Genomic DNA, 71,916 nt, shown 5'->3' with positions numbered 1-71,916 from the left:
AATGTAATTGGACTCATAACTTATAATCTTTATGGGAGTGAATTGGTAAGCTTCTCATTCTCTAACACAAAATACTACTTGCTTGCAAAAAGCATGTTTAAAATTACTTAGAAACAATTATGAATTGGTTAAACAACAATAAAAATTGACTTAAGTTCTGTGGGGGTCTCTAAAAACTTCAAAAAAGTAATTGCGCTGCATGTGTTGTTTTGTTTAGAGTTCCAGAATCGAAGTGAAGCGTGAATATATACCTGAATGAGAACCCTGAAAATCTCATCAAAGAGTACATGGTAAGTTTATTTTTAAAGGGATATTCCACCCCTCAGTAAAATTTTGACTGTCATAATTCCCAGAGTTTTGTAAGTTGAAAAATGTATTTTCTAAACAAGCCCAGGCATTCTCCTGTTCTGGCAGCAATCAGTTTTCTTTAAATTAGCTTACAACAATAAAGTGCATGGGAAATACTAGGATTTTGTTTCCATTCACTTACATTGTTTTATGCGAAACTAAAGAAAATGACCCTGGTCAGCAGAATATTGATAATATTATTAATGCATACTCCTTCTGCCCTCTGTCCATGTTTCATGTATCTTCTTCTTGGTCTTTATTTGGTGATAGTCTTAAATCCACATTTTTCTTTGGTCTGTTCTCCTCAGTCTCATTCAGGGATATGTGTAATTAGGATAGTGTGGACCATTTTAACTAAAATGGAGTGAATAGATAGATGATGCGATGACCAAAATACAACGGATTTAAAATATTTCTGTCCTTTTCAGGATTTCAACGTGATGGAAGCTGAAGAGCTTGAGAGGATGGATTTGGCGTGTTTATAAAATAATCCATGAAGGAGCACAGCCTGATGACTCCCTTGAAGATGTTGGCATCATTATCGAGAGATGCACCGTCTTGCAGGATCTTCACGATGTGGCGAGCGGGTGTGCACTTTTGTTTGGGCTAATTTACTGCCTCAATCTGAGTTACCCAAAGCCACTTCGCTACACATTTGAGTTCTTCCAGAAGGTGCTCATGGGACTGGAAGACAAAAAACTGTCTAACAAAATACAAGTGCTGAAGAACAAACTCTGCCAAAAGGAGACGCAATGACTCTTTTTTTTTTTTTTTTTTTTTGTATTTACACTTCATATTAGTTCTCGTGTACCAGGTTTCCATTGTAGGTCAAGGATCTTGAGTGTTATAAATGTTAAAGTGTATGTACAAACAAATGTGAAAAGGTTCTAAGGTTGTCACCTGTACTCAAGTTAAGTACTGGATTTTTGGTCTTAGCATTTAATTAAGAATATTTTGAGATTTTTGATGCATTTTTTTTATTGTAAAATGTATTATATAATAGAAAACTTATAATTCTGAATCAGATTTTTGTAACTGGGGACTAAATCGTTTTTACCTTTTTGTGTCACTTAAGTATTTTCTGTAATTGCATTATACAGTGATTTTTAAGTAGCTGTGGTAAATCTGCAGATCTGACTATAATCACAAGTTGTATTGAATTTGACATCTTACGGCACACTACAATGTCACTTTGTTGAAACTCGGAAAGTTGTTTCCAATGTTTAAATTTTGGTCATGCACTTTAAGCATTTAATGTTGCCTTATGCAGTGTTGTTCCCTGTTGAAGCTTTGCCTTGTCAAGGCTCACCGTAAATAAAGTTGTTGATGCAGCACCCTTTTTTTGCATTTACACTTTATGTAAGCTTTGGTGTAAGAGTTTTCTATTGAAGTGCAAGGATCTTGAATGTTATAAATGGTAACGTGTGAGCAAGTGTAAAAAGGTTTTTGAGTTGTCACCTGTACTCTGTAGTTAAGTGTTAGACCTTTGCTGAAGACCTCTGAAAGGTCCAAACACCTAATTACAATGTATAGATGACAACTCAGGAACCTTTCTAGACTAGTTTTGTTGATGCCTAAACATTTAGCATATAGATGAAACTATTAATTAAATCATAATTAATCAAATTAATTAGGTCCAAAACGCAATCTAAATGGTTCCATTAAATTCAAATTAATATTGTCAATTGAACCTAAAGCAATACAGTTAATAAAATGAACAAAGTGTTTAAATTCTAATTAATGGTGTTAAATAGTAACAGTGAAAGGAAAGCTGTTGCTTTTATAGAACAATTTCACTTCTGATATACATCACCATTGAAATTGCAGATAACAACCATATTGATTTATGTTTAATTGACCAGGTTTTGTGGAAAAGATTGCCTTAACTTTGTCAATTAAATCCAACGTTTTATTTCTTAGAGTGTTGGTTTAAATGGACTCACTGTATTGGTGCATGGGTGTGGGGCGTGTCTCATGGGTGTGGTATAAGATAAATGTGGTTGCACTCACTTGTTCACAGCACCTGATGTGATGAGCAGAAGCTAGGGTGAGCACGAGGCAAAACTTTCTGTTGACCGCAACATGATCGTAATATTATCGCAATATGAATGCAAATTGAACACAACGTGATTGCAATTGATAGCAGCTTGAATGATTGTGATATATTTGGACTGTAACTTGATGGTATTTGTATATTTGTGCACCAATTGATGCCATAGATCAGTTTGTAATTTTGACATAGTAGCTATTGCAGTTATTCGTAAGTTGCAGTTATTTGTTTGTGCAGTCTGTGCGTTTGTTTGATAGTTAATCCCATATGCTGATTTGTGGTTTGGACAGTGGCATGCGGAAATAAAGAAGCAAATGATACAGAAGTGTATTTTGTGCGTTAATTGTTGCGCGTCATCGGTGTCCTCATGTTTAGCCTGCCGCGGCCATTGGCTGGAAGAGCCGCAACAAATTGTCAACAGAAAGGTTTTAGGTTTTATTGGATTATTTATAAATAGATGAGTTTTATTGATGATAGTTTTGTAGTTTGCTGTTGCCTTTTACAACCCGCTTTTTGATTAAGCCTTTGGCTACACAAAACAGATTTCGTTCAGGAGTCTTATTCCTCTGTTAGGTTTTAGCAGTACAGCTGCATTAGGCGTTGTACTGATTTGCTTTCTAGTTATTGTGCATCAGGCGGCTGAAGCCATTGGCTTGGGAGTACCGCCGCAGTTTGTGTTTAAGACAGTTTATCTTTCTCACAGCTGACGGTATGGAGGTACATAAATACCCACCGCTAGTATGTACGGAAGACTAGGTTAAGTTAGTTAGGTTTAATAGGCAGTTAGTGGGGGATATTGCTCCTGTCAATTGTGTGTGTCCAGGGTTTATGAAGTGAATGTCATCAAGTTGATGCGTTGGAATGAAGCTGTGTGGCATAGGTGCAGTTCAGCGTTTGGATTTTTGTAATATTTTGAAGAAAAATGGAGACACACCAATTAATACAATGTGGTGATGTGGATGGAAAGAAAAGACAGCCGAAACTGACTGCTAAGGCTTTGGAGAATCAGATTGAAAGGCTTCAGACAGAACGTCACACTAAGATTAATAACATTAAAAAGGTCATAAAGATTATTAAAGAGTTAAAGCAATCTGAGGATAATGTTTCAACTGTTCAGGCTCAGTTAGAGAATTTGTCTGTGTTGCTTAATGAGGCGACTCAACTGCAGGAAACCTTGCTTCCTTTGTTTCCTCAAGAAGAGCAAGAAAAACAGACTGCTTGATTTATAAGTGTGCGAGCACATAATACTGAGTTTATGGAAGCGGTAAAGAAATGGCTTCATGTTGCAAAGGGAAACCCTCAGAGCAAAAATCAGGTGTCTGAGCTTGATTTGCCACATTTAAATCCACCTGGTGTTGATTCCTTTGATGTATTACCTGCTGGAAATGGTTCTGCTGTTTCTATGTACACCGGGAATGTTAGTAAAGGTGCTGCGATAGATGATGTTAATCCAAGTGATGGCGTCTCTAATGTTGGAAACAAAAGTTGTAGGAAAAGTAAATCATCACTCAGTGGCTCAATGGTTTCATCTGCCTTGTCAGCACGGATAACGGCAGAGGCTGACATGGCTGCCCTTGTTCGACAGAGGTTGTTGAAAGAAAAGCATGCTCTGGAAGAACAAGAAATGCAGCTTAAGAAAAGAAAGGAGCTGCTTGACTTGGAAACTGAAATAGCAGCCTCAGCAGCAAAGGTGAATGTTTTAAAAACTTCTGAAATGTCCCGAGTCTCAAGTGCTGTTAAGGTTAAATCAGATGGAATGAATTCGTATTTAGAACGAGAGCGGGGGCGTTTAGGTGTTTTAAATCTTAATGCTCCAACGTTCAAACCTGTGTTACCAGAGCAACCATATCAGGGTGTTGATGCAGGTGATCATCAAGCGCAGGTATTGGATGTTAGGCCCAAGGTTAAAAATACTTTTCAGCCTAAGGTCGTTTCATTGGAAAGGTCAGAGACGAAGTTACATCAAGTACTTCCAGGTGCAGTTTCAACTACTCAGATGATGTCGCAGTCTCACACACAATCAAAACCTCTTACACATACAGTGCAAGGTGGTGAGGGTCATGATCATTTAGTCACAGTTTTGAAGAAACAAAATGAAATTACAACTTTATTGGCTGAGCAGCAGTCTGTTTTTGTTACCAAGACATGACATTCAGTTATTTGATGGCGATCCTTTGCAATATCAAACATTTATGAGAGCTTTTGAGCACATGGTGGAGAGTCAAGCTCACAGTGCTAAGGATTGTTTATATTTTCTCGAGCAATACACTAGAGGCCATCCCAGAGAAATGGTCCGAAGCTGTCAGTATATGCCTGTTGAGTATGGATATGTGTCGCGGCCTTTTACTTTCCAAACACCAAAAAAGTCCAAGAAAAGGCCGTGGGTGGCAACGGGAGGTTTGTTTTAGAACGCACTTCTGATTCCATTGTTTAAAAATCATATGCTGTTTATTTCGTGAAAAATTACAAACAGAAATCAGCCAAATAACTTCTTAAAACTTAACTTTCGTTTAATTTTAACTTAATTTGCTTTAACAACTTCAAAAGTGGTCAAAAAATCATTTTCTAACCCTCCCGTCTTCCCATCTGACATTTGGCAAACAAAAAACCTCTCTACCACACCCATCCAGGGTGCTCTTAATCTCTTGATTAATGGGAGGGTCCATAAGCTAATAAACCAATCACTTTCCAAAAGCTTCTCCAATAAAATTAATTACAAATTTACATAACAAAACCAGGTCAGTATATTCTTACACCTTTAAAGAAAAAACAAAAAAGAATACAAATTGCATTTTATAAACATTCAACAAAAATGGCCACAACATTCCGGCCCCTAATTCCTGTGTAACATGAATTATATCTGTCTAAGTGGCCATCACCAAAAGCAATGCCAATAATTTTCTTCAGTAGTCCGTCCGTATAGGTCTTCTTAAAAAACCAAACAAAAGGAAAGGTCAATGTTCTATGATTTCAAGTCTCTGATGTTCATGTGTTTGCTTTGTGTGTATTCAGAAAAGGTGTATGTTGCATAATGGAGTGTAGAGCAAAGTGAGTGTCAGTGTAAATGTAGAGCCAGAGGTTCCAGAACTTGGCTCAGTTGGAGGCCAACATTCATTGTTTCCTCTAGATGACCTCCACCAGGAGACATATTTTGTTGATTGGCCTCTCCAGCTCATTTGTTCGTGTCTTAACTCTAACACGGCGAACTACTCCGTGTGCATCGGCCATGGTTTCAGTGATGCGGCCAATTTCTTGGTGCAGCTCCATCAACAACAAGCACAACATCACCAATGCAAAAGTTCCTACGAATCTTGTTCCATTTCTGTCATTCCTGCAACATAGGAAGGTATTCTTTCACCCACCTTTTCCAGAATAGATCCACAATATACTGGGCTTGTTTCCATCGTCTTCGCAGATACAGATCCTTTTTTTAAATAAACCTGGTGGCAGCACAGGTTTGCCTTTTAACTGTCCATCCATCTTCATCTGCTTTATCCGGGGCTGGGTCGCGGGGGCAGCAGCCTAAGCAAAGAGGCCCAGACCTCCCTCTCCCCAGCCACCTCCTCCAGCTTATCCGGGGGAACACCAAGGCGTTCCCAGGCCAGCCGAGAGATATAATCTCTCCAGCGTGTCCTGGGTCTGCCCCGGGGCCTCCTCCCGGTGGGACACGCCTGGAACACCTCACCCAGGAGGCGCCCAGGGGGCATCCTTGTCAGATGCCCGAACCACCTCAGCTGGCTCCTTTCGATGTGGAGCAGCAGCTGCTCTACTCTGAGCCCCTCCCGGATGGCCGAACTTCTCACCCTATCTCTAAGGGAGAGGCCAGCCACCCTTCGGAGGAAGCTCATTTCTGCCGCTTGTATCCGCGATCTCGTTCTTTCGGTCACTACCCACAGCTCGTGGCCATAGGTGAGGGTAGGGACGTAGATCGACCGGTAAATTGAGAGCTTCGCTTTTACACTCAGCTCCCTCTTCACCACGACGGACCGGTGCAGCGTCCGCATTACTGCAGCTGCAGCCCCAATCCGTCTGTCGATCTCCGGCTCCCTTCTCCCATCACTCGCGAACAAGACCCCGAGATACTTGAACTCCTCCACTTGGGGCAGGAACTCATCCCCGACCCGGAGTGGGCACTCCACCCTTTTCCGGCTGAGAACCATGGCCTCAGATTTGGAGGTGCTGATCCTCATTCCCGCTGCTTCACACTCGGCTGCGAACAGTTCCAGTGCGAGCTGGAGGCCCTCACCCGATGAAGCCAACAGAACCACATCATCCGCAAAAATCAGAGATGAGATTCTGAGGCCACCAAAGCGAAAGCCCTCCGCCACTTGGCTGCGCCTAGAAATCCTGTCCATAAAAATTATGAACAGAACCGGAGACAAAGGGCAGCCCTGGCGGAGCCCATCACCCACCGGGAACAAGTCCGACTTATTGCCGGCAATGCGAACCAAGCTCTTGCAACGGTTGTATAGGGATCGAATGGCCCATAGCAATGGGCCAGACACTCTAAATACATGTACTGAAATACACAAATAAAATTGCCATAACTTGACCTCATGTTGCTTGCTTCTTTTCTTGTGTGTCTGTGGATGTAAAACAGTAACACACTTTCTGCTCTGTGTGTCTTTAACTGTAAATAAATGCAATATGTTTTCATTTTAAAATGCAGTGCAAAAAACTTCTGCTCTAAATCTTTTTTTTAGCAAAAAGCTTCTTTTTTTTGCCTGTTGTGGAAGTTTTCCATTTAAATAAAGCCTGCAGACGAGCGGTGAGCGGTAGCTAACATTCTTTAATCAAAACACACGAAGAACAGACAAGCAAGCTTGATGAAGTCCCTGCATGACCGCGGGACAGACGGTCAGCAGAGTCTCCCTGAGCCTAGCATGGCTCTCAGTTAATACTTGACAAAAGAAATCTGCCACCACAATTGTTAATGTTTACCTAACTGGGCTAAGACAAGTATAGACAATGACAAATAATTGCCATTACTGATCCCTTTATCTCAGGGGTGCTCACACTTTTTCCGCATGTGAGCTACTTATAAAATGACCAAGTCAAAATGATCTACCCACTACAAAAATCCAAAACATATACTTATTTATAAATATATTGAGGATTCTTTATATCTACAATGTATATACATGCATAACCGCAATATCCAATATTTCACAACACAATTAACTATGTAAATTTTTTGTCATTACCTGAGTTTACTCTGATGACTTGCACTGAATTGAATCAGCCAGGGATGCATAGTCCGGACAGTAGCTGCTGACGGCCAGGTTTAAGAGAAAAAACCGAGAGCTAAAAATTGGAGTTAACTCGCTGACTAGCTTGTCAGTTTTACTACACCTCGCGCCGCTGTTTGCGCATGCGCAGCGACCTAAGCGTCAGAAAAAATCTGATGTCATCTGACTGGCTTCCCTGTATCAATCAAGTGACGGGATGGATGATAGGCTGGCATCTATTTTTTTTAATGCCATGCGATCTACCAATACTACCTTTGCGATCGACCTTTATTTCTAACCATGAAGTCCCTTTGAGGTTACAGCCTCCTGGTTAGGTTTAGGCTGTTACTGTGCTTCAGGCTGAAATATGAGGAGTAAGGAGTGGGGCTGGTTAGCCCTCATGACCCTCACCATAACACATACGTCACAGGACACTGTTTACCACAGAAACTCCATGAAATGATCAATGAGAACTTTAGAAACCCGTCAGTGTGATGCTTCCAGTACAACAGCACCTCTGAGTGTGTGTGTTTGCCTCTCAGACTAACTCCACCCTGACATCAAGAAGATGGAGGAAAAGGATGGAGCAGGATCTGCAGCATCCAGCTGTGTGTCTGTGAGGAGTGACTGGTCCAAAGGATTACTTCCAGACTTCAGTAATGAACCTGCAGCAACAATGTAAGAGCTGCTGACTCATTTATTCAGTGTAAATAATGATTTTTGATGCAATGGGAGAAGAAAAATGACAAAAACAGTTTTAAAAATAAGGATTAAAATATTAAAAACTATGTTTTTGAGTTTCCTGATGTAGTACAAAAATATATGAACATAACTGTATATAGGCTCTCAGTTAATACTTGACAAAAGAAATCTGCCACCACAATTGTTAATGTTTACCTAACTGGGCTAAGACAAGTAAGACAATGACAGATAATTGCCATTACTGATCCCTTTATCTGTTTGCTTTAAACACAATTAATTTCTTTTACTGAATAGACATGTATATGACATTCCTTTTGTCAGGTAATCCTATCTTTGTTGTAGATGACTCAGTCTGCATTATTTTAATTAAACAGAAAATTTCAAAGAAAAACTACTAGCAACAGCCAGTAGTGTCCCTCAGCCTCCCAGCAGATGTACCTATGTAATGAATTTCTATATCCTAACTTCTCAAGTTATCAACTTACAAGATTTTCATAAAGATTTGACCTCAAGGTCAAGGTTACTGATTTTAAACAAATTATAGATACACCTGTGGTATCAGTTTGAAACTCCTACGTCCCTTCGTTTTCATGTTATTGCATTCACAACTTGGGTGGACAAGTTGCTGTTTATGTTTAAGGGTTATTGATATAAATTCTGTGTTTCTGTGAGAAATCTGATGTTAAATATTTATATTTCCATTTTTTAAAAGAGTGTATGATAACTAGTTTTTAGTTAACTATCTGTTACTCTCAAATGTAAAGGGTAATTAATCAAATTTAAAAAAAAAAAAAAAAAGTTGTGAATCTACTTCATGTTTCATGCTGCCTCCTGACTTCTTAGTGACAAAAAATACAGAGAAATTCAGGAAAACAAATTAAGGGAAACTACACCTCCTGCTGTCCAAATTTCTTTGTCAGCATCAAATATCTGCCTCCAGAATACAGAGTTTAGGGCAGAGCCACAATATATGAGTATGGTTGGCAGAGTGTGTCCCACAGTTACTCCAGCATGAACTCAGATGTGTTGGACCCATCTTAGCAGTTATTTCTGGTGTTCTGTAGAATCTGGTACATTAATGCCCCCTTTATTTTGGGCAACTTCAGGGTTTTGAGTCTATTTCTAGGCCACTGTTTAGTCTACATGAAGTTAGAAATTCATCAATACAGCAATACAGATGTGTTGGACCCATCTTAGCAGTTATTTCTGGTGTTCTGTAGAATCTGGTGATATTGTTCCATTTAAACTCTCCATGTGTTTGAACTTGTGCTTCAGTACATATCCGATTGTTCAGTCTAACGTCACTAGCTGTGTCTGGGCCTAAACTCCGCTGCAGGTCCATATATCAAACGATCACTATGGCATTACTGAGAGTTGAAAAACTGTCTAAAGTCTTTCATCTTTAATAAAATGATCAGCGTTCTGCTCTACCAGGTGTAACAATTGAGTTTAACATCCAGGCAGAAATGGACGTGTTACTGTAATCCGATTACTTTTTTCGAGTAACGAGTAAAGTAAGGGATTACTATTGCAAAAACGGTAATTAGATTACCGTTACTTTCCCGTAGGAACGCTGCGTTACTAAAACCGTGATTTTTTGCGAGAATGTCTCATGACAGTGAGGTAAGCAAGGGCGACGTTTGTGACAACAGCTGTGTGCAGATCAACAGTGGATCATATATCGAGTACTGGAGAGAGTATGAGCGTGCAGCGTTTAAAGCGTGGAAGTACTGACCTTTGAGTTTGATTCCATAAAAAGTGACAAAAACATTAGTGTCCGTTGTGCGTGGGAGGAAAACTTCTTTTTACAGCGAAAAAAACCCCTAAACTTCCAAGCAAGCACCGAGTGCACAACGATGTAATGGGAAATTCACAGAGCTGCCATATCCTTCCACTGACCGCTGCGGCACACCTGCACCAGGGTAAACCTCCGCCTACCCTGCTCCTGCTTTACAGGTGAAAATAGAGCAAAAGGACCGCTAGTCTTTGACTTTATTTATTTTCTGCTGTGTTTTACTTGCATCTATTTGAAAGACTGAGTGTAAACACACAAAAAAAAAAAATTTATGTGCTGGAAAAATAGGTTTAAATATTAAACAAATTTCTTCCAGTCAGTGAATGTTGCATATAATTAAATTTTTTGCTTGATGCATAAAGTTAAAAGATTAAAACAAGTTTTAAAAAGGGACTTTTCCATTTGATTACATTTTGTATGATGGATTATGCAGAAAAAGTAGAATTGGGCTGAGAGATCTATCGCTTTATCACCTATTCAGGTTGTAAATCGTGTTTTTAAAAAGTAACTAAGTAATTAATTACTTTTGAAAAATAAGTAATCAGTAAAGTAACGGGATTACTTTTTGGGGAAGTAATCAGTAATTAGTTACTGATTACTTTTTTCAAGTAACTTGACCAACACTGAATCCAGGCATCCATGAAAACGGAATTTATGACATTTAACGGAGTTAGAAGTTAGCAGGGAGTTAGCTCGCTAGCTTCTATCTAAATACAATATAGCATGTCCTGACTGCGGGGTTTTGGAAACAAATTAAAACGTACAGCTCTGTTATGACTTCCAACATAAATGAAGACAGAAAACTAAACAGCAGTGACATTTGTAGGGTTACTGAAGTTTGGCTAGCTGGTATATAATGATGTGCTACGTGACCGCTAGCGACACAGCTATGTTAGCATAATATAAACAAGCTAACCTTTTTTCCACTCGATAAAAGTTAACGTGAGTGTTCTCGGTGGTCAGGAACAAATGTAATCGCATGGCAGGATGCTGTAAAAGGACCAAACTTCAGCCAGGAGAACAACTGAGATAATCCATCCACAATACGAGGTTAGTCATTCATATACTGCTGCATGGGCTGGGCTGTAGTTACATCCTAAGGTTTTAAAAACTGAGCTTAAATAAATGATTAGCGGTAATAAAAGCCGAGGGAGGTCAACAGTGATCACTGACTGTTTTAGGAGCTTTTTGAGATCAAATATAAGAAAATACATAACATTAAACATGTTAACAACACAAAAGCCATATTAAACGCAGACTACTTTAGGCCCGGAAGTAGGATTCGTCGCGTCATCACTGAACAACCGGATTTCCCACCAGGTGTCATCAGGTATTTTTTTCATTTATTTCTGCCTCCACCTTTCCCTCATCCTCAGGGAATTATGCTTAATCATTGATGAGACTGCGTTATAGTTTTTACTAATAGTCTTCTTGTCTCTGTTTCTGATTTGTTTACTTTTTAGAAATTCTTTATTTGGTGTGGGTTTGGCAATGTTTCCCCAGCTTTTGAGTACCATCAAGAAGGACCTTAGTTGAAGAGATCTATAAAAATCTGTCCTGAGGAGATCAAATTCATTCTTCAGATGTTTTGTTCAGAGTTTTTAATGTATTTTTGTCCAGGTTGCCATTTCTTTTATGGGTTTTTCTAAGAAAGGTAGTGTTTCCAGTATTTTGGGACATTTACTGTTTTCTATTTCGAGCCTGTATGTATATCATTTTGCAACCATGTCAGCAAAGGTTTTATTTGTGCAACCCAGTAGTAATATTTCAAATTAGGTACATTAATGCCCCCCTTAATTTTGGGCAACTTCAGGGTTTTGAGTCTAATTCTAGGCCGCTGTTTAGTCTACCTGAAGCTCGAAACTCTTTCATTCAGCTTATCAAACATTGTCTTTGGGATTTCAACTGGTATCATCTGAAATAAATAGGGTAGGGTTAGACCGGCATTCATACGGATATATTCAACTCGACCTAACAGACACAGGGGGAGAATAGACCACTGCTCTAAATCACTGCTGATACGCTGAATAATTTTTATTATAATTTTTGCAAAACAAGTGGTCCAAATGTATGGGAATGAAAGTTCCTAAATATTTAATACCCTCCTTAGACCATTTGAATTCACACACTCTTTTTTTTAGGTATGATATTGTAGAATTGGGTTTTGTTATATATAATATTATATCATCAGTGTAGAGGGATATTTTATGTCATTGTTCCTCTGGATAGCAGCATGACTGGCAATTCCTAAAATGGTCTGTCTGGTTTATAGTGAAAAAAATGCATTGAGCATTTCTCAAACAACCAATGAACAGACAGGACAACTGCTCAATTAAATTGAAAAATACATATTATTAGACTAAACAGCTATTTGAGCAACAACAATCACAGACAAATGGTAGGATGTGTGATGTGTGTGAGCCAGTGAAGTAAAATTTGTAGCTGAGCATCAAATATAAAATAATTAGGTCAGTGGCCGAGAATATGAAAGACAGTCACTTCTTTTATAAAAATGAGTGGAGATGTAATGAATTGTGTTTAGACATCAGCACTTATGTGTCACAAAATTTGTTCTTCATGCACTACGTTATTTTGTTTTTTCACAGAATTTCACAAGTTTCAAAATGTTTGTTTGCAAATAAATAAAAGTTTAGTGTTGCAAGTGGTGCCACTGTTAAAACTGTTGACTATAACTGTACTACCTGGCTAACTGGAGGAAATTACTAATAACAACCCCGGTGTATGAAAGTGTTTCTATTTTGCAAAATCAAGCAGGACAATAGGAGTTAAAGCTATCACACTAACCGCAAAAGATTACATTTTTCCCCCAGTATAGTTTTACTGTATGGTTTAGTAGCAAATTCGATAAAAATAAAAAGCATCTCATTTCTTCCTTCTTTCATATTTCTAATGATGATTGGTCTAATGGACTTGCAGTAAATTTCATGTGCTCTGCACAAAGGGAAGTTGTTTTTTTTTTTTTTTTTTTTCAAGTATCAGTGTCCAAAAATGTACAGACCCAGCTGTTCCATAGCGTTGAGTCACCTCCCAAAAGGAGGAGAGCTTGTTTATTTCACAGGTTCAGTGCTTTTTTTTACCTCGAGTGCACTTGTGAGGACACTTCTCCACACTGTGTTCTGATGATGGGAACTTGTGGTAACATTTAATCTTAACTGAAATAACATATTGCATCTATAAATGTGATTAAAATGTTTACCAAAGACTAACGTTTTTCATTCAGAACAAACAGCATATTTCAGGTTAGGGCTGCACAACTAGTTTGTCCAATATTAAAATGACAGTTGTTTGTTACAATTATTCACAGATTGTAGTGGCAAAATGTGTTTTGATTGCACTGTCGTGTCAGAATACTGCTTTCACCTTTACTTTGTGCTACACTCATGTTAATTAATCTTCATAAATTAATGTTTGCAAACACAAAATATGAAGTTTTCCACTCTGTTATTTGTACCTGCACAATAGATGTGAATAAAACTCAAACCTATACGAGCTCCTTCTCTGTTTCCCTGCAACATTTTGTATAGATCTAACTTTTTGCCACATGAATAACCTTCTGATGTGTTTACAGTAAATGTATTTGATGTTAGCTTATTTTGTTACTTTTATTGTGCCTATGACATTCTGTACCCAGTTATTAAAATGTTAAGTGTAAATCATCCCCAGCCAGTGTTGGGAAGGTCACTTTTAAAATGTATTCCATTACAGAATACAGAATACATGCCCCAAAATGTATTCTGTAATGTATTCCGTTACGCTACACAATGACAGTAACGTATTCTGAATACTTTGGATTACTCCCTTTTGCTCATCACTGCTACGTCCATTGCTACGTAGTCATGATCCGTTCCTTCTCTGCTGTCTTCCTTTCCATCACATGGCGATGTTGTTTCTTGTTTTTTGAGGTCGAGTTTGAATTTAGCAGGTTTAACTATACTTGGGGCAGTCATTTTACTACTTTCGAGTGGAAACAATAACGAACACAAAGTAAATTCTGGGACAAGTTCAACGAGCTCCTAATTCGTGCGACTGCTCAACATGCCATCTTGCGCCACCGTCTCACTACTAGATGAACTTGTGACACACATCTGCAGTAGAGGCTGAGTGGCTGCTCTCACACCTGGAGCATCCAAATCGACCCACAAACACGCTGAAAGATGCAATGCCATCAATGTGGATTGTCAAGACTGAGAGACCTCTTCCCTCTGACCCCTCCCCAAACCCTCAAACCCTCCTACCCACCTCGACATACAAACTCTGTGTGGCTTCACGTGTTCTTCTTGATGTTTACATGATCGAAATAACTTGAACACAAACGCAAACAAACAAAGAGGAAGACCGCACCGGAAGTAAAAAACTACAAGTCCCAGCATCCTCTGTGTTTAGGGCGCAGCAGTGAAAGTGAAGATCCTCTGTTCAGAGCAGCAGGAGGAGGAAGGTGGAGCTGAGGCAGGTGAGTGTTAACATGAATATGTTTCTTCTTATGACATAAAATAATTCCACGCTGTTCGTGTCTGTGGGTGAAATGTGAGGCCGGTCGGCTCCTCTGAGCGCTGGTTTCCTGTAAGTAGAGAGGAAGTGAGTTTAGCTGAGCCTCCGTTTAGTGTGAGAGAGCAGGAGGAGAGTGAGAGCTGTGCTGAGGCAGGGTGAGTGTTAACACCGCTCTGACATTACTGTGTCTCTGTGGCGGGAACAACAGGCTCCGTCAGTGGAGGCAAAAATAATCAGACTTTGGTTTTTCAAAGGAAACAACTTTATGTCGGAAGTTCCCGCACGCTCATTGGATAACGATGTGTCAATCTCGAGTTATTAGCCAATGAGCGTGCGGATTCACAGAAAGACCCGCCTTTATCACGGGACTTTAAAAACTACAATGGCGACAGAAACTCCGTGAGTGGAGTTCAGGGTGACGTTATGAAACTGTGACGTTTGAGCCACTTCCTGTTCTCAGTCCCAGCGTCCTGATCACCGAGGTTTCTGTTGCTCTGATATCTGATATTGATTATATTGGTAAACAGGCTGTAGCATAAACATCAGGTCTGTTCTGAAAACTGGCTTTATTTTTTCAAAGTAAGGGAATATCTGTGGTCTGATACCGCGGGCTCATGGGCTAAGGACTTGGATTGACAAGTCAAGCGCAGATGATTGTGTTGTTTCTTATAAAGGCTTGTGTGTGTGTGCCTTCCTGTGTGTGTCCTTGTGTCAGTGGAACTGAATCAGTGTGTTAGAGAAAGTGCTCCTCTGCTGTGCCGTCATCGTGTGGATGCTTCTTTTAAAGTTGGAACTCATGTTTTTATGATCTGCTTCATTTCATTGAACCTTTATTTCTAACCATGAAGTCCCTTTGAGGTTACAGCCTCCTGGTTAGGTTTAGGCTGTTATTGTGCTTCAGGCTGAAATATGAGGAGTAAGGAGTGGGGCTGGTTAGCCCTCATGACCCTCACCATAACACATACGTCACAGGACAGTGTTTACCACAGAAACTCCATGAAATGATCAATGAGAACTTTAGAAACCCGTCAGTGTGATGCTTCCAGTACAACAGCACCTCTGAGTGTGTGTGTTTGCCTCTCAGACTAACTCCACCCTGACATCAAGAAGATGGAGGAAAAGGATGGAGCAGGATCTGCAGCATCCAGCTGTGTGTCTGTGAGGAGTGACCGGTCCAAAGATCAACCTCTACACTTCAGTAATGAACCTGCAGCAACAATGTAAGAGAGCTGCTGACTCATTTATTTAGTGTAAATAATGATTTTTGATGCAATGGGAGAATAAAAATGACAAAAACAGTTTTAAAAATAAGGATTAAAATATTAAAAACTATGTTTTTGAGTTTCCTGATGTAGTACAAAAATATATGAACATAACTGTATATAGGACAGATATTTTACGGTTCTTTTAGGCAGCACCAAAAAACAAAAAGACTATTTTAAGCTGTCTGAGGTAGTGAGTCAACATGTCACACTGGGTCAAAGGTCAGGGAGTAAAAGTGTGTTTTAAAGGAGGTTTAAAAGCAGCGAGTGAAGGAGCCTGTCGAGGTAAATCGTCCCATAACTGATCAAATTCAGTTGGTGGACCTCTGTGTGAAATCAAGCATCTGGTTCACAGAGGATAACCCTCACATGGGCTGTACAACATTATACAGGGAGACAAAAACAGAGATTATCGTAGCCATCGCTCTCTCGCATGGACGTGGCAGTCTTGCTGTCTGCTGCGAATCCTCCCCGTACCTCCGTGACCTCGTCTGGTATCTGCTCCCTCCTCTGTAAGAGACAGTAAAGGAAAACACGTCTCTGCCTAGTCTTGAAAATCTAATCTTATCATCCATTGTTCTTCTAGGGCCTCTTCTTCTTGTGGCCTCAGCTAACTGCTAATATTTAAATGGCTAACATTAACATGTGTGCCAGCCAGGTTAACATTTATGATGAACTATGATTAATTAACTGATGTTGAAACTGGAGCTTTACTGACCTCTGAAATTCCTCCTAAAGTGTTATTCAGTGTTGTGACAGTCAGCTGCTTCTGCTGCTGCTGGGATGGGCTGTGGCAAAGAGAACAGAGAAAATCCAAATCAGAGTTTTTCTCTGAATTAAAAGGAAACAACAATATATTCTACATGGTGAAACTGATGGTTTCTGGTGTTTGGGTCTGTTTTTCTGTATTTATGCAGATAAAGTGTAAACTCAGATGAATTATACCATCAAATGTTAAAGGAAAATATCAGGATGAGTGTCTGTGAGCTGAGAAGGACGTGAAGCGAGCAGTTTATCCCAGAGCTGAAGCTGCTCTGTGTGCAGAGATGAGCTCAGATTCCTGCTGTGATTGATCAACAGTCACAGAAATGTAGACTTGTAGTTATTACTGCAGTATGGTCACAGCAGATACTGATAAACATGTATTATGAGGATGGATGATCAAGTTTCTCACTCTCTCCTTTAAATCTCAGTTTTTTTCTTCTTCACAGTTTATCTGTTCATTTATTAATGAATAACACTGAAAGAGTTTCTGTTATATTTCCCCTTGAACATCAGCTTATTAGGGCGGCATTAGGAAATAGCCCCCCTCCAAAGAATGAATAAATGAATGATGATAATAATAAAACGATTAAAAAGCAGAGCTCAGAGTGGTAGAATGGTCAAACATGGATCCACGGGTGGTTCAACTGCATTTGGTGACGTGACCAAAGCAAATCTTTCAAATAATCCCACCATCAACGGGATGTTGTCTCCTTTACTACGGTTACTTTACTTGGTCACCGTGTGAATTTCTTTGAAATGAACCAAATTCTTTTATTTGTTGGTTGTTGCATATTTAACCTCTACAGTCAGGAAAGGAGGAGATGAGGCCTCAACAATGTTGGGTTGTAGCTGTGCTTCAGGTTAGAGTGAGTGTCCATGGAATAAATGTAAGTCAGTGAACTGGAAACATGACTGTGTTCAAACTTTGTTTTCCTTTTTATAATGAGTCTAATCAAAGGTGGACAGAAGTATCTCCACTGTGACTTTTCTGTGTCACCATCAGAGCTTCTGCACAGTGTGGAGAAAGATCCAGAAGCAGAGCTGGACTGCAGACAGCCAGTCAGAGCAGCTGTGTACAAAGTAAGACTGAACATCTGTCTGCTGATGGACTCATTTCTGAAAACTGGACTTCTTGTGTTGTTCAGACATTGAAGAGTTTTCTTTCTCTTTAGTCTCATTGTTTTTCTTTCTTTCAGCAGATGTTGGTCTGCAGGAGGTTTTAGATGAACATAAGATCAGTCTGAGGAGGAGATGTGAACGTGTGACTGAAGGAAGTGATGAAACAGGAAGTAGAACCCTCCTCAACAGGATCTACACTGAGCTCTACATCACAGAGGGACAGAGTGAAGAGGTTCATACCCAACATGAGGTGAGGCAGCTGGAGACAGCTTCCAAGATGGACGCCCTCCATGACGCTCCAATCAGGTGCCAGGACATCTTTAAAGCCTTACCTGACCAACAGAGACCCATCAGAGTGGTTCTGACCAACGGCGTGGCTGGTGTTGGAAAAACCTTCTCAGTGCAGAAGTTCACTCTGGACTGGGCAGAGGGCTTGGAGAACCAACATGTCAGTGTGGTGGTTCTGCTTTCATTCAGGGAGCTGAACCTGATCAGAGATGAGCAGTACAGTCTTCTGGAGCTGCTCCATGTTTTCCATCCAACATTACAGAAGGTCACAGCAGAGAAGCTGGCTGTCTCTCAGCTTTTGTTCATCTTTGACGGCCTGGATGAAAGCAGACTTTCATTGGATTTCACCAACAGGAAGCTGCTGTCTGATGTCACACAGAAGTCATCAGTCAGCCAGCTGCTGACAAACCTCATCCAGGGGAATCTGCTTCCCTCGGCTCTCGTCTGGATAACTTCCCGACCCGCAGCGGCCAATCAGATCCCTCCTACATGTGTTGACAGGCTAACAGAAGTACGAGGCTTCACTGACGCCCAGAAGGAGGAGTACTTCAGGAGGAGATTCAGTGATGAAGAGCTGTCCAGCAGAATCATCTCCCACATGAAGACATCCAGGAGCCTCCACATCATGTGTAGCATCCCAGTCTTCTGCTGGATCACTGCTACAGTTCTGGAGCACATGTTGACTACAGAGCAGAGAGGAGAGCTGCCCAAGACCCTGACTGACATGTACTCACACTTCCTGCTGGTTCAGACAAAGAGGAAGAAGAACAAGTACCATGAGGGACATGAGACGAGTCCACAGGAGCTGACGGAGGCTGACAGGGAAGTTCTTCTGAAGCTGGGGAGGCTGGCGTTTGAACATCTGGAGAAAGGAAACATCATGTTCTACCAAGAAGACCTGGAGCAGTGTGGTCTGGATGTGACAGAGGCCTCGGTGTACTCAGGAGTTTGTACAGAGATCTTCAAAAGAGAGTGTGTGATCTTCCAGAAACCAGTCTACTGCTTTGTTCATCTGAGCATTCAGGAGTTTCTGGCTGCTGTCTACATGTTCCACTGTCACACCAACAGGAAGACAAAGGTGCTGAAGAACTTCCTTAAACCAAAATCTTTAATCAAGATGATTTCCAGTCTTTTTGATGACGATGATCTCCAATCACTTGATGTATTTCTGAGGAGAGCCATGGAGAAATCCCTCCAGAGTAAAAATGGCCACCTGGACCTGTTTGTTCGCTTCCTTCATGGCCTCTGTCTGGAGTCCAACCAGAGACTCTTAGTAGGTCTGCTGGGTCAGACAGAGATCAGTCCAGGAACCATCCAGAGAGTCATCAACAACCTGAAGAAGATGAACAGTGATGGAATCTCTCCTGACAGAAGCATCAACATCTTCCACTGTCTGATGGAGATGAACCACCTCTCAGTACATCAGGAGATCCAAGAGTTCCTGAAGTCAGAGAACAGATCAAAGAAGAAACTCTCTGAGATCCAGTGCTCAGCTCTGTCCTTCTTGCTGCAGATGTCAGAGGAGGTTCTGGATGAGTTGGACCTGCAGAAGTACAACACATCAGAGCAGGGACGACAGAGACTGATTCCAGCTGTGAGGAACTGCAGAAAGGCTGGGTGAGTCCAGATGTGATCATTAACATCATTGATCAGTGTAGGTTAGTAGTTTAATGTTGAAAATAAAATCAGATTGTAAGCACAAAGTGTTTGTGTCCGTACGCTGCAACCTTCCACACCATTCCTTTATTGTACAGACTCAGCAGCAGCTCCATGGATCCCAAATCCAAGAGTGGAGAACAGATTTGAAGTGTGTCACATCCATGCAGTCACAGCTGTTTCCACCATGTTTCCACTGATATTAATCCTGTTCAATGACACGTTTCATATCAGTGAATATGTTCTTTAGGACGTCCACTGACATGTTTAAGTGTCCTGCTGGAAATCACTCAAATCATCCATGAAATCCATGAAAAATCCTTTTAGTGTTTCTAACTTCAGCCTCTGTCCTCTCTCTCTCTCCATCCTCCTCACTGCTTCTTTCACTGATAATCACACAAACATCGTATTCAGCTACAAAATAACACAATAATATCATCTGATGATCATTATTATAAGAGCAGGATCCATATTTGATATCAGAGTAACACACTGCTTGGTTATGTGCAGTCATCATCAGTGACTGTGGGTCAAACAGAAGCTCTCTGATTGGTTGCTGACCTTGGTCACCTGTCCACTCTCACCTGTTTGTGTTTGCTCTCTCTTTGCTGTCTCCATCCTCTCTCTCCTTTCTCTCCCTCTCTGTCTTTGTACGTCACTCAGGTCCAATGGAAACAGTGACATTTACAAACCAATCAAAGACAAACTGATCCATGTCAGGTTATAACAATATTCAAAGTGAATACAGGCTGCTGCTGGACACAGACAGGTAACATCATTTTGACTTGCTGTCACCTGGATCTGGACTCATAAACACTGAAGCCCTGAACAGGAATACAAATCATTTTCTGCCAACTAGCGACACACCAGCAGATAATGGCTCAGAAAGCTAAAATGAGCCAATCATTTCTGTGTTTAGTTCCCCTGAAATCAGATCTGATATCAGCAGCTCTGAGTTCATTCATCATTATTGTCCAGTGATGAGATTTCTGCTCCGTTTGGTAACAGTCAGCAGGTTTTTCCTGCGTGTGGACGTGAACAGTCGTACCTGACAGCAGGTAGCAAACAGAGATCATCTTTCCAGCTGGAACTCTTCACTGAGCTGAACTCATTCAAAATGTTCTGGAGTCAAAACAGGAAACAGTCCAAATGTGTGTCTTCACTCTGACTCTGGATCAGATCTCAGTGACAGACTGTGGACATTATGGAAGCCTAAATGTGACACCATCTTCCTCCTTCATCTGCAGATTAAAGCCAAACAAAGATTCTCATTAAAAGTCTGCAGGTCTGAGAGAGACTCAATCGTTGTGTCATGTCAAACACAGTAAGAGGAGCTGAAGCACAGATGTGAAGAGCAGATTCATCAGATTATGACCTCACTCTGTTTTGTCTTCATATACATTCAGTCTGTGTTTATAATGCAGATTTTCTGCTTTTATAATAACACATTTTATATTTTCTATCATCACAGACTGACTCTGTGTGGACTCTCAGAGTCTCACTGTGAAGTTGTGGCCTCAGCTCTGAAGTCCAACCCCTCCCATCTGACACAGCTGGACATGAATGAGAACAAGCTGCAGGATTCAGCAGTGAAGCTTCTGTGTGCTGGACTGGAGAGTCCAAACTGTCGACTGGAGACTCTGAGGTGAGTTCACTGACTGCGGCTGTTGTTGTTTTTCTATATTTCAGGTCTTTGATTGATGTTTGAAACTTTCTTTAGTTCCTAAATGTTCAGGATGTGTCTGAAGACAAATGTGAAGAAGTTTGAGTGCTTTCAGAAATGTTGTCTTTCCAAACGACTGAACAACAGTTTTTCCTTTTGGCTCCAAACAGAAGTGACAGACTTGAGCAGGGTTCATTTAAAGGCTGACAGAAGTGGAGTGGTGACGGGGAGATGTTTGACAGGACAGTGTTTCAGCCTCCACAGGTTCATGTTGTGCTCCATCAGTCAGTGAAGATGAAGTCAGTGCTGATGAGGCTGTAGAGTGTGTGAGGGATGTGAATGAGGATGATGAAGATCTGATGATAGCAGATAAAAACAGGCTGCAGAGACTTTGAGCCATACAGGGCACACAGTGTGTGTACAGAACAGCTGAAATCATTATGGAGGCCTCACTGGGATATGGAAGCATCACAGTACAGCTTCAGTGAAGCATTAAAGTCTCTGATATGAGATGAGAAATGAAGCAGCCAGAGCTTTTTCATGAGTGGAAACCCACTGTGACTGTGAGCTGCTGCTACAGCCTCCAGATTAGCCAGCAGCTCATCCTGCTCAACATTTTCTCACCAACTTTAATGGAAGTGTGATGTTTTCAGCTGGAGTGATGGTCAGGGTGGCCTCCCTCTCCTCTTCTTCTCCTCTTCCTCTTTCATTTGTAAAGCCACTTCTGCTGCTTTCATTCATTTGGAAGTCCTGTAGCTGAGTTTGGGAGAGACTAACAGCCTCGGCAGCAGAGGGGAGAAAGGCTGTAACACCACCACTTTACTCTGTTCTACCTGTCACATCATTTTATCAGGAAACAAATATGCTCATGTTTTTACTATGTTTGTCTTGAAGATGTAAGAAGATCACATGGTGCTTTTTATTATTGTGTTGGTTTGTTTGCTGTCTCTTGGATGGAGCCCAGCTGTGCGTGGCCCCTGGGCCTGTGGTCAGAGTGTGTGCTGGATAATCCGGCCCAGGATGAGGCCAAACTGACATGGGATGAAATGTCTGTCACATAATTGAGCTTAGTGTAGTTTCATTTCTGCACAATTTAAAAACAACCAAAACTTTGTTCTGTGTTTTCTATGTTATACTGTAGACTTTCTTTGATACTGTGTCCAAAAGGAGCAGCTTTTACTTTGAAGGGGAGCAGTCTCTGTTTCCTCTTCAGGTTGGATGATGGAAGCAAATGAGTGTGTGATGTTCTTTCAGTGTTGCACTTTGTAGACGCTCCCTGAGCACTGGTCTCACAGCCAGCTGCACATAGAGACCAGTGTTGTTAGTCCAGGTCAGAAGATGACTTGTTGGAATGAAAATGAGCTTGTAGTTTGTCTGCTTTAATAATGTGACTGGAAAAAGGTGTTGGACTTCAAATATGTCCATTTCTTTCACACTTCACCTTTAAAAGTGAAGCCTTGTGGTTCCTGGAAGGAAAAACACGACTTTTTCAAGTCTTTGTCCTGTTTTTATGAGAAATGTACGACTTTAATGTGAAACATTCAGAGTTTTTTGTCTTGTTGTGTTTGTTTGAAGCTGCTTCCTGTTGGCTTCAGCTGTTTGGAGTTTCCATTTTCTAAACTTCTACATTCTGAACCTTCTTCAGCTCTGAACAGATGATGAAACACTGAATGATTTCAAGCTCACACTTTGTCTAATAAACTTACATCTTTCATTCTTCATACAGATTGGAGAGCTGTGGTTTGTCAAAGATCAGCTGTGATTATCTGGCAGCAGCGCTGAAGTCCAACCCCTCCCATCTGAGAGAGCTGGACCTGAGCTCCAACAACAAGCTGCAGGTTTCAGGAGTGAAGCATCTGTGTGGTTTCCTGGAGAGTCCAGGATGTGGACTTGAAACTCTGAGGTCAGTCAGCATGTTTTAGTTGTGCTGAGATGAATATGATGTGAAAGTTGTGCTGACACTAAACTGCAGACATCAGGCTGATATTATACTGATCCACACTGAGGATCTTCATGGTAAAGTCTGTTTTCTTCTTCTCTGGTTTAGTCCATTGACTGCAGCAGAACAATGTTCACATTTCAAACCTTCAAAGAAGAAGAAAAATCCTCCACTGGATAATTCACTGTGAAACTCTCCAACTCTTCATTCCACCTTAAAGTCTGTCTGACACTGAAATCCAAAGCAAAATGTGCGTTTGCTTTACAGACAGCAGTCCAACACAAACATACACACATCATCCAAAACACAGTCCAACATCCAAATCTCCTCCACTGCCAGCATGAATGATGGGAAAGAGAAGGAGGAACACTCTGACATTCAGGGTTAGAATGAGTTTCATGAAGCAGACTGTGAAGATCAAAGCTGCATTAGAAAGCTTACATGAATGAATGAGTGGACAGAAGTGGACAGAGATCATCTGAAGCACTTCAAAGGCTTTAAATCAGCACATTTCTCTTTATTCTTTATCAACTCTGTTAGTTTCTCTCAGTTTTCTGTGGAATGAAGCTAACAGCAGGCTAATAAGATGCTGACCAATAGGTTTCTATTAAAGGTTGTAATTTGTATATGAAAAAGTGCTTTGGCTCAGCAGGGATCAGCTTACAGGTAGAATACAGCTGCTGGATGGGATTAGCATGTCATAGCTATCTACCAAACTGCTAACTGGGGGATTTCAGGCCATCTATGGATCATTTTTGCTAACTGTTTATTCAGCTTAGGCTCACAGGGCTGCAGCCTGTGCCCTAGCTGTCATAGGGCAAGAGGCGTGGTCCACCTGCACAGGTGAGCAGTCCATCACAGGGCCAACAGAGAGAGACAGAGAAGCACTCTCTCACATCCACACCTACAGCCAATTTAGAAGCACCAATGAACCTAAGCAGCATTTCATTGGACTGTGGGAGAACATCCAACCTCCACAGAAAGGCCAACAAGCTTCAACCTACAACCTTCTTGCTTTAAGGCACTAGTGCGAACCACTTTCCCCATTTCAGCCCAAATCCTGCATCTTCCTGTTTCTGACTCCAGGCCAGCTCCACTAACACTTTCTCATCAGACACTGCCACCTAGTGGAGGAAGTCTTAGTTCCATTTGAAGCTTCAGATTACAGTTAGTTCCTTTACAAAGAGGTGGAGGTGGTGGGGCCACAGCACCATCATCACTGAGTGCCATAGGACACTTAACCTTTGTTTCCATATGCTGGGAACTTCCTGTTGTTCCAAGGAGGACTGGAAAATGTGTGAAAATCTCCCAGTCAGTTCCTCACAGCACACTTCAATCATTTCCCTCCCACAGCATCAGGACCAGGGCTTTTTCTCTCTTTGGTCCCACTAAGAGATTTCCACACAAACACCTCATCAGTGGGACTCTCAGAGCTACCAGCCCTTTGCTACAATCACAAAGCTCTTCATTGAAATCAATGATATCAAAGCTGGAATCAAATGAGTCCAAGTCTTCTGCTGATTCAGCATCACATTCATCTTTGCTCCTTGTTCTGCATCCCCACCATGGACTTCATTCCTTTCCAAGCCAGCCTTGAGTGTCCTTTATTCAGCTCATCCTCTGCTTTACTTTTACACCTGATTTTAGCTGCTTTATCTCTCTTTCAACAAGTTTCTGTGCCTCAATCTTTTTCTTCTCTCCCTCATAACAAGACAGCTTCTTCTGCCTGAGAACATGTTGGAGTGATTTACTAATCCAGGGCTGCTTATTGGGGAAAATACTTCCTGTTTCCAAAGTAATCCCCATTTTTCCCAGAAAGAAATGTAAGTAGAAATCGATGATCTAAGTGAGAACATGAGCCTTTAACAATAGCAGCAAAATATCTCTCCAATCTCAATACTCCCTCTCTCGACCTCTGGAACACCAGAGGTCACAATACATTGTGTTGGGTCACTCCTCGGCCCACTCAGCTGCTTCCATGTCCATCCATGGCATCATGGACATCGGGGTCACCACTCCCGCTCTGACCCTCTCTAGCCGTCCTCTGGCTCAGCAAATCAGACAACCTCATGTCATCTAAGTGGTCCAGTAATAAACACCAGCTCCCCCTCGAGAACACTCCATGCATAAGATTAGGTTTTTTCTGCGTCCCTCTCTTGTGGTCCATCATGCCTCGGGCCTCCAGGATCCTCACCCCCCTGTGGTCACCGAGATCTTCTGCAAAGCAAACCAAACACCTTTTCCTGCACCTCCCTAACTTATCATCTTTGGGACTCTTTAATCAAAAGCCTGATCCTAATTATCTTCTTGACTTATTGACTTGTATTTATATATATTCTTCAACGTTACTCATCATTTTAAAACTCTTAAAACGCTGCTTTCACATCCCTGCATGCGTTTCCTGTCGCTTGCCTTATCTAATCATCAACATCCTGTACACAGAAGTCTCGCTGCTGCAAGGCCTCCACTCTGACCTAGAATCTCCTTTCACAAGAAAATCATTATAAGTGCCTATTCTACTAAAAGATCCAAAAAAACAACCACTTTAATCAATTAAGTTTAAACATATAAGCAATTACTCCTGCATACATTTTATCACAGCTAAACGCTGCCTTGAAACAACTCCTGTGTGTTAACACTAACTTCATTTTAAAACTCACATTTCCTATGTTATAACCTGTTTTTGGTACAGCCTTTTTATTTCATCTTGCTCCTTTGATGTAACAATACCTTCTCATTCTAGTTTATCAGACTTAACCAAAATATATGCTTTCCTTCCTTTGGTCCTTCTCTAAAGCAAGAAACTCCTATTCAGTTCCTCTTTTCTGTCACTTGTTACAGGGCCAGCTCAAGTTCAGTTAAACGCTAAATTAATTTGAGGCCTTTTGCCTGGAATCAATACTGTCATGTGTGTTTATGGACTCTGTGTCTGTAAGCGTGTGCAATCCTTCAATAACTCATATCATCCTCACAGTAGATTGGCTAATCATAGCGCTAGCCAAAGGCTCGTGACCCACAAGAGACGAATTGAGCCACAACTCCCTTAAAGGCACAAAATGCAATATGTGTATAAAAAATCATTTCTACGTATAAGCTCTCCCCTTTATCCTAAAAATAAATCTATGTAATATCTGTATGTGTGTCTTCTATTCATTAATGTAATTGTCAGTTATTTTCTCTCTTTATTTTACCTTCTTTTTGTTTACCTCTTTGTTTGTGACGTGGACATCCCTAAACCATCCTGAGTTCCGGCTTCAATTTCAACCCAATTGTACCCTCTATTCTCGCAGTCGAACTCGTCTGGGCTTCACCTTCCCACTGGCCCCTGTGCCCTTCTCTTAGTGTCCTTTGTTTTCTTGTGATCCCCAGCAAACACAGTCTGTTTCTTCTCTGTTTCTTCTCCGTTGCTCTTTTCAGTATTTTCCTTTTAGATTAAATCCCAGCCTGGCAAAATATCCCATTCAGTGTCTTTAAACAGTTATGTCACACTGTTCTTACCAGCCTGCAGTTCACCGTGCATTTTCCATCACGTGCTTTTCTTCCATGCTGCTGCTGGTATCGTCAGTGTAGTTTCAGTTGCACTGTCTTTTGCCTGCTGTTAATTCTTGAAGTCCACGATGTTCTGTCGGTCTTCATCAGGAGATTAACTGTCCTATGAGCTTCTTCTCAGGATCGGGACAAGTGGGAGGTCAAGCTGTAAAATTTTAAGCCAAAATCTGGCCTGTTTTCCTCCCAATTCTGTTAATCAATGGTTTTGTACTCAAGATTCTAGGTTGAAAGAAGTCCACCTGTATTGACACACTAAAGCATACAATTAATATCCTTTTCATTTCTTTTCTTAAAACCTCCATTTGCTTCATCTGCCTGGAGTTTAACTCGTATGTTTCTCTCTCTGTGTGCTCACTTGTCACAGTCAGTTCCTTTTATGGGCATGCAAAGTTCCTGTCACACACACCATTTCCTGTCAACCTTGCAGCTGCTCAGAACCATATTTTCTGTTTCTATCTCTCCTGTTTTGTTTTTTTTACAGGCTAATAAAACTCTTGTTTTACTAAGTCTTGATCTAAAACAATTCACCCTTATTTCACGCACACACTTCTAAATATACTAAATTCTTTGCGTTTGTCAGATCGTCTCACACACACACCGCCTTTTCTCTCACACTTCCACTTCTGCACTCACTCTACTATCAACTTTCATAGTGTTATTATTATTTATTATTTTGTACAAATCACACCCAATCACTCAAAACCTGCTACTCACAGCATTCACACACTTAAACTGTGACAAGAGTTGAGGAATATACTCACAACACGCTTTCCTAAGAGTATTTCAGACATGCCTTTCATAATCAGAAAGAGCAAGTCAAAGAAAACAATTGAAACCTCTATTAATTCTCACAGCACACACATAGAATAGAAAAAATAAAACACACCAGCATTTATTGCTGATGAGAGGTTACTCCTAAAAGTAATATGTTAGTCTTAAATATATACAGTGCACTCACTATATTTATATATCAAAACTCAGTCAATTACTATACATTCACTACGGCAACTCAAAACTTTATTTATAGCCCTCTAATGAACATAAATGGCGTCTTAAACACACACTCAACAATGTTTGCAGCAGTATTTGTAAAACCAACTGTGGTTTAAACAGTTCACTGCTGACTAATTTGCATTTTCACACTCACACACACACAGTCTAAAAATAGCTCCAGCACTGCCTCAGACTCCTTTCACACAGAGATCTCTTATTTTATATTACAAAGACGTCTTATATTTACAACCACTGTCACATCTGTCAGCTTTAGCGCCTAAACAATTTCGACAAATTTAAGTTAACGGTCCAACCGATAAAGTCCAACTTTTTTGTGATCAATTAACCAGTATCTGTCCAACAGTTTCTGGCCTCATCTCTAAAATCCCTAACTCAATTTAAAAGCGTCAACCAACCCAAACTTTGCCTGAAGCTCTATTTTTGGCATTTCACAGCCAAGGCTTACCCCGAAGTTTTAAGTTAAAGTTACACGCCCGAAGTCCAACTTCTGCTGGCCAAAAAAGCGCAGACTACCGTTCCAAACGGTAAGGAGACTCTAACTCCTAGTTATTCTGGAGTGCCCCAAGCTCCACAGTGACCAACTGACTATCCCTCTTCGAGGACAATGCCTAAGCGTCCTTGGCATTGGCAAGCGTTACCTCTGAGCACTGCGCTTCCTATCAGTCCAACTGACGTTCTTGAATAATTTATAATACTTTGGAACAACAGTAAAACAGCCAAAAAAGTGTAAGACTGAAGCAGGTCCAACCTTATAACCAATACGGGCTCCACCCCAAACAATAACCAAATTCCCTAATATACTAAAATCACTCAGCAGTCCAACTGCTTTCCACGGTCCAACCGTATTAAATCCTTTAGCGGTCCAACCGCATTCAATCATTTTTAGCAGTCCAACTGTATTAAATCCTCAGTACTGTCATGAGATTCTCATCAAAATCAAAGCAGACATTCCCCAGTAATTTCAGTGAGTAGACTTTAATTTGTAATGTCCAATTTGGCACACTTTGGAAATAATTCAACAGGTAGTGCCTTACCTTTGGATAAGCGGCTTAGAACAACAATGAGAAAAAGAGAGCTGATTATTAGCTCATCAAAACACAAAACAAAATCACAATGAATTATCGGTTAATTTCATTTAAAATAATTCATTAAGTATTTATGTACAATTCAAATTAGTTAATTACATATTTTGTTGGTTTGTTTTCTATTTTAATTATTTTACTGACACATTTAATGAATTATTTAATGATGTATTTATTTAATTCACGTTGCTACTCCTGGCCCTGCATCGCTGTTCATAAATACATTTTATTTGTCAGCTTCACCCATCAAAGTCAGGGGGCGGGGTTAATGCTGATCAAGTCAACACCATTGCTTTGGTCTGGTGGGCGTTCTTTTAGTGGGCTTTTCTCAATACTAAGTAGGCCTACACACCAGGGTTTGGACATGTGTGGACCCAAACTATACTTTTACCCTTTTTTGTGTGTCACCAAATACACTTTAATATTTTCTAGACAAGAATGTAGTGGCATAATCTTTAACCTCTTTTGGCTCCAAACAGAAGTGACAGACTTGAGCAGGGTTCATTTAAAGGCTGACAGAAGTGGAGTGGTGACGGGGAGATGTTTGACAGGACAGTGTTTCAGCCTCCACAGGTTCATGTTGTGCTCCATCAGTCAGTGAAGATGAAGTCAGTGCTGATGAGGCTGTAGAGTGTGTGAGGGATGTGAATGAGGATGATGAAGATCTGATGATAGCAGATAAAAACAGGCTGCAGAGACTTTGAGCCATACAGGGCACACAGTGTGTGTACAGAACAGCTGAAATCATTATGGAGGCCTCACTGGAATATGGAAGCATCACAGTACAGCTTCAGTGAAGCATTAAAGTCTCTGATATGAGATGAGAAATGAAGCAGCCAGAGCTTTTTCATGAGTGGAAATCCACTGTGACTGTGAGCTGCTGCTACAGCCTCCAGATTAGCCAGCAGCTCATCCTGCTCAACATGGACCTGTGGTCAGAGTGTGTGCTGGATAATCCGGCCCAGGATGAGGCCAAACTGACATGGGATGAAATGTCTGTCACATAATTGAGCTTAGTGTAGTTTCATTTCTGCACAATTTAAAAACAACCAAAACTTTGTTCTGTCTTTTCTATGTTATACTGTAGACTTTCTTTGATACTGTGTCCTCACAACTCATCAGGAAACTGACAGACCTGGGCATCAGTTCCCTCATCTGCAAATGGTTACTGGACTTCCTGACCAACCGCCCCCAACATGTCCGGCTGGATAACCGCTGTTCATCTACCATCACAATGAACACCGGTGTACCACAAGGCTGTGTGATGAGCCCTTTCCTCTACTCCCTCTTCACCCACGACTGCAGACCTGCTGATGGTTCCAACACCATCATTAAGTTTGCAGATGACACCACGGTGATTGGCCTCATCAGTGACAACGATGAGGCCGCCTACAGGGAGGAGGTGGATCGTCTGGCTGAGTGGTGCGACACAAACAACCTGCTGCTTAACACCGAGAAGACCAAGGAGCTCATCGTGGACTACAGAAGGAATGCTGACCCACATCCACCCATCCACATTAAGGGGACGGCTGTGGAGCGTGTGAGCAGCTTCAAGTTCCTGGGAGTCCACATCTCCGAGGATCTCACCTGGACGACCAACTGCTCCAAGCTGGTCAAGAAGGCTCACCAGCGCCTCTTCTTCTTGAGGACTCTGAGGAAGAACCACCTGTCCTCAGACATCCTGGTGAACTTCTATCGTTGCACCATCGAGAGCATCCTGACCAACTGTATAACAGTCTGGTACGGGAACTGCTCTGCCTCGGACCGGAAGGCGTTGCAGAGGGTCGTGAAAACTGCCCAGCGCATCGCCGGAGCACCACTTCCTGCCATAAAAGACATCTACAGGAAGCGGTGTCTGAAAAGGGCTGGGAAAATCATCAAAGACCCCAGTCACCCATCACATGGACTCTTCACCCTCCTGCCCTCTGGGAGGCGCCACAGGAGCCTCCGGACTAAGACCACCAGGTACCGGAACAGCTTCTTCCCCACAGCTGTCAGACTCCTGAACTCTGCCTCCTGACATCTGACCCACGTTAAACTCATGGACTGAACATACACACACCCACAATGGACAACTGTACCCTCAAACACGCAATAATAACATGGACTGAACCACCACTCACAACCACCAGCACTTTATATAGCCTCTGTAGAATTATCCACATATCTCACTTATCTTAACTGCACTACTGTATAGCTCTGTGTAAATAATCATTCTGTACATTCAATAATCTTTAATCCTACAACTGTTTACAACTTGCATAGTTCCCATTTCTGTATAGCTGTATATCTCAAATTTCTGTAAAGTTATTTATTTCATATTCTGTATAGTTTTTCATATTTATATCCTGTTCATAGCTTGTACTCACTACAGCCTGTACATACTTAGTTATAGAATATTCACAACATACTTCATACCGTGTACATTATAACATACCATAATAGACCCATTTCTGTAATATACTTACATATCTATACTATTGCTAATATATATTGTAATATACCTATATCACTAAAGCACTTCTGGATGGATGCAAACTGCATTTCGTTGCCCTGTACCTGTGCATGTGCAATGACAATAAAGTTGAATTCTATTCTATTCTATTCTAAAAGGAGCAGCTTTTACTTTGAAGGGGAGGCGTCTCTGTTTCCTCTTCAGGTTGGATGATGGAAGCAAATTAGTAGCTGTGTCCCAAAACGTCGGCTGCATCCTCCAGAGGCTGCATTTGAAGGCCGATTACATCACAGCCAGGCGATGAAGGCTGTCCGTATTTGTCGACTCCTTCAAATGTGCCCGACAAATGCGTCCTTCATTTCCCCGAATTTGAAGGATTCGTCGGGTGTGTCCTTCGTGGCCCACCATATCCCAGAATTCATATCCCAGCCAAATTTCAGCTGCCAACAATGGCGGCAGCTACTAAGTTTTCAAATTACTCTTATTAATCTTTCTGGGTCACAAAATAAACTTTTAACATATTTTCAGGTGAGAAAGTAGCTGTGTAAACTTCAAATATCTGCTTGGTTTATCAAGACATCACATATTTGCAAAAGTGTGCCGACGTTTTCGGAGACGTCTGTTCCCCACCCGCTCGCTAGCAAGCCGGGGGGTTCAATGGTCACTCCAGCCGGCGAGAGCAGCGGACGCCCGGCTTCATCGTTTTCAGACCCCGCTCTTTCGCTACTCAGGTGAAACACGATATATAAGTCACTCGGATAACTTAAAAATGTAATTGTTTGCCTTTTTTCTGTGTTTTATTTGTTCCGGAGTAAATCGGTTTGGCTGAGATCAAAGTTCCTCCGGGATTTTCACACAGCTGAATAAACGTTAAACAGGAAACTGATTAAACAGAAGTGTGAGACGGTCGAGAATTTACGCCAGTGTCCTGTTATATTTTAGATAGCAAGGAGCAGACGGCCGAGTTTATTAAACTCCACCGACACAGCGGTGACGCAAATCTGAAGGCTAGACCGTCCCATTTCACAGCCTCGCACTTCCAGCCTTTTCGGTCTTTGAAGGACCCGGCCCACGTAGACCGCGAATACCGGGTCCTCCGAAGGATGCAGCCGACGTTTTGGGACAAAGCTAGTGTGTGATGTTCTTTCAGTGTTGCACTTTGTAGACGCTCCCTGAGCACTGGTCTCGCAGCCAGCTGCACATAGAGACCAGTGTTGTTAGTCCAGGTCAGAAGATGACTTGTTGGAATGAAAATGAGCTTGTAGTTTGTCTGCTTTAATAATGTGACTGGAAAAAGGTGTTGGACTTCAAATATGTCCATTTCTTTCACACTTCACCTTTAAAAGTGAAGCCTTGTGGTTCCTGGAAGGAAAAACACGACTTTTTCAAGTCTTTGTCCTGTTTTTATGAGAAATGTACGACTTTAATGTGAAACATTCAGAGTTTTTTCTCTTGTTGTGTTTGTTTGAAGCTGCTTCCTGTTGGCTTCAGCTGTTTGGAGTTTCCATTTTCTAAACTTCTACATTCTGAACCTTCTTCAGCTCTGAACAGATAATGAAACACTGAATGATTTCAAGCTCACACTTTGTCTAATAAACTTACATCTTTCATTCTTTATACAGATTGTGGGGCTGTGGTTTGTCAGAGATCAGCTGTGATTATCTGGCAGCAGCACTGAAGTCCAACCCCTCCCATCTGAGACAGCTGGACCTGAGCATCAACAACAAGCTGCAGGATTCAGGAGTGAAGCATCTGTGTGGTTTCCTGGAGAGTCCAGGATGTGGACTTGAAACTCTGAGGTCAGTCAGCATGTTTTAGTTGTGCTGAGATGAATATGATGTGAAAGTTGTGCTGACACTAAACTGCAGACATCAGGCTGATATTATACTGATCCACACTGAGGATCTTCATGGTAAAGTCTGTTTTCTTCTTCTCTGGTTTAGTCCATTGACTGCAGCAGAACAATGTTCACATTTCAAACAGTGAGACTCAACGTATGGCCCGCGGCCCACACGCGGCCTGCCCACCTTTCCTGATTCAGAGAGAGGGGACCCTGATTAACTGTGTAGTGTTCTTCCTCACAGTTCTAAGTATCAGACACAACAATGAATAATCCACAGCTGACTGTCTTTAGCAGGTCAAAGGTCACGGCACACAGCAGACAGTGGGAAATATTATAACTCTGATCATTTATCAGCACATATCCATATGTATAAAAACAAAGCTGACACTGTGAGACTTGATCAGAGGTGTGATCATCACAGCAGAGGCCTTTGTGTCAAAGTCACTGAGGATCAAACAGAAACACATGAAGCAGATTTTCCTGTTCTGGCTTTTTATAGCAGATAACCTTCAAAATATTCTGCAGTCCATCAAAAACTGAAGCAAACCATGAATCAACATGTGAACATGAGCTGATGCTGCTGAAGTGAAGCAAAGTTACAGAGGTTTGATTACAGACACAGCTGAGAGTTTGTAATCTGTCATCATTTTAAAAGGTTTACATTTCTTCAGTATATCCACATTTGCAGCTGCTACCTCAACCTCCACTTGTCCAACACAACTGCTGTCCACTGCCTCCATGACATTGTGATTTTGCTGTTGGTCTTCTGTCAGATCTTCATCAATCACTTCTGCACGGGGCACACCTTCAGACTCTGCAGCTGCATAACGAAAGCCTGTAAGATAAAATTAGACATAAGGTAAATGTACACCAATATTCCAATGACAGGTGTGTGATTCATCTGGAAGTTATGTGCGGATTAGTGTACAGTGATAGCAATTTAGTATGTTTTTAGAGGGGGGGGGGGGTGTTGTTTACCTCCGATGGGTGCTCTTTTTCGCTTCCGTTGCGTACGCCTTGAGTGCCGGTCCGAGTCTGATACAGGTATGTCGTCATGCCCCATGTGCAGTGTTGGTTCCCAGTCTGGATTTGTTACATCCATTTCATATGCTGGTTTGCCTGCAATAATGCCAAATCATAAGCTACTCAGTCGACATGATGTGGTTCTGCAGCATCACACATTAGCATGTTTTATCTCATTATCTATGACCTCAGCACGTTGAAAATAACACTAAAAGCCTTTCAAGAGTGATATGAATTAATTTAGAACTCACCGGAAAGAAAATGCCATGAGCAAACCAACAAAAAGCTGGGGATTGCAGAGAACTCGATATCCGCTCGTCTCACCGCTGCAATCCAAGCCTGACGTCTTTGTTTAGTAATATCGGATACATGGGATCCCTCACGTTGCCTCCAGGATGGAAAACGATGAAAAGAGAGCCCGTTATCCAGCTTCTTGCCTTCACGATCGTGTGATCTAACGTTGCAACCGACAACACAACACGTACGATCCATAGCTGAAATGGTATCCTTTGGCTGGCCTACTGTCATGGCGGAAGGGGGCATGGCCCATCTCCCGTGACATCACGCTCCAAAGCCCTATAGGTGGGAAAATGTACCATGTCGACCAATCAAAAATGATATGGAAACATGACATTTGGTTGTTTAGCAAAAGGGGGAAGTTTTAGGAGTGACCGGCAAGAGAGAGCGAGTGAGCGAAAGAGAGAGAGAGTTTTGATACGTGAGAGATTTGTGACGTTTACCGTGTTTGGTCTCAAGTTAGTTTGTTGTCTTGTGTATTTAGTGTGTAGCTGTTGTTTTGTTTTGTGTGTCAGTTCTACTAGTGATCGTCACAGTTGCTGCCTTAAAGCCAACAAAGGCAGATTGCAGTGTAAACGCTGAGTGACACACCTGGGCCCTGTTTCAGGAAGCCGGTTTAGTGGAAAAACTGAGTAAGTATACCCTGAGTTAACGAAAACTCTGGGTTTTCGGTTTCACAAAGCGAGTTCAGCTGCAGCCTGAGTGAGTCACTATGACGACACACGCCGTGAAGCTAACCTGCCCCCTAGCAGGTTTACCACAACTAACCCTGACTGTCTCCGCCCCTTTGTCGGAAACCTGACAGTAGGAAGTCTCAGACATGGCGTGCCCCTTCCTTGAAGAGCCGGTAGATATCGAAGCCCAAATTCTCCGCAGAGCTCTCCGCCGGGAGAGAGTGATTCGAGCGCGTCTGGACATTTTATCATTACCTGATGATTTCCTGTGCGAACGTTACCGTTTCTCAGCACAATCTATAATTTATTTGGATAACATCCTCAGGCCATATATTACGCATGTGACACATCGCGGACATGCTCTCAGTTCATTACATATTATTTGTATTGCACTTCGGTTTTTTGCAAACGGGAGCTTTCTGTATAATATTGGTGACGCTGAGCACGTTTCCAAGGCTACCGTCTGTCGGGCAGTCAGGAATGTTACAGTTGCACTGAAACGTCTCCTGTACTCGTTTGTGGTGTTCCCCGGTCACAGACCCACAAGATTCATCAAAGAGGGATGCCACAAAATTGCAGGTATCAGGATGAACAAAACTTAATTTATGATGTGGTGATACTTGAACTACTACTTAAATTTTACATTTATTCTCACGGTTCCCAGGCGTGATTGGCTGTACAGATGGCACTCACATTCCAATTATTGCTCCTTCAGTAAATGAAGGAGACTATGTGAACAGGAAGTCTTTCCACAGCATTAATGTACAGGTACATAGTTCCCTGTAGCATTTCAAACTAACAAATTATTTCATTATAGTAATGGATGCTAATTTGTGTTCTCTGCACTGTGAAGATCATATGTGATGCTGCCAACATTATCACAAATGTGGAAGCCAAGTGGCCAGGCTCTGTTCATGACTCACAAATATTCCGTGAATGTACACTGAGCACAAAATTTGGACATGGTGAGTTGAAAATACTTTAAAATATATAAAGACCAATTGCTTCAGGGACATTTGAACTGAAGTGTATCCTTCTGTCTTAGGAGAGTTCACTGGCTACTTGCTTGGTGATAGGGGGTATCCATGTTTACCCTATTTGCTTACCCCTTACTCTGACCCTGAACCGGGCCCACAGCAGCGATATAATCTGGCTAATTGCAGGACAAGAGCCAGAGTTGAAATGACTATCGGAATGCTTAAGGCCCGGTTCCAGTGCCTGCAAAGACTCAGGGTCACCCCAGAAAGGGCATGTGACATTATTGTGGCATGTGTGATTCTTCACAACATTGCCACAATTAGAGGAGAACACTGTCCTTCTGAACCAAACATCAGCAGTGATCCAAACCATGAACATCCTGACCCTCCCACGGACATACAAGATGGAAGAGCAGTCAGAGACACCATATGTCACAATCATTTCTTTTGACCCATCACCTCAACATGTTGAAAGAAGAATAAACAGATTTTTTGTTCAACTGGCTTTATTGGTCGCCTGTATTTCCTGTACACAAAGTATTAAAAGATGTACACCTCATAAAGTGTCTCTGTTGCTTCCTCCTCTGTAACAGCTGTCAATGTTTCTTCATTATTTTCCTGTAGTAAAGAAATAAACAACATTGCTGTTCTACTGTACACTCATATAATCTGTGGAGTATTACTCACAACTGCATGTTGGTCTGGCTCAACAGGAGGCTGCACCAGATGCAGTACACCATCACCATCAACTGATAGAATATGAGGTTTATACAGGTCACTTATAACTTACAAGGGACCAAATGGCAATTAACAAACATACCAATCACCTTACACTTCATTGTCATTATGCTCTCAAAGACAACCAAGACTGAGGGAAGGCAAAATCAGTAGGAAAATAACTTCACTACAAAATAATCCATTATGGTAAAGAGTTTATCAAATGAATGAGTAGCACTGCGAAGGTGACTGTGAAGAAAGGATGTATGCACATCATGTATTATTTTGAATTTACCCCCTATGTAGGCACTTGTGTCTTGCGGGGTTATTGACTCAGAGGATGTCCCCGCAGAGATGCCTTCGGCCACAGGGCGCCCACTGTTTTGGCTGAGGGCCAACTGCTCAGCCTCTGTGAGTGGTGGTGGAGGAGGACCCCCACCTGTTTTTTGGGCCTCCGCTTTTTTTCTGTTGGCTATAACGGGTCACATTTGAGCATACAGAGTAAGCAAATATGTACTTGTAATGTGCTCAGATAATTTCAATAAGTGCTTACAGACAGAAAATTAATGTAGCCTCTAACTGCAATTGATTTACATGGGACAAACAGACCAAGCACTATGGCTCATAATACAATTACACCTTACCTGTTTGGACTATATTTTTATATTTCATTTTTACTTGCTGCCAGGAACGTTTGGGGCCTGTTGGGTTGCACCTGCGCTCACATCACGTCACAAAATAAAATGTATAAAATAACAAATAAAATAACATATGATAAAATAACGTGTTAAATGGGTGGAAATCCCTCGATCAATGTTTATATTAACACTCACGCATTGACTCTGTCGGCTATGTTTTGCCATGCATGCTCCCTTTCTTTTGCAGCTGTGGCTGTGTTACTTTTTTCCGCGGAATTTGCATGTTATCGGCATATGCTGCCATCAGAATTTCGGCCTCAAGCGCTGTAAAATACATTGACCGCGCCTTCTTTCCCTCCGTCTCCATGGTGACTTGCTTAATCTGTGCTCCGCTTATCAGGGCTTTATGTATCCTCGTCTGCGCGCTTCACTTGGGGTTAAAGCAACTCCGCCTTGATTGAACTAATTGTTATCAGCCTTTCTGGAACGGAATATTCCGAGTTGGACAGTTCGGGGTTACTCAACCGTGAGTGTCGTTTTTCACTCTGAGTTTTCTAAACCGGCTTCCTGAAACAGGGCCCTGCTGTCAGACCTGCAGGTTTATCCCTGTGCTGTTCTCATATGTGTTAGAGTGACACAAACTATTGTTTGACACCTGATTGTTCTGTAAATAGTTTGAAATGATTATATGAAAAACGTCTGAGCCTTGGCTGCATTTTTTGGTAAATAGTACCATATAACTTTGTTGTTTGCAAAACGTGTGCGTATTTTTAAAAGTGTACAATCTCTATTTGCATTTCAAGTTATGAAGATGATTCGTTAAACATGTGTGTGGTTTTTACAGTCAAAATATCACTTTCTACTTGTATTTTAAATTTTGTCTGAATTTAGATAAATTGTGCTGATACAGTTGGTCAAAATGAGAAAATAACAGATTGGCAAGATGAACTGTTTTTAAAGGTAAAATATAGAGGCCACATCAAAAGTAGTCAAGAAGGGTTAAAGGCTAAAAGCAAAGTTGTCACTGTTGGGTCTGTGTTTCCACAAGCCCCGCTAATTCTAGAGACTTATTCATCATGAAAAAAACAAGACAGTCGATCAATTCGACACGCGGGGGGTGGGAAACCCCCCGCGTGTCGAATTGCTTCCTGAGAAGGGGGGGAAACCTCCGGAAGCGCGTCATCTGTTGTTGGGAAAAAAAAAAGTTTTTAGAGGGAGGGGGGAAACCTCCGGAAGCGCGTCATCTGTTGTTGGGAAAAAAAGTTTTTAGAGGGAGGGGGAAACCTCCGGAAGCGCGCCATCTGTTGGAGGGGAATAAAAAAGCAGAGAGGTGGAGTCCGTCACAATTTCTAAGGCACAGACACAAGATGGATTTCCTTCTGCAGCCCAGCAGCGTTCCTGTGGCCGATGAGATCTGCTCTCCCAAAGAAGAAGGCTTTGAATATGACATATTCAAATACAGCATATTTACTATGGAAGGCCTCGATCCGGACCTTATGACCCTACCGGAAATACTCCGGAAGTGTCTAGTCATTTTCAGACCTGATGCATCATGTTCCCTAAGCATGAGGGGAGGGGTATGGTTCCTGAAGCACAGCGGTGATGCAGCAGATGATTCTGTGATGTATAGAGAGACAGAGCGGATGTAATTTTACTTTCTTAAGCTGCACCGGCGTTTGTAATGGAAATAAAGAGTGACTTCCTGTAGAGATTTCAATAGTATTTTATTTTCCTATAATACAGACGCTGTAAAAAACCTTTAAGATACACCATAGCTTGTGATGAAAAGAAGAACTTTCTATCCGCTTGTAACCTACAGGCTGCCTATGTGTAAAAAACGAATAACTATCCCTTAGTGAATACTACTTTTCCTTTTGAGAGACTGAAAAACAAACCATAATTGCAGCGACAGGCGATCTTGTTTCACACACACACACACACACACACCCCGCGGGTCAAGGAGGAGTGAGACGGCGGAAGAGGTTTTTTTTTTTTCTTCTTCATTACTTTTACAATGGGTTTTCTCAATAGACAGAAAATGATGACGCTGAGGAGTCAACATCCGATATTATCATTGCTTGTAACCCGGTAAATAATTTCGTATATCTCCCCATAAAACAAGTCTTAGTGGAAAAAAGCTCATATTCGAATAAGTTTATTCCCCTCTGTGGGAAAGAGTTTTTTTCTCAGAGTCAACCATGAGGTGAGTTTTGTCAACAGCAAGAACAACTGTTGCCCATAAAGTAAAACAAATATCCGCCTCTAAGTCGTATTTTACCGTTGCAGAATGTGGAAAACAGACAGCCCTCACAGGAGGCACCATAGTTAAAATATTTAAATTTCAACTAAATTTGTAGTAATGATCGGATTTCCTCACTTATCTACACCACACTCCTTGTCCTTGATTTCTTATCGTTTCTTATCGTTCCTCTGTCCCTTAATAGAAACCACATATATAGAAACTATCCTCCCTTTCAGTTGTCTTTTGCACTTCCATATCGCAAAGCAGTTACTGTAGGTTATTTTCTGCTTATGCATTAATGTAATTAATTAACTTATTTATCCTTAAGTAAGGTAATGACTTGAGTTCTAATGCTTTTTGTCTCTTGAGTTAGCTGTCAATGTGGGATTTTTTTCCCCTTTTGTCCAGTTAAAGCTGCCTTTCATTCTTCAACACAGCTTAAACTCTAATAGGTAAGCTTTCTTGTAATTTCTTAGTTCTGCAGGCTTCTTGAAAGACATCCGAGACTCTTCTTTGGATGCTGGCTGCCTTTTGTTTTGTTTTCTGTCAAGATGATCCCACACTGCTTCGATTATCTTGAGGTTCGAACCCTGGAGAGATCAATCCATGACTGATGCGTTGTTTCATCCAGGCATACTTTGACTACATTGGCAGTATGTTTGCGATCATTGTCGTACTGAAAAATGAAGTTGAAGCCAATCAGACACTACGTGGTATTACATGGTCGATCAAAATCTGGTGGAACTTTTCTACATTCATAATTTGATTAATTTGGATAAGAGCTCCAACAACACTGGCTGAAATCCAGCCTCAAAGCACGGTAGAGTATCCACGCTGTGTTAAAGACAGCTATAGACATTCACTGTTGTATCTCTCTTCGGACCTCTTCCATGCATATTTCAAATTTGGATTCATTACTCCATAAGCCATATTACAGCTGATTTCTTTTTCCAGTCAATTTCTTGTGTAATTTGGCACACCTCAGCAGAGATGGGCAGTAACGCGTTACTTGTAACGCGTTACTGTAATCTGATTACTTTTTTCAAGTAACGAGTAAAGTAAGGGATTACTATTGCAAAATCGGTAATTAGATTACCGTTACTTTCCCGTAGGAACGCTGCGTTACTGCGTTACTAAAACCGTGATTTTTTTTGCGAGAATGTCTCATGACAGTGACGTAAGCAAGTGCAACGTCTGTGACAACAGCTGTGTGCAGATCAACAATGGATAATATATCGAGTGCGGGAGAGAGTATGAGCGTGCAGCGTTTAAAGTGTGGAAGTACTGACCTTACTTTGAGTTTGATTCCATAAAAAGTGACAAAAACATTAGCGTCCATCGTGCGTGGGAAGAAAACTTCTTTTTACAGCGAAAAAAACCCCTAAACTTCCGAGCAAGCACCGAGTAGCTACGACGTGATGGGAAACTCACAGAGACACTCGCGCAGATTCTTCAACTGACCGCAGCACACCTACACCAGGGTAAACCTCCGCCTACCCTGCTCCTGCTTTACAGGTGAAAATAGAGCAAAAGGACCGCTGAGTCTTTGACTTTATTTATTTTCTGCTGTGTTTTACTTGCATCTGTTTGAAAGAGTGAGTGAAAACACAAAAAATATTTTATTTTATGTGCTGGAATGTGCAGAAAATAGGTTTAAATGTTAAACTAATTTATTCAAGTCAGAGAATGTTGCATATAATTAAATGTTTTGCTTGATGCATAAAGTTAAAAGATTAAAACTGATAAAACAAGTTAAAAAAAGAGACTTTTCCATTTGATTACATTTTGTATGATGGATTATGTAGAAAAAGTAGAATTGGGCTGAAAGATCTATCACTTTATCACCTCTTCAGGTTGTAAATCGTGTTTTTAAAAAGTAACTAAGTAACTAAGTAATTAATTACTTTTGAAAATAAGTAATCAGTAAAGTAACGGGATTACTTTTTGGAGGGAGTAATCAGTAATTAATTACTGATTACTTTTTTCAAGTAACTTGACCAACACTGCACCTCAGCCTTATTTTTCTCTGTTCTCCTTCCTTAAGAATGGCTTATTAACAGCCACCCTTCCAACTCAGATAACTTTTGATGAGGTTTCATGAAATGTTTACAGCACTTGAGTTACTCGCCACAGCCATCCTAAATGCTAAGAACACTAAACTTTAATTCTAAATTACGTAATTAACGTTAACCAGAAAAAACAAGCCAAAGTCGAAATGTTGCTGAGCTGACCTGTGGTATGCTATGTCTTCTAAAGCACGTATAATGTAAACAGAACTGGTCTTTGCACAGAAGCCTGTGGAGCTTCATAATTAACCTCAGTGTGTGAAGAGGACTCTCCATTTAATAATAGCTGTAATAAAATGTTCTGGCCAACGGTGTTAAACGCTGCACTTGGGTCTAGCAGGGAAGATTTCAACTTTTCAATATGAATGAAGGCTGAAAACTGATTAGATTAATGTCTGATGATCTTTTCCGTGCTTCTTCAAGTTTGTAACACCAAACATATTAAAGGATGATGTAAGGCTCACAGGAAGAGTTTAATTAGACACACATTTACTATTTTTCTTTATACTCTTTCTTTCTTGACATGTTTAATATGATTACTATCAGAGGAGAAAATGAACCTTGTGTAGTCTAAAAACTTTTTTATTTAATCAAACTGTAATGTTGTTGAACTCTGACGGACGTGTCTTTTAATCTTGTCAACAAATCCTTAATCATCTAAATCTGCCATTTATCATCTTGTAAAATGTTCCCTCTGCTTCTGTTGCACATCTCCCCCCCCCCCCGACACTCTCTGCTTCACCAGCCCTGTGCAGCTGGTTCAACCCCTGCCTGCCTCCTTAAACTGGTGTGTTTAAATCTCTTTACCTCTGTTGTGAACTTCACACAAAGTTTGTGGTAACAAAATCAAACTGACGAGGATCTCGTTTGAAAAACACACACACTCACGAGACAAAATAAAAACAGACTGCTCAAAGCAAAAGCAGAGCCCTCACAGCTGGTAGTACAAACACAGTGACAACATGCGTATCAGATACCCTCAGTGCCAAAAGCATAAATATGAAAAAATGTGATCACCAAGAATATCCTAAAAATGGCATTGAGGTGCGTGTTACAGTAAAGAAAAAAAAAAAGTAGCCAAATTTTCATCTGAAAATGTTGAATTTTAGTAAAAACAATGCTCTGTAGTTTGATACTGTCGTTACAGACAAAGCAGATGTTTAAAGCCTTTGGACGCACATTTGAAACGCACTCATTCTCCTTATCAGCTGGAAACATTAAAGCCGTAAAATGACTTTTTCAAACGGATAAAAACTATTGAACAGCAGCAATGTTGAGCCTGTTCCAAAATTTGAATGTACATGTGTTGAAGGTGCGGGTCTTGTTGAATTATTAAACATACATTCTTTAATTTTTCGAGCCACAAAAACAACAACTTTTAATTTTCTTCTGCTTGAGTATCGGCCTCGGGTAGTTCTACTTATCATTGCTCAGTCAGTTGTCTGTTTGTGCTACTTTTTTTCAAGGAGCAGTGGATTATTGGTAAGGGTGACTTTATGTGTTTAGTTACTTAAGTGGAAGTACTGTGGATAGTTTTACCTTACATACATAGATCTACCAGTACAGCTTCTGAGGTAACTGTTTACAAAATGTTATAATCTATTCAAAGGTTCTTTGCAGTTTTACATTGATAAACATTATCCTTAACACATTTGGCCCACATAAAGTACTATGGCCATCACACGGTCATTTAGAATTGTTTAAATAACTCGTGTCTTAAGTCCTTCCATCAAACAGAAAATTAAAAAAAAAAAAAAACATGGTTCACTTTTACATCACAAAATGTTAGAAATATAAGCCGTTCATAACAACCTGAAAGGCTGGGAGTTTAAAATGCAAACCGATGGAAGCAGAAGTAGAAGACTATAATGTCTCAGAGCACACGGTGTCTATTAATGTGTAGACATGTATAAATAAGAGTTTAATAAAGATGCTTAATTTCTTAAGAAATAAACAGGTGGAGTGATCTTTATCAAAAGTGGATGTTGCATCTGTGGCTAAACCACTGTACCCAAAAAAACTTTAAAAATCTACTGTGTGTGAGGCTGTGTAAGTAAAGCTTGCCCTTCACACCTGCGTGTAATAAACCATTTGTTGGGGGTTGTGGATTTGGCACCTCAGCATTGTGAAAGTGGGGAAACATGTTTCTGGCTGTGCATAAGATTCCTCCTTACAACTTAGAATCTCAGTTCTAAATGAAATTCAGATGTTTTTTTTAAGTATGGCTAATGTATTATTTGACTTCTAAGGCACACACACACACACACACACACACACAAGAACAACACAGAGAAGAAGAAGAGGGGGTCGTTTTACTACACATCATAAAAACGCAATCATTCATCTTCCAACTGTATCTTTCTGTTCTGGCTTTAGAATCATAGGTTGTTTACTGAGCCGTACTTTGGGAGTCATACTATTGTGATACTGGGGAGAAAAGGGAAAGGTTTGATAGACTAAACCATTACACACACAAAACTTGAATAACCTAAAGAGTGTGCGAGACTGCTAGCTGTGTTGTTCAGCATTAAACTCATCTACAAATGTGTTAGTAAAGAGCGACTTGTACTTCTGTCCCATTAAGCAACGGTTTAACAAATTTCACTGCAAACTATAAAAGGAATCTGGATTTATATAGAACATAGTAGTGATGGATTAAGTGCAGGAAACACTAGTATAAGGTGTCTATTGAACAAATCTCCTTCAGCGTTCAAAATGACCAAAGTGAGGCCTACAGGCGTTTCTCTCGATTGGTTGTGTTCAGGGAAAAAGCAGCTAAATACACTGAGACTGCTCCACATTGTTAGCGAGTTAACTCTGGATATCTGTAGGTTTTGTCAAACTTGGAGTGAACAAAAGCAGAAAAACAGTAAAAGATGCAGACAGTGAAAGTCTGGTTTATTTCATGAACACAATGAAACATTTTACAGTCCACAGAGCAAAGTAGCATACATGATAAATAGATACACATAACATGAGAAGTAAAACTCGTCGTCTTACCACATGTTATATTCTGTAAACTTAAAATAACCACAGAAATTAGAGTTTAGTGTTTTAAGTCATCTATTAAAAAACATGAGTCAACATTACTGAAGTGACACTTTAACGATGCGTCTTATCACCGTGTTTATGATGATAAAACATGTTCTCTCGTTAGTAGATGTCAGCGCTGTCACTTGTCATGAAAATGTCCAGAGCCAGGGTTCCTCTTTAATTACCATTGATCATTAATAGGGTCACAAAAGATTTGTCACATTATCCCCATAAACAAAATTGCTTTTATAGAAATCATTGTGATACAAATATTTAGATTCTTGATTCACAATGTGCACGAACTCAAAATCTTTAGAGGTTCATATTTATAAAGTATCGCAAATAATACATTTATACCATTGTATGAGCTACACTTCTTGTAAAAAACTGATTGAAAAAAGCTCCTGTCGTGACCTTCCTTCTGTGAGGACACACACACACACACACACACACACACACACACACACACACACACACACACACACACACACACACACACACACACACACACAGAGAGAGAGAGAGGGGGAGATCATTAGGATTGGAGGCGTTTTTGGATTTTCACTTATTGTTGGCTTTACAGTCACATAAAATTCATTCCAATTTTTTTGCCTTTGCTTCAATTAAGGTGTTTCTTTAAATCTACAGCAGCTTCCTTTTCAAAAAGTTTACTGACATAGTAAGGAAGTAGCTAGGGAACTCAGTAAGTATGAGCAACAACAGCTTAGGGACTGTTTCTACAATAAAGAGGAATTCATCATCATCTGCAGTTCATCAAAAAAAAAAAAAAAGTGCCATTAAAAACAATTCAGCAGATCCTCAAAGTATGGATACAATCTGTTTTCAGCTGTAGAGGTACGCTTCATGTACTTATCAACATGCAGTTTAGAGGCTTGCATTAGAGTGCTTTGGTACTTGGGCCTCTTTTATTTAGCACGGTTATACCATTGTGTATTTAGCTATATAAATATGCTCAAGAGTCTATTGTATGTTTGTCATGCAATTAAAAATTCAAAAATATAATTTTTAAATCAGTAACTTTGCAAATTTAGAGGAAATGTTTTTGGATAACAAATGTGTCACATTTTCAACATGGTTTGAATAATCAGCGTTAACACAGAGACATTTATGCGCTGGGTATAACAGACATCCTTACCTTGGAGCAGAGAAACACGGTGTATTGTTGCTTTTCTCTATTGTATAAGCAGCGCCCGACTGTCAGAAACGCTCTGTGCGGGTAGCAAAGTCGGATCCAACGCACATCCAGGAATCCGTGTGAAAGAAAGGTCTCGCTGCAGCTAGGCTCTCAGGATAGTCAGGCTTTTATTTATATTTGCATTCTGGTGCGTTAAAGCAGCCTCTGTGTCCCGCTTGGATCCTCATTCCGAAAATTCAGATATTTAAATAAAATGGTGAATTGGCTAGTGATGACGAGCCACTTAGATCCGTAAAATGAGGTTTGATTAAATTAAACTCTTATGAACAGCTATGAACTCTACCTCTCTGCTGATGTGTTCCAAACAAGCAATGTTTTCTACACGTCCAAACTGTGTGCTAACTACCTCACACCGCTGTGTCTGGGATCCGAAAAAATAAAAAGTTAAAACGCTATACCTTGGGGGGAATTGTGAAGTGCTGAGGAAACTACTGTGTGTCTGATGGGGTGTTTTTATATAGGTGGACTTGGTTTCAGTTGGCCTCTGACATGATAAGATAAAATAAAGGAAACTGATTGTAATGGAACTACAGTGCTGGGATGCTCTTGATAAGGGAGCCTCTTTTATTGTTTTATGACTTGTTTTGCTGACTGTTGAGGGCCTAACTGTAACCAACTCTGTCTAACTGTTGCAGAGTTAAGAATCTGTAGTTTTTAGAAGTAACACAAGAAAAGTTTATTTCTAAAGGAATACCTGTTGTTTGTGGTGCTCTATTTAAAACTATTAGTGTCATGAACCGAAGTTCAGCGCACAAGCTGGACCCAGAAGCAGAGCCAACACACACAGGAGTACGAGAAAATAAACTTTATTTTAACTGAAGGTGTCCCGGGAGGGTAGAAGGAAAACACGCGTGAAACTCGAGAAACCAAGGACCGGGAGATGAGTCGCGCAGGAACGCCGAAAACGGGACTGTGGGAGGCTGCAACAGAAAAAGGACAAGAATTATTGGGGCGCGGGGAAATAGCAGCATACGTGGGGGAAGAGTATGAGTCTTACGGTGACAGCGGGGCCGTGGGAGCCGGAGGGAGGGGTGAGGGTCCGCGCTAAATTTGCAAAGTTACTGATTTAAAAATTATATTTTTGAATTTTTAATTGCATGACAAACATACAATAGACTCTTGAGCATATTTATATAGCTAAATACACAATGGTATAACCGTGCTAAATAAAAGAGGCCCAAGTACCAAAGCACTCTAATGCAAGCCTCTAAACTGCATGTTGATAAGTACATGAAGCGTACCTCTACAGCTGAAAACAGATTGTATCCATACTTTGAGGATCTGCTGAATTGTTTTTAATGGCACTTTTTTTTTTTTTTGATGAACTGCAGATGATGATGAATTCCTCTTTATTGTAGAAACAGTCCCTAAGCTGTTGTTGCTCATACTTACTGAGTTCCCTAGCTACTTCCTTACTATGTCAGTAAACTTTTTGAAAAGGAAGCTGCTGTAGATTTAAAGAAACACCTTAATTGAAGCAAAGGCAAAAAAATTGGAATGAATTTTATGTGACTGTAAAGCCAACAATAAGTGAAAATCCAAAAACGCCTCCAATCCTAATGATCTCCCCCTCTCTCTCTCTCTCTCTCTCTGTGTGTGTGTGTGTGTGTGTGTGTGTGTGTGTGTGTGTGTGTGTGTGTGTGTGTGTGTGTGTCCTCACAGAAGGAAGGTCACGACAGGAGCTTTTTTTTCAATCAGTTTTTTACAAGAAGTGTAGCTCATACAATGGTATAAATGTATTATTTGCGATACTTTATAAATATGAACCTCTAAAGATTTTGAGTTCGTGCACATTGTGAATCAAGAATCTAAATATTTGTATCACAATGATTTCTATAAAAGCAATTTTGTTTATGGGGATAATGCGACAAATCTTTTGTGACCCTATTAATGATCAATGGTAATTAAAGAGGAACCCTGGCTCTGGACATTTTCATGACAAGTGACAGCGCTGACATCTACTAACGAGAGAACATGTTTTATCATCATAAACACGGTGATAAGACGCATCGTTAAAGCGTCACTTCAGTAATGTTGACTCATGTTTTTTAATAGATGACTTAAAACACTAAACTCTAATTTCTGTGGTTATTTTAAGTTTACAGAATATAACATGTGGTAAGACGACGAGTTTTACTTCTCATGTTATGTGTATCTATTTATTATGTATGCTACTTTGCTCTGTGGACTGTAAAATGTTTCATTGTGTTCATGAAATAAACCAGACTTTCACTGTCTGCATCTTTTACTGTTTTTCTGCTTTTGTTCACTCCAAGTTTGACAAAACCTACAGATATCCAGAGTTAACTCGCTAACAATGTGGAGCAGTCTCAGTGTATTTAGCTGCTTTTTCCCTGAACACAACCAATCGAGAGAAACGCCTGTAGGCCTCACTTTGGTCATTTTGAACGCTGAAGGAGATTTGTTCAATAGACACCTTATACTAGTGTTTCCTGCACTTAATCCATCACTACTATGTTCTGTATAAATCCAGATTCCTTTTATAGTTTGCAGTGAAATTTGTTAAACCGTTGCTTAATGGGACAGAAGTACAAGTCGCTCTTTACTAACACATTTGTAGATGAGTTTAATGCTGAACAACACAGCTAGCAGTCTCGCACACTCTTTAGGTTATTCAAGTTTTGTGTGTAATGGTTTAAACCTTACCCTTTTCTCCCCAGTATCACAACAGTATGACTCCCAAAGTACGGCTCAGTAAACAACCTATGATTCGAAAGCCAGAACAGAAAGATACAGTTGGAAGATGAATGATTGCGTTTTTATGATGTGTAGTAAAACGACCCCCTCTTCTTCTTCTCTGTGTTGTTCTTGTGTGTGTGTGTGTGTGTGTGTGTGTGTGTGTGTGTGTGTGTGTGAGAAACAAGATCGCCTGTCGCTGCAATTATGGTTTGTTTTTCAGTCTCTCAAAAGGAAAAGTAGTATTCACTAAGGGATATTTATTCATTTTTTACACATAGGCAGCCTGTAGGTTACAAGCGGATAGAAAGTTCTTCTTTTCATCACAAGCTATGGTGTATCTTAAAGGTTTTTTACAGCATCTGTATTATAGGAAAATAAAATACTATTGAAATCTCTACACACTGAAAAAAATATGTTGTTGGATTTACTTAATTCAATGGTGGACATTTGTTGCACACAGATGTTTTGCTTTGGCAGCAACTTAAACAATTGAGTTAAATTAACACAATTTATTCATGTTCAATAAACCTGTGCAATTTGTGTTGATACAATGTGACTTAAACATGTTTTGATGAAGTAATTTGAGCTCTTGAAATATTTTAATCCTTCACAATTTTCTCACTTTATCCCAACACCATTCAATAACTTTTACCCAATACTACTTGGTCACTTAAATACTACATGTTATCTTCAAATTACATTTTGCTATTATATTCTAGTATCAAATACACAATTTTCAAATGGAGGCCTTATAACAGATTATATTGTCCTCTTCCAAGATGGTTGCTGGCATCCACCAGTAACCTTTCAAAACAAAATGTCTAATTTCACTGCATTGACAGTAGGTAAAGAATTAAACTGACATTACTCCTCCACTGAATCTACATAAATCAACAGTTAAATAATGTCAGTTCTTCCGTGTTCTCTGGAATCAATCACAGCAAAGAAATTAGACTCTTTCTTTTGAAAAATGTTGGGAAAGAACAATACAAAACATTCTATTTAAGGCCTCTGACGTCAAGATTCAGTTAAACAACAATTATAACTAAACAATTTGAGGTAATGTTAGTTTCCATTAACATTAAATTAGGTTACTGAATTGGCAAACACCTTCCTATTAACATTACCCATTTTACCCCAATAACTAAAGAAATTAGCACTTGCAGGTCAAAACCTTTATTCAAGAGACGCAAAAATAACATTGATACAGTGACTGTCAAAAATTACAGCACTGATCATACTGTGACATCTTGGTTCAAAACAGCACACTTAGAAATATTCAACGTTCCTTACTTCAACTGAATGAAACTGAAAATACCATTTCACACGGCCCATATGGGATATTTAGACTGCATAACTGTTCATGCTACATCTCTTCACTAGTAAAAGAAAGAAAAAATACAAAGAGAAATTTAAAAATGCTGCCAAACAGAGAACTTGTACAGAGCAAAAGGAAAAACAAACAACAACAACAACAAAAAAACGGCTCGTCCTCATGGCAGTTGCAGTGTATATAAAAATGAACCCTGCGATCTGTTCCTGGAATTGAGCTTCAAAAATGCAGCAGAACAAGTGTGAGATTTAAATGTCTTCTCACCTAGAGCTGGTCACCTCACATGCATAACAGTGAGCTTTCGTTGCAGGAGCAGTTTTGTCTTAGTTGTGAACTTTTCTTGAGAGCTGAGTTGCTTCCAACTCCATTACCACCCTTTGAATCACCTCAAAAGTGTAGCAGAGTTGTGATGGGTAACTCATATTGAAGGAATAAAAAAGGTCCAAACAGCATGGCTACTGCAAAGGTCACGTTATCCAGATCTTGAAGAACTACTATACCCTCGATGATGATGCCAACATCAGAAAAGTCATTGCCTGGTGCATCCTCTGGAGACAGATGTTCATTGTGGTTTTCTCAATCTGTGCAGTGGCCTCAGTCAAGTCCTGGTTAAACACAAAACATTTTTTTAAGATTCCCTTTTAAACTCATCTCTTTTGAATCTACCAGTTCTAATGTTAGAGTAATTTAAACCAATGCAAGCAACATAGTAAATAGCTATAGCCAAAGAGTGGCCTGCCATGCTGCCATTCATGGTCTAACAGAGTTTCTAAGAGAGGGTGAAAAACATAATTTTACATTAGTTTTTGTTAGAAAGACACCGGCCCATCAGAAATCCAGGTTTTGTCACTCAGAAGATGTTAGAATTTAGACTTTCAGCCCCACAATTTGGTTAGCTGTTGGTCTTTTTTTTTTTTTTCAAACAAAAGCTAATGTAAATATTGGTGGGATTTTCCTTTGTTCACTAGAATGACAAATTTAAAGTTTTTTCACACTGATGTGACCCCTAATACAGGGGTGGGGCCTCAAGGGCCGGTGGCCGAGTTCACTACCAGGCCTCATGTGAACTTCAAATTATTAAAGAGGACTACTGGTCCTAACCAGTCCAATGAGGATCAAGTGGATAACTAAATGCATTTTTAAATGTTGCAAAGCCACAATCTACTCATAAAACACTCACCATGAACTCCTGCACCAAGATGTTGCAATTGTCTTTCACACAGATGCGGAGCACTTTGATGAGACTCCCTTCGAGCATTAATGTCATCCTAAAGTATTATAACAAAGAAAACAGAGATTTGTGAACTTTTCAGTAGCACAGAAGAAAATGATCCCAGACAAAAACTTAAACCAGTCAACATGCAACACCAGCATCTACAAAGCAATATCAAAAGTTCCTGTTTGACATCAACTTTATGGATATATAGTTTCCAGAACATTTATTTTTTTAAAAAGATCAATTTTTCTCAGTGGGCCAGTAAATGCATGACGAAAATTATGGCATCCTTTCGGTGGAATCAGTACTCACAGGTAATAGTTGACTGTTTCAATGGATGCAGCATAAAAATCTTTTACTGACCTAATGCAATACATATACACTTTGTAGTTAAAGAATTTTAAAGTTCTTACTGTCATTATGGCAGCTACATCCTTTAGCTTTGTGCCCTGTTCCCCCGATCACTTTGCAAACACTTTCAGCAGACTGTCAGAGAGAAACTCAGCTCCGTCAGAAACCTTGACTGTAAAGGCATGGTTGGGATGCACTGGAATGCTGCATTTCATCTGAAATGACATAAAATTATTTTGAAATAACAGCAGGCACTGTGCTTGGTTAATAATCAGTAATGTTTTGTTGAATAAAAACTGTGTTTCCAGATCTTATGGGATTAAAAAAATCCAAAGATGTTTATTTCTGATTTGCAACCCAAGAACCCACAAGTTACAACCTCATTTTAGTTCAAGTGTGCATTAATGTGAGTCCAGTAATCACCTTTCTGACAATACATACAGGTATAAGTTAAACCTATGGCAGATTTTGGATTTCTCAGTTGTATTAATAGGGTGGTCTATTTGAGTATGCATGCACCTAATAATTATAAAAAACCTATTATAATTAAGTTACAGAAACCTTAAGCGAAAATAGAATATACTTTCTTACCATAACACCTTGAACCCACAATCCATCAGCTGACTCCTGGTGAAATGCAGAATAGATGTGGTCTCTCAATGTGCATCAACAAAAACAAAAACAAAAACAAAAGGACAGCAGGTGAGGGCAGGAGGGGTAGGGATGTAAGCTAGCATAATACCGCTGATGATATTAGCTAAAGCTGTTCAATGTCCAAAATCTCACTAACACCACGGTGCAGTAAATACACAATGTAACTGAAGAGTCAGTTGACAAATCTATTCACACAGAAAACCAAATTATGTTATGAGTGCCTCGCAATTAGGTTTAATGTGATATTACGGCTCTTGTGCCAAAGACAAATTCAAATGAAAAAGCGCCAATTCTTTGACAACAGATAAAACAGCAAATAAGCTAACGGCTCTTTTTTAGCATGTTACATGGCGGCACTTTAGACGTTTAACTACATTTGGCTGAAATATGGTAAACATTAATTCAAAAAATCAAGACATACCAAAAAACGTAGAGTTGGCTGCTTGACTTGACTGAGATGGATGCATTTTTTAAACCACGATCCAAAGCCCGCGAGATGAAATCACGCGTGGTTTCACGAGATTTAACGTTGCTATCTTATTGACTTACTTCACCTGAACATGATATGAACAATTTAATACACCCTTTCTGCATATCATGTAGTTTTTACACTATATAGTTACATTTATCTTTAAAACATGAGGCAATTGTGTTAAATACATGCAAGATGCTTACATAAATCCAAGAGATGGCCAGTCCCTTTTTTTCAATGCAGGAAGTCACTCTTTATTTCCATTACAAACGCCGGTGCAGCTTAAGAAAGTAAAATTACATCCGCTCTGTCTCTCTATACATCACAGAATCATCTGCTGCATCACCGCTGTGCTTCAGGAACCATACCCCTCCCCTCATGCTTAGGGAACATGACGCATCAGGTCTGAAAATGACTAGACACTTCCGGAGTATTTCCGGTAGGGTCATAAGGTCCGGATCGAGGCCTTCCATAGTAAATATGCTGTAATTGAATATGTCATATTCAAAGCCTTCTTCTTTGGGAGAGCAGATCTCATCGGACACAGGAACGCTGCTGGGCTGCAGAAGGAAATCCATCTTGTGTCTGTGCCTTAGAAATTGTGACGGACTCCACCTCTCTGCTTTTTTATTCCCCTCCAACAGATGGCGCGCTTCCGGAGGTTTCCCCCTCCCTCTAAAAACTTTTTTTCCCAACAACAGATGGCGCGCTTCCGGAGGTTTCCCCCTCCCTCTAAAAACTTTTTTTCCCAACAACAGATGACGCGCTTCCGGAGGTTTCCCCCCCCTCCCTTCTCAGGATGCAATTCGACACGCTTAGCAACAGATGGCGCGCTTCCGGGGTTCACCCCCCCTTCTCAGGAAGCAATTCGACACGCGGGGGGTTTCCCACCCCCCTTCTCCGGATGCGATTTGTCACGCTCATTACACGCTTCCGGGGGGGGGAGGGGCGGGAGGTCAAAAGGTCGTGATTAGGGCCATCAATCACTTCGGATCAAATTTTGTCATAAGCTGTATGGGATTAACTCTCTCTCGTCTGTGTCCACCACGAAAATGACCACAGATCTGACCTCCTCCTGCTACCTTTTATTCGGAGACAGTTCACACAAAACACGTCAGAACAAAGCCACGCCCCCTTTGTTCTAAGACAAAGCATTTTATGTATATGTGTGAACTTCTGTAAGTGTGTGTGTGTGTGTGTGTGTGTGTGTGTGTGTGTGTGTCAGTCAGACCTCCTGCTGACCAAAGGGTCGTAAACCCAGGAAGTTTACATCAAAAGAAACAGATCTTCCAGATAGGATGTATCTACAATAAAACCTCCCCCAGCACAGACTGGTTGGAGAGGTGGCCAGGATCAAAGGAATGGCTTTGATCCTACTGCTTGAACTAAGACTGTACAAATTTAAGAAACACAATGGCAACATTCAACAATTAGACTTAACAGTCACCAAGTACAGTTTATATTTGTGTGTATTGCTGCAGCTTTTTTGAGTATTAATTTGGTGCCTTTGTGTGAAATAATGGTATTGTGAGTGATCCATATAGTCACAAAGAATAGCCACTTGTTTCTGTGCTACCAAAGTTCCCCGGCTTTCATTCAAAATGTGTTTATCGTCAGCACCTGCACATTAAACTACTTAAACATTATAAATGTCTTCAAGCTCACACTGAGGCCTGTGGGGTACTATCAGCCACTGAGACAGTACACACATTTATATGTGTTTGTATATGAATATTTCATACTTTAAGACTGCCTGTTTATTTAAGGGAGATGAACAAAATACATTGGAATTGTACAAAATAATATCATGGATGATAAATTAAATAGATTTTAAGTAGATGCTTGTGCATTCTTAAAGTCTTATATGTTGAACTGAACTATGTGATCTGTTCAAAGCCTTAATCTTAATTTGAAGTGAAATGTGCATTTTGAGTTTATACACTATGTATATAAGGCGACCGTTTCCTTTTGCAGTATTTTTGTGTGGTGTACTTTTCTATGTCTTAACAAAAGGGGACAAAGGTGTTTAAGTTCACCTAGGATGATGTGTTTTAATTTTCACATGGTCTTGCTTGAATTTGACCCTGACAAAGGCGTATGAACTCTGTCAGCTGTTTGGAGTTTCCATTTTCTAAACTTCTACATTCTGAACCTTCTTCAGCTCTGAACAGATGATGAAACACTGAATGATTTCAAGCTCACACTTTGTCTAATAAACTTACATCTTTCATTCTTTATACAGATTGAGGGGCTGTGGTTTGTCAGAGATCAGCTGTGATTATCTGGCAGCAGCACTGAAGTCCAACCCCTCCCATCTGAGAGAGCTGGACCTGAGCTACAACTACAAGCTGCAGGATTCAGGAGTGAAGCATCTGTGTGGTTTCCTGGAGAGTCCAGGATGTGGACTTGAAACTCTGAGGTCAGTCAGCATGTTTTAGTTGTGCTGAGATGAATATGATGTGAAAGTTGTGCTGACACTAAACTGCAGACATCAGGCTGATATTATACTGATCCACACTGAGGATCTTCATGGTAAAGTCTGTTTTCTTCTTCTCTGGTTTAGTCCATTGACTGCAGCAGAACAATGTTCACATTTCAAACAGTGAGACTCAACGTATGGCCCGTGGCCCACACACGGCCTGCCCACCTTTCCTGATTCAGAGAGAGGGGACCCTGATTAACTGTGTAGTGTTCTTCCTCACAGTTCTAAGTATCAGACACAACAATGAATAATCCACAGCTGACTGTCTTTAGCAGGTCAAAGGTCACGGCACACAGCAGGCAGTGGGAAATATTATAACTCTGATCATTTATCAGCACATATCCATATGTATAAAAACAAAGCTGACACTGTGAGACTTGATCAGAGGTGTGATCATCACAGCAGAGGCCTTTGTGTCAAAGTCACTGAGGATCAAACAGAAACACATGAAGCAGATTTTCCTGTTCTGGCTTTTTATAGCAGATAACCTTCAAAATATTCTGCAGTCCATCAAAAACTGAAGCAAACCATGAATCAACATGTGAACATGAGCTGATGCTGCTGAAGTGAAGCAAAGTTACAGAGGTTTGATTACAGACACAGCTGAGAGTTTGTAATCTGTCATCATTTTAAAAGGTTTACATTTCTTCAGTATATCCACATTTGCAGCTGCTACCTCAACCTCCACTTGTCCAACACAACTGCTGTCCACTGCCTCCATGACATTGTGATTTTGCTGTTGGTCTTCTGTCAGATCTTCATCAATCACTTCTGCACGGGGCACACCTTCAGACTCTGCAGCTGCATAACGAAAGCCTGTAAGATAAAATTAGACATAAGGTAAATGTACACCAATATTCCAATGACAGGTGTGTGATTCATCTGGAAGTTATGTGCGGATTAGTGTACAGTGATAGCAATTTAGTATGTTTTTAGAGGGGGGGGGGTTGTTTACCTCCGATGGGTGCTCTTTTTCGCTTCCGTTGCGTACGCCTTGAGTGCCGGTCCGAGTCTGATACAGGTATGTCGTCATGCCCCATGTGCAGTGTTGGTTCCCAGTCTGGATTTGTTACATCCATTTCATATGCTGGTTTGCCTGCAATAATGCCAAATCATAAGCTACTCAGTCGACATGATGTGGTTCTGCAGCATCACACATTAGCATGTTTTATCTCATTATCTATGACCTCAGCACGTTGAAAATAACACTAAAAGCCTTTCAAGAGTGATATGAATTAATTTAGAACTCACCGGAAAGAAAATGCCGTGAGCAAACCAACAAAAAGCTGGGGATTGCAGAGAACTCGATATCCGCTCGTCTCACCGCTGCAATCCAAGCCTGACGTCTTTGTTTAGTAATATCGGATACATGGGATCCCTCACGTTGCCTCCAGGACGGAAAACGATGAAAAGAGAGCCCGTTATCCAGCTTCTTGCCTTCACGATCGTGTGATCTAACGTTGCAACCGACAACACAACACGTACGATCCATAGCTGAAATGGTATCCTTTGGCTGGCCTACTGTCATGGCGGAAGGGGGCGTGGCCCATATCCCGTGACATCACGCTCCAAAGCCCTATAGGTGGGAAAATGTACCATGTCGACCAATCAAAAATGATATGGAAACATGACATTTGGTTGTTTAGCAAAAGGGGGAAGTTTTAGGAGTGACCGGCAAGAGAGAGCGAGTGAGCGAAAGAGAGAGAGAGTTTTGATACGTGAGAGATTTGTGACGTTTACCGTGTTTGGTCTCAAGTTAGTTTGTTGTCTTGTGTATTTAGTGTGTAGCTGTTGTTTTGTTTTGTGTGTCAGTTCTACTAGTGATCGTCACAGTTGCTGCCTTAAAGCCAACAAAGGCAGATTGCAGTGTAAACGCTGAGTGACACACCTGCTGTCAGACCTGCAGGTTTATCCCTGTGCTGTTCTCATATGTGTTAGAGTGACACAAACTATTGTTTGACACCTGATTGTTCTGTAAATAGTTTGAAATGATTATATGAAAAACGTCTGAGCCTTGGCTGCATTTTTTGGTAAATAGTACCATATAACTTTGTTGTTTGCAAAACGTGTGCGTATTTTTAAAAGTGTACAATCTCTATTTGCATTTCAAGTTATGAAGATGATTCGTTAAACATGTGTGTGGTTTTTACAGTCAAAATATCACTTTCTACTTGTATTTTAAATTTTGTCTGAATTTAGATAAATTGTGCTGATACAGTTGGTCAAAATGAGAAAATAACAGATTGGCAAGATAAACTGTTTTTAAAGGTAAAATATAGAGGCCACATCAAAAGTAGTCAAGAAGGGTTAAAGGCTAAAAGCAAAGTTGTCACCAAGTACTGTTTATATTTGTGTGTATTGCTGCAGCTTTTTTGAGTATTAATTTGGTGCCTTTGTGTGAAATAATGGTATTGTGAGTGATCCATATAGTCACAAAGAATAGCCACTTGTTTCTGTGCTACCAAAGTTCCCCGGCTTTCATTCAAAATGTGTTTATCGTCAGCACCTGCACATTAAACTACTTAAACATTATAAATGTCTTCAAGCTCACACTGAGGCCTGTGGGGTACTATCAGCCACTGAGACAGTACACACATTTATATGTGTTTGTATATGAATATTTCATACTTTAAGACTGCCTGTTTATTTAAGGGAGATGAACAAAATACATTGGAATTGTACAAAATAATATCATGGATGATAAATTAAATAGATTTTAAGTAGATGCTTGTGCATTCTTAAAGTCTTATATGTTGAACTGAACTATGTGATCTGTTCAAAGCCTTAATCTTAATTTGAAGTGAAATGTGCATTTTGAGTTTATACACTATGTATATAAGGCGACCGTTTCCTTTTGCAGTATTTTTGTGTGGTGTACTTTTCTATGTCTTAACAAAAGGGGAACAAAGGTGTTTAAGTTCACCTAGGATGATGTGTTTTAATTTTCACATGGTCTTGCTTGAATTTGACCCTGACAAAGGCGTATGAACTCTGTCAGCTGTTTGGAGTTTCCATTTTCTAAACTTCTACATTCTGAACCTTCTTCAGCTCTGAACAGATGATGAAACACTGAATGATTTCAAGCTCACACTTTGTCTAATAAACTTACATCTTTCATTCTTTATACAGATTGAGGGACTGTGGTTTGTCAGAGATCAGCTGTGATTATCTGGCAGCAGCACTGAAGTCCAACCCCTCCCATCTGAGACAGCTGGACCTGAGTAATGAGTATTCCTGGTCTTCGACCAAGAACAACCTGCAGGATTCAGGAGTGAAGCATCTGTGTGGTTTCCTGGAGAGTCCAGGATGTGGACTTGAAACTCTGAGGTCAGTCAGCATGTTTTAGTTGTGCTGAGATGAATATGATGTGAAAGTTGTGCTGACACTAAACTGCAGACATCAGGCTGATATTATACTGATCCACACTGAGGATCTTCATGGTAAAGTCTGTTTTCTTCTTCTCTGGTTTAGTCCATTGACTGCAGCAGAACAATGTTCACATTTCAAACCTTCAAAGAAGAAGAAAAATCCTCCACTGGATAATTCACTGTGAAACTCTCCAACTCTTCATTCCACCTTAAAGTCTGTCTGACACTGAAATCCAAAGCAAAATGTGCGTTTGCTTTACAGACAGCAGTCCAACACAAACATACACACATCATCCAAAACACAGTCCAACATCCAAATCTCCTCCACTGCCAGCATGAATGATGGGAAAGAGAAGGAGGAACACTCTGACATTCAGGGTTAGAATGAGTTTCATGAAGCAGACTGTGAAGATCAAAGCTGCATTAGAAAGCTTACATGAATGAATGAGTGGACAGAAGTGGACAGAGATCATCTGAAGCACTTCAAAGGCTTTAAATCAGCACATTTCTCTTTATTCTTTATCAACTCTGTTAGTTTCTCTCAGTTTTCTGTGGAATGAAGCTAACAGCAGGCTAATAAGATGCTGACCAATAGGTTTCTATTAAAGGTTGTAATTTGTATATGAAAAAGTGCTTTGGCTCAGCAGGGATCAGCTTACAGGTAGAATACAGCTGCTGGATGGGATTAGCATGTCATAGCTATCTACCAAACTGCTAACTGGGGGATTTCAGGCCATCTATGGATCATTTTTGCTAACTGTTTATTCAGCTTAGGCTCACAGGGCTGCAACCTGTGCCCTAGCTGTCATAGGGCAAGAGGCGTGGTCCACCTGCACAGGTGAGCAGTCCATCACAGGGCCAACAGAGAGACACAGAGAAGCACTCTCTCACATCCACACCTACAGCCAATTTAGAAGCACCAATGAACCTAAGCAGCATTTCATTGGACTGTGGGAGAACATCCACCCTCCACAGAAAGGCCAACAAGCTTCAACCTACAACCTTCTTGCTTTAAGGCACTAGTGCGAACCACTTTTCCCCATTTCAGCCCAAATCCTGCATCTTCCTGTTTCTGACTCCAGGCCAGCTCCACTAACACTTTCTCATCAGACACTGCCACCTAGTGGAGGAAGTCTTAGTTCCATTTGAAGCTTCAGATGACAGTTAGTTCCTTTACAAAGAGGTGGAGGTGGTGGGGCCACAGCACCATCATCACTGAGTGCCATAGGACACTTAACCTTTGTTTCCATATGCTGGGAACTTCCTGTTGTTCCAAGGAGGACTGGAAAATGTGTGAAAATCTCCCAGTCAGTTCCTCACAGCACACTTCAATCATTTCCCTCCCACAGCATCAGGACCAGGGCTTTTTCTCTCTTTGGTCCCACTAAGAGATTTCCACACAAACACCTCATCAGTGGGACTCTCAGAGCTACCAGCCCTTTGCTACAATCACAAAGCTCTTCATTGAAATCAATGATATCAAAGCTGGAATCAAATGAGTCCAAGTCTTCTGCTGATTCAGCATCACATTCATCTTTGCTCCTTGTTCTGCATCCCCACCATGGACTTCATTCCTTTCCAAGCCAGCCTTGAGTGTCCTTTATTCAGCTCATCCTCTGCTTTACTTTTACACCTGATTTTAGCTGCTTTATCTCTCTTTCAACAAGTTTCTGTGCCTCAATCTTTTTCTTCTCTCCCTCATAACAAGACAGCTTCTTCTGCCTGAGAACATGTTGAAGTGATTTACTAATCCAGGGCTGCTTATTGGGGAAAATACTTCCTGTTTCCAAAGTAATCCCCATTTTTCCCAGAAAGAAATGTAAGTAGAAATCGATGATCTAAGTGAGAACATGAGCCTTTAAAAAGTCCCAGTGGGTGCAGTCAAAGCAGTCCCTCAGTCCCAGTATAGAGTCTTTGGTCCAGACTGGAACAGCTGTGTGCCCAGTTTGAGCTCTCTTCAGTCCTGTGACCTGACAGACCCAGAGGGGCCATCACATCACATTTAGAAGCTCCCCTAATGGAGCCACAACACATGTCCAACACTTAGTCTGTCTTGTTGGACCAACTGGAAGAAATGATTCAAGGACTTAGTCACAGAACAGAGATTCAAATCTCCAAAATCCAACTGGCTGCATCAGGACATATAGTCTGAAACTCTGCACAGTTTCCTGTTTGAAGCTGCTTCCTGTTGGCTTCAGCTGTTTGGAGTTTCCATTTTCTAAACTTCTACATTCTGAACCTTCTTCAGCTCTGAACAGATGATGAAACACTGAATGATTTCAAGCTCACACTTTGTCTAATAAACTTACATCTTTCATTCTTTATACAGATTGTGGGACTGTGGTTTGTCAAAGATCAGCTGTGATTATCTGGCAGCAGCACTGAAGTCCAACCCCTCCCATCTGAGAGAGCTGGAGCTGCAAGGAAACAACCTGAAGCATCCAGATGTGAAGCAGCTGTCTGATCTTCAGCAGAGTCCAGACTACAGACTGGAGACTCTGTGGTCAGTAGAGTGATGGAGTGAGTGGGTGGTGCTGTCAGCAGTATTGTACTAAACACAGTCAGTATGAAACAAAGATCCAGTGTTTCCTGTAAAGCTGCAGCTTCTCAGTGAAGCTGTGAGAGGAGAATGGTGACAGGCTTCAGGATTGGACACAAACACTTCCTGTTTCTGACCTTTATGGTCACCATGGTAACGGCTGACACGCTCTGATCAAACACTGTCAACAGCCAATCAGCTCTCTGAACAAAGCAGCACGCAGACCAATGACTGCATTCATTTCCAAGTTTAAAGCAGTGAAGAACACAGTCTGTAGGTGAGGAAGAATTTAGTGAGAGCAGATGTTTGGATGGAATTCCTCCAGTTAACAGCTGGAACCGTCCATCTGGATTGTTGGGCTTGTTGTTGGGGTTCCTACAGAGCTCAGAGTGGACACACCAAGGTTCTTCTAATGAATGAAAGTCCAAACTCAAACTAGGAGGGAAAAACATTTTCATCAACTTCAATAAAAATCCAAAGATTAGAAAAAGTGAAGCAACAATGAGTCCTAGTACAGTCCCAGCACTGAAGTCCCTGCTGCTCTTTATACTGGATGTGCTGCATCACTGACTGACAGCTGATGAAGAGTCTCTGGAAACACTCGTTTATCTCCTCTGCTCTTCCTTCTTCTCTCTGCAGGAGGAGCTGGTGATGGTAAACAGGACGGTGTGTGTGCTGAGAGAGGAGGAGCTGTGTCCTGATGATCCAGAGAGGTTGAAGCAGCAGCAGCTTGTGTGTAGAGACGCTCTGACTGGGCCATGTTACTGGGAGGTGGAGAGGAGAGCTTCATCCAGCAGTGACTGACAGAGGAATGAGAAGAAGTGCAGATGACTGTCAGTGCTGCAGAGTGAACTGCTCTGAGAACAGCTCCACTGTCAGACACAATGTAGAGTCCAGCATCATCCCTGTGTGTCCCTCTGGATCTGACAGAGGATCATCAGTGTATCTGGACTGCTCTGCTGCTGCTCTGTCCTTCTACAGTCTCTGCACAGTCTCTGTCTGACTCTGGCTTCAGACCCTCCTGGATCAAACTCACCTGGAAAGACTTTCAAACATCACTCAATAGATTTGAATACAGAATATATTTGATATATACTGTAGATGTACTGTAGAGTTGAAGTTTGTCACTTGTAAATACAGTCTGTGAGCAGCTATGAGCTGAAAGATCTTTCTAGAAACACGAAATGTTTTCACTCTTCTGTTGCTTTTTCATATATTTCCACAACATTAATATTGATCCCACCTGTCTCACCTGTTTCATGCTTTTATACATAATAACAGGACACGTGTGATCTGAGCGCTGCTGTGGTTGCTGTGCTGCACGTCTTCATTTAGATAACAGAGACATCTAGTGGTTCAGAGGGAGAACTGCAGGAGGTGGAGCTGTGTTTTAGCATGGAAAACTTTTTATCTTTTAGGCGCAGATACAAATATGACAAGTATCAGTGTGAGATACAAAAGGTCACATCAGTCAGCAGAGGGAACAGTGATCACACAGCAATGTAAGAATAGAAACATAACAGTGAATCTGGACATGTATACAGATGAAAGCAAACAAACAGGATGTAACACTACATTAAAGCCACAAATGGGAAGAAAACAAACACAAAGGAAAATATATTTGATCTCAGGAATCCAAATCAGATGCTTTAGAGCAGGGGTCGGCAACCCTGGGCACGCGTGTCACAGCTGGCAAGCGAAGGGTTAACTGATGGCACGACCATAGCTGGACTGGCCATCGGGCATACCGATGATGATTTTTCGTTTTTCTGGGCCAATGATGTTTTTTTATGATTTTTTTTTTTTTTGTAACGGTATAAACGATGGAAGATGGTGGATTGGCCGGATGCTGGTCGATGTGTAGAAATAACTCCGTTGTTTGGTGGTGGCTATGGCGGAGCTTCCACAGAGGCAGCAGGTGGATGAGGGAAAGGGGAGGCGGGAGGAGCAGAGACCCGAGGCGGCCGCCGGTCCGAGTGTTGGCCCCCTTGAACTTTCCCACATTTTGTCACATTACAGCACAAACATGAATCAGTTTTATTGGAATTCCACGTGAAAGACCAACACAAAGTGGAACGGAAATCATACATGATTCCAAACATTTTTTACAAATAAATAACTGCAAAGTGGGGTGTGCGTAATTATTCTGTCATGGAAAAACACACTGCCATCAACTGTTTTGTTTTTGTCAAAATCACTGTAATATAATCACTGTACCTTTATATACATGTGACTTATATTAATGCTGCTGCCCTCTTGTGGCTAAAGTGTAATTATGTTCTTGTTATTAGGGAAAACATTTGAGAGTAACATGACAAATGAGTCAGCACTTTGGCTTCAGCTTAAGAAATCCTCATTTTTATGTCATCAGTTATAGTTGCATGTATTCATTATCATAAGTTAACCTTTAATATTGATGTCTTAAATTGATTTTACTTAAACTAGCAATAATTTTATGGTTGCATTAAATAAATGCATCACTAATGAATGAACTATTTCAGTAATTAATTTAAAAAATCTACATAATCAATTAAAGATATATATTAATAATGAATTATCCATTAATTTCATTTAAAATTTTTCAATATTTGTTTATATACAATTCAAATTAGTTAATTACATATTTAATCAATTATTGGTTTGTTTTCTATTTTGATTATTTTACTGACACATTTAATGAATTATTTAATGATGTATTTATTTAATTCACGTTGCTACTCCTGGCCCTGCATCGCTGTTCATAAATACATTTTATTTGTCAGCTTCACCCATCAAAGTCAGGGGGCGGGGTTAATGCTGATCAAGTCAAAACCATTGCTTTGCTCTTGTGGGCGTTCTTTTAGTGGGCTTTTCTGTCACGGCCTGCGTGGCAGACTATGATGAGGGGAAGGAGGACCCAAATGCCAACACGTTCTCACTCCTGTATGGAGGAACACAAGAGCCACGCGCATCGAAATAAAGAATTCTGTGCTTAAGTAATGAATTATAGAATAAATTCTGCATTTGTAAATTCATTTTTGAATTCCCATTTAATAAACTGATTTTTGAAATGCTTTTAAAAACTGCATTTCAAAATCCTTTTTCCAATTGCACTTTAATAAACTGCATAAATTGCATGAATGAAGGGATCCTGCAGCGAAACGGAGAGCCCAACCTCTGACTTAGTGCCTGTTTACTCAGTCTGACCACCTGTGAAGTTAACGCGCTAACGTGGCTAACGCTAGCATCACCACACGTAGCCCCGTTATTTTAAGGTCATCTTAGCTCATGAAAGTTTAACGTCGCAGCTGTACGAGCTAGCTACGTGTTTTGTAAGCTGCTGTGCTCTTCACAAATAAAGCTGGAAGCAGCTCAGACTATTAGAACCAGCACTGAGGCCTGTTACATTTATGTTAGAGCAACAGCTGCAGCCTTTAAACTAGCGATTAAAATGCTGACAGTAATCACAATCAAAAACGGTTTTATTGCCAAATGTTGAGCAGGTTTACAACATTAGGAAATTGCTGCGGTGCTTCAGTGCAAACATACTGTCATATAACACTTAAATAAAAATAAAAATAAGGATTAAAAGTGCTAAGTAGATAGATATATACATGAGTGCAGGTGGTGATCAGGGCCAAACATGGAATGATGCAGTGAACACAGCGTAGGGTCACGTGGTAGTGGTGGGAACAGTCATACGGTTATTGTTCATGTGTCCAACAGCAGAGGGGAAGAAACTGTTCTTATGGCGAGAGGTTCTGGTGCGAATGGACCGGAGCCTCCTGCCTGAGGGGAGCAGGTCAAACAGACTGTGTCCAGGGTGAGAAGGGTCAGCTGTGACTGAGCTGCACGCCCCAGTGTCCTGGAGGCGTACAGGTCCTGCAGAGATGGGAGTCTGCAGCCAATCACCTTCTCAGCAGAGCGCACAACATGCTGCAGTCTCTGTTTGTCCCTGATAGTGGCTCCAGCGTACCACACAACATCAGACCGTCTTTGAAAACAGTATCTTTGAAAGATCTGAGTCACCCACCCCAAACTGCTCATCTGCTGCTGGACACTTCAGTTGCACCTCCACATGCCACCAGTGGAGGGAGCTGCCAAGTTTCACAGCACATGACGCAGCAGGTGTAGTTGCTTTTGGAGAAAGAAGAGAATAAGAGGACAGAACGAAGGCCCACGTCTAGAGGCCTCCCTTCCAGAGCGGAAGCAGAGCCAGTGTTCCTGGTCCCTAGGTGGCGCTGTGTCGGGCCTGTCCCTACTATACCCTGGTGGTGGAGTGGGGGTGGGGCAGGGTGTTGTTGTGGCCGGTGGAGGGGAATGTGTTGAAGGCGTGAAGAGGCTGCATGCTGGTGATGGTGCTGGGGATCACGGTGATGGTGTTTGGCTTCATCAGCGGCACGTTGTCGGGGGCGCGGCGCAGCGCCAGGGTGTAGTCGGGAGGGCAGGCGGGCCGCAGGATGTCGTGGGGTCGCAGGGGCTCCATGTCGTGGTGAGCGTCGTGCTCCCAGTCCTTCATCTGCAGGGACATGATCTCCTCCTCCTGGCTGTGAGCCAGGTCGTTGGCGGGGCCGCCCCGCTGAGGGGACAGCCGGTGCCGGCGCATCTCGTGCCGCTTGTCACGCTTGTAGTAAAGGGCGGCGAAGGCCAGGATGTTGAGGAAGAAGAGCGACGCTCCAACTGCAACTGTCACGCTCAGTTCGGTGGAGTAGTCGTGGGTGTCTCCGGGAAAGAGGTCCTGGGGCGGGCGCTCTGAGCCCTCGGGCTCAGGATCTGATGGGAAGGTAGGGTAAGGATGACGAGTGGTTCGAGGAACGTTGTTTCTGGGCCTCATGGTGCCGGGGTCACGGCCTGCGGGGGAGCGCGTAGTGGTGGGAAAGAGCACGTCGTGCAGGCTGTGAAGATGAGGGACTAATTCCAGCCAAAAGGCCACTTTGTTAGCTCTGTAGTTGTCTCTGACACGAGGTTTCAAACCGATGTGAAGGTACTGCTTGTCCTTCCAGTTGAACTTGGTCCAGATGACCTCCTCGAAGCGGTTGGGCTTGGTATGAATGAACTTGGTGTCCTGAGGGACGGGCAGGTTGGGGTCCCTGGTGGAGCATAAAGGTTAAACGTTTCAGTTCAAAGTTATATTCAGTCTCCATTATAAGTAACATGTGGCATCAATACACTGAATACAGACAGGAGGCCCATTCTCTGTGCAACCTTTAAACTATCTAAGACCAACCGGCTGCTCTGGGATCTGGATGCTTTTGGTGAACCAGTATGTTCAATTCTTCAAAGCCACACGGAAATTAAACTAGCAACCTAGATTCAAGTATTCAACATGACTAGAAGGCTGTCAGAGAACATACAGTAACGTGTACAGTTTACACTACTGTGACATGAGGCCTACCCAGTCTTTGCGAAGTTAGTCCAGTAAGTCATGACCACAGCGCTCAGCATCACATCGTTCTTGGAGAAGTTGCACGGGAGCAGGTCCGTGGCACCGATCATCGGTACGCCGAACACGTAAGGTATCTCGTCTCCGTGCGCGGCGTCGGCCCACTCGGGCCGCGTCTCGGTTTGGCAGTGGTGGTAGAACGTGTAAAAGTAAACTGGGGACTGAAACTCAGCATGGAGTTTGGCAGTGGCCACAGCTGGTGCCACCCACTGGTGGTCCGTAAACAGGAAGTGAGTGAGAAATCTAGAGAGGAAAAAAAAGTCTTTCTGATAACAGAAGGAGTGACAGGCAGCAGAGAGGAAGCATGACTGCATTATCCAAACATGTCTGTACTGTGACTGTGGTCCGGCTGTGAGGGGTTCGCAGGCCGATCTGTCAGAAACACCGACACTGAGATTGGGAGCCCACTACCTGGGGGATGATAGCATTACTGCCCACAGAGCCTCAAAGGTTAAGGCGCAGACACGCCGTGATGTGGATGAGTGGCTCTCTTTAGCACGCTTGTCTTGTTTGATGCACTTCACTGGGCTCACATGTTACTGATTCCATTCTTTACTCGCATGTTTTAAACGCTTAAAGCACTTTCACAGCTTTTTATATTCTTTTGAAAATTCATGTGAACTCAAGCTGTCAGAATTGTAATGTAAGCTTTGATAATTGTCCACATTTGTCATTTTGACGATTATCCGTTTATTTTAATGAATACAGCAAACAGAAAAAAAACTAACAGATCAACAAACGCGGCTCCTAATGAGACAAAACCTGATGATGCTGCAAAATGCAGTTAAGTGAGAGGAGGCTGTAAAATGGAATAACTGAAAAAGTGGCAGTGTACAGAGGTGGCGTCCTCACCCTCTGGGTAGCCGTAGAGGTTGTCAACAAAGTTGGAGATGGTGTAGTCGAACGCCGCAGCTGAGATGCCGTCGTTGTCCTCACTGTCGTCCACAAACTTCAGCCCCTCTCCCTGGTTCACTCCTATCAAGATGTCATAGTTTAGGAGCTCCCCCTGGTGGAGCAAATAAGGAAGAACATGCTGAGTGCTGGAACAGAGCCTGTGTGCATCACAAGTCTACAACAGGAAGTGCAGCTGAAGCACAGCTTTGTGAATTGGCAGCATTTCATTTCCCAGTAAACAAAATAAAGATTAGCTGTTGCCATGAAATTCCTACTATAAACTGTAAATACTGCAATATATGCAGGGTTCATACACATTTTTAGGGTCAAATTCAAGCACTTTTTAAGCACATTCAAGGTCAATTTTCAAGCTTTTCCAGCACATTACCAAAAAAGAAGCATGTTTCACTTTGCATCACCTCAGTAAGACCTTGTAAAAATTTAAACAAATCATCTGAGGTCGATTTAAATGTCTTTTGTTCCCCTTTTGTTAAAAGAGCAGCACACAAAAATACACACAAAGGAAACGGTTGCCTTACATGCATATAGTGTACAAACTCAAAAAAACACATTCCTCTTAAAAATGTGCAAATGTGAACAAATCAACTTGTTAGAGATCTTCATCTCCACTGTAAATAAACAACAAGCCAGAGAACAAGAAAACTGCACCAAACACCACAAACACCAACAAATTAATGTCTTCTCATCAGACATTGAAGCTTCTTTCCTGTGTGACATAAAAAATAAGAGACAGATGTTTGTTTGTTTTTTTAACTAGTTAAGCACCCACGCTCAGTCATCCACCCATTCACGCACTGGTGATGTAGCTACAGCCACCCTGGGGCGCCACCAGGCCCTCTGACCACCACCAGTAGGCAACGGGTGAAGTGTCTTGCCGGGTGAAGTGTCTTGCCCAAGGACACAACGACCGAGACTGTCCAAGCCGGGGCTCGATTACAAGGCGAACTCCTAACTCTTGAGCCACGATCGCCCAGTGGGGACATGGGGACATTTCAATTTCCAGCAGGAAGCTCCCCCTTTTTGTTAAACCCTTTAGATCAGGGGTCGGCAACCTGCGGCTCTTTAGTCCTTATAGTGCGGCTCCGCGTGGTTTGTGAAAATAAATTAGCTGAAGTGTATTTTATTTATGTTAGTTCTTTTTTTAACTTGTAGTTCTAAATTGGAAGATTATTGTGATTTTGCAATATACAAATAAAATTATATTTTCTTATTTTTTCATCGCTCAAAATAAGCGTCACACTCGCGGAAGCCGGTGTACCCGGCGAAACGCCGTGCATTTATCGAGCCTTTCAACCCCAGATAGGCCAATTATGGCTCTTTGGCTCTTTGGGTCTTAAAGGTTGCTGACCCCTGCTTTAGATGAACAGAGTTTTTTAATTAAATACATAATCTTTAATAAATGTTCTCTTTTATAAAAAGTAGGATAATTAAAAAAACTTTTATTATACCTCTATTGAGTAGAAAAAAAACTCGTGTTTTCTGTCGTCTGTTATATAATATTAGTGATGTTTGTGACAATTAATTTCTTAATCGGCTGGACTAACCAATAGTCCACAACCAGGAAACACTGAAATTTTAAGTTAAGTTTGAAAACAGTTTAAAAAAAAATACCCCATTCCAAAATGTCTTGTGACAATCTCATTGGCTTAGGGAGTGATGATGTCATAGATCTTAAGAATCTTAAGTCCTTTGATGTTTTTCCTTAAGTAGGGGTGAGAAACAGCAAGTTTTAGTTCGTTTCAGCAGCATCTGTGTTTGCAGCCTACAAAACGTTCACCACAAGCTCTTCAAAGTCATCGTATAGAAACTCCAACATGTTTCCAAGAAAAAAACAACCAATTCAAAAAGATTACGCCGCCTCTCCTTCCTGGCGTGGCCGGCCAATTTCCCCAAATGGCTCCTCATCCTTCCAAAGGGCGTTAGAGGAGAGTAGGAAGGAAAACTACCTTCTCCAGAAAAAAATGCAACAAATTGAAGAAGAGAAACTTCAACTGGAGGACAAATGTAGACGAATGGAAGCCCAAAATAAAGAGCTGGAAGAAAGACAACAGCGCCAGCCGGACATAAAAATTATTAATGAGGGCTGGGGAATCAAGTTTGCTCAGAGCCGAGAGCAGATTGTGCACCTCATTAAAGAAAACAGGCAAAAGAGTGCAGAACTAAAAGAAATGACCAACCAGCTCCAAGACAAGAAAACGATGACTGATAAGATACAACGGGATCTCCAATACATGGACCGAAGGAATCAGCTCCTCCAAAGACAGCTCCATGAAGCTGTGGAAGAAAAGAAAGAATTCCTCCAACAGAAGGAAGAGCAGGACAAAAAGCAACGAGACATGCAGCACGAACTGAAGAGCATGCAGGAAAAATACCGCATGCTGAAAGAAAGCCTGGATGAAACACTGCGCCAAAATAAAGACCTTCTTCAACAGAAAGAGCAACAGCAGGAAAGACTGAAAGAAGGAAAACGTATCGTCCAGGACTTTGAGTCTAAAAATCTAAAACTGCAAGAGTTTTGTAATCAGCTGGAGGACAAAGCAACTAAAGTGGAAGAAGAAAAGGACAAACTGGAGAAACGCTGCTCACAGATGCAGAGAAGGATCGATCAGATAGCGAGAAACAACTCCGAGCTCGTTAAGGGGATTTTGGTGGAATTCAATAACTTGAAGCGTGAAAACACTCAAATGCAGGCGCAAAAACAACAAGAAGACAAAATACATGAAGACCTGCAGCTCACGCTCCAAGAAATCCAGAAAAGAAACGAGCAGTTAGAAGACAAGCACAAAGAGGTCCAACAGAGAAATGCAGACATGCACAAGGACAAGCTGATACAGGAGGCAACATCCAAACAACTCAAAGACAAGCTTGAAGAACAACAAGCAACATTGGAAGAGGTGGAACAAAGATGTGAGAAACTTGAAGAACAAAACGCAGAAACCATCGATGAGCTGAGAAATCTCATCCTGGAGAAAAAAGCGCTCGTGGAAAAGTGCATGAAAAAAAAGAGAAAATGGTTCCACTTGTTCTGGAGGAGAGACGCTACTGCTTCCTCACCTGATGTAGCCTCGTCTTGCTCCACCTCTGTTAACCCCCCCAACCAGTCCCGGCCGTTGACTGTCCCCTCCTGAGCCTGGTTCTGCCGGAGGTTCCTGCCCGTTTAAAGGCAGTTTTTCCTCCCCACTGTCGCCAACTGCTTGCTCAGAGGGGATTGTTGGGCTTTTCTCTCCTCTGCCTTGTTTCTTCATTTACTTGTTTAACTTTTTTCATTATTACTTCATTTTACCTTGTTTCTTCATTTACTTGCTTGTTTAACTTTTTTCAACTTATCTAAATAATAAACCAATTAAATTTATCCTTTGAGTATTTTTCATCTCATCTTTACAGAATCTTTCCAAAACATTTTCAAACATTCAGATCTGTCTTTTATTTTCTTCTTGAAGCCTCATAAATGGTGAACTAAAAACCCGGAACATGGTTTGAAACATAGTTTCAGCTGAAACTGGCATAACATGCTGTGTGTGTGTGTGTGTGTGTGTGTGTGTGTGTGTGTGTGTGTGTCAGGGTATCACTAGTTAGGTCATCATGTTTAGACTCATTCACTCCAAAATTATTTAGGCCAAATCTTTAAAACAGTGTCATTTCATACACATTTTCAATTCACTTCAATCGCACAAATGCAGAAATAATTATTTGCAGTATCTTATTTATTATGAGAATGTCATGCCTGATCATTTGTACCTACACCACCAAAAATGGGGGCAAAAGGGAGGAGATCATGTTTAATCGGTTATAAGAAAAGGTCAGAAATATAAGTGCCGACATGAGCAGTGTCCACAGAAACCTCTGACTCTCAGCTCAAAGCTCATATAAACCATTTCTACAACCAGCAAACAAACAAAGACACCGAACAGTTAAAAGAGCAGTGACGTCACCACGAATCTGTGGTCAGGTAATATCCATGTTTTGATTGATGATTTTCTGGAGTTAAATGTGAACCGAAGCATATTTTGGGTGTTATATGCTATTAAATACTTTTTAATTTATTTAAAAGTATTTAATAGCATATAACACCCAAAACATGCTGGGTGTGGAAAGAAAAAAATCAGAATTTCCTCTGTTTGAGTCACAGTAACTTTGACATAGTAACATTTGCAGTAAGTCCTAAATGTTCACCTTTAAAATCCCTCCCTCTGTTCATTTTGCCCACATCATGTTTCAGTGGTTGGCCTCAGGTTCTTCAGCTTCCTGACAGTCTGAAGTCAGCTGACAGAGTTTCACCTGCTAAATACACAGAAAATCTTGTTAAAGCCGCAC

General features: G+C 41.1%; 2 protein-coding genes, 1 long non-coding RNA gene and 1 pseudogene across 5 annotated transcripts; 2 read left to right on the top strand and 2 right to left on the bottom strand.

Annotated features, from left to right (window-relative positions):
• Positions 1–14,527: 14,527 nt before the first annotated feature.
• On the top strand, positions 14,528–63,395 carry LOC146577804 (protein NLRC3-like). Of its 2 annotated transcripts, XM_085268224.1 has the most exons (11): positions 14,528–14,594; positions 15,717–15,852; positions 17,663–17,739; positions 17,856–19,683; positions 21,194–21,367; positions 23,112–23,288; positions 33,047–33,223; positions 55,119–55,295; positions 58,488–58,685; positions 61,056–61,229; positions 61,905–63,395. In XM_085268224.1, the coding sequence occupies exons 2-11, from the start codon at positions 15,743–15,745 to the stop codon at positions 61,915–61,917; spliced, it is 3,105 nt and encodes a 1,034-aa protein (XP_085124350.1). In that variant the 5' UTR covers positions 14,528–14,594; positions 15,717–15,742; the 3' UTR covers positions 61,918–63,395. The 2 variants fall into 2 exon arrangements, with proteins under 2 accessions (XP_085124350.1, XP_085124351.1); XM_085268225.1 differs by lacking the exons at positions 23,112–23,288; positions 33,047–33,223; positions 55,119–55,295; ... (1 more) ...; positions 61,056–61,229; positions 61,905–63,395 and having other exon boundaries at positions 21,194–21,371.
• On the bottom strand, positions 49,386–53,106 carry LOC146577805 (uncharacterized). 2 transcript variants are annotated; one of them, XR_014891409.1, is made up of 4 exons: positions 52,342–53,106; positions 51,813–51,965; positions 51,364–51,451; positions 49,387–50,788 (listed from the first exon to the last, which is right to left on the bottom strand). It is a non-coding gene; the product is annotated as an uncharacterized LOC146577805 (long non-coding RNA). The 2 variants fall into 2 exon arrangements; XR_014891408.1 differs by having other exon boundaries at positions 49,386–50,788; positions 51,364–51,965.
• Positions 63,396–65,505: 2,110 nt separating the features above from the next.
• LOC146577803 (neuroligin-2-like) lies at positions 65,506–69,418 on the bottom strand. Its single transcript, XM_085267718.1, has 4 exons — positions 69,380–69,418; positions 67,523–67,756; positions 66,640–66,953; positions 65,506–66,334 (listed from the first exon to the last, which is right to left on the bottom strand). The coding sequence occupies exons 1-4, from the start codon at positions 69,416–69,418 to the stop codon at positions 65,506–65,508; spliced, it is 1,416 nt and encodes a 471-aa protein (XP_085123844.1).
• On the top strand, positions 69,417–70,554 carry LOC146577802 (uncharacterized; annotated as a pseudogene).
• Positions 70,555–71,916: the final 1,362 nt, after the last annotated feature.

Source organism: Mchenga conophoros, linkage group LG3 (assembly GCF_057382185.1).
Source record: "Mchenga conophoros isolate Kocher_MC1m ecotype Shallow Benthic linkage group LG3, M_conophoros_male_GT1.1, whole genome shotgun sequence".
Classification (NCBI taxonomy): domain Eukaryota; kingdom Metazoa; phylum Chordata; class Actinopteri; order Cichliformes; family Cichlidae; genus Mchenga; species Mchenga conophoros.
This window is presented reverse-complemented; position numbering and strand designations above follow the sequence as displayed.

What these genes read in the sequence shown, in the direction of transcription:
- LOC146577803 (XM_085267718.1), bottom strand. Translation starts at nt 69,418, where the DNA reads ATGTTGGAGTTTCTATACGATGACTTTGAAGAGCTTGTG. An exon ending in ATGACTTTGAAGAGCTTGTG is followed by an intron (nt 67,757 to 69,379) that starts GTGAACGTTTTG and finishes TTCCTGTTGTAG; the next exon opens with ACTTGTGATGCACACAGGCT. An exon ending in AGGGTGAGGACGCCACCTCT is followed by an intron (nt 66,954 to 67,522) that starts GTACACTGCCAC and finishes TTCTGTTATCAG; the next exon opens with AAAGACTTTTTTTTCCTCTC.
- LOC146577804 (XM_085268224.1), top strand. Translation starts at nt 15,743, where the DNA reads ATGGAGGAAAAGGATGGAGCAGGATCTGCAGCATCCAGCTGTGTGTCT. An exon ending in TCAGAGCAGCTGTGTACAAA is followed by an intron (nt 17,740 to 17,855) that starts GTAAGACTGAAC and finishes TCTTTCTTTCAG; the next exon opens with CAGATGTTGGTCTGCAGGAG. An exon ending in TGTCGACTGGAGACTCTGAG is followed by an intron (nt 21,368 to 23,111) that starts GTGAGTTCACTG and finishes TTCTTCATACAG; the next exon opens with ATTGGAGAGCTGTGGTTTGT.